This window comes from Lissotriton vulgaris, chromosome 1_1 (genome assembly GCF_964263255.1).
Source record: "Lissotriton vulgaris chromosome 1_1, aLisVul1.2, whole genome shotgun sequence".
In the NCBI taxonomy this organism is placed as follows: domain Eukaryota; kingdom Metazoa; phylum Chordata; class Amphibia; order Caudata; family Salamandridae; genus Lissotriton; species Lissotriton vulgaris.
The window spans coordinates 988281057-988353145 of record NC_141685.1 but is presented as its reverse complement, the minus strand read 5'-3'; the positions used below and the strand labels follow the sequence as shown (position 1 = coordinate 988353145).

Sequence of the window (72089 nt, the reverse complement as noted above, 5' to 3'; positions counted from 1 at the left end):
GCATGAATATCGCTGATTTTTCTGCGTTATTCATGCATTGCAGGCCTTTTTTTATCACATTTGCAAGCATTTCTTAGCCATGTTATCCAATGGGAGGTGGATAACATGGCTAAGAGCATTTGCTTCAAAGGTTGTTTGGGGTTATATACCATTTTTGGGAAATTATTAACATGCCTATCTAACTCCCATAATCAAAATCTAAATTTGCCAACCGCAGGTGGGAGCGTATTTACAATAAATTTGCACCATGAAGAATGTAAAATAGCATACTAGATACTCAAATAACTTATAAATATGATCCAAAACATCTTATGAAGCACTAGTAGTGCATATTTCCAGAAATGTATTGGTTTTCATTTAATGATTTACTTCATTGGTAGGCCTTCACATGTTTTTTTACCTTGGTTTTTTTTCAGTGAAAATCTTATCTGCAACCATGTGTTGGCCTCACCTCAAATAAACAAAACAGGTGATGGACTGAATGTGGATCAATGACACACATTCACCCCAGTCCAAAGATCTGGGCCTAAACAAACCTTTAGATAGGCTACATCTTATCGTCATCCTGAATTAATGATTTAAAATATTAGGGAGTGATTTATGAGTGTTGTATGCCTGTTTTGTACCATTGAGTGTCATTTTTGTGATGCAGTGCTGGTGGAAAATATTTGCTATGTTAAATAATTAGTACAGCATTAAGTTTTAGATGACTGTTATTTATTTACTGTTTGGTAATAGTGGTTAATAACATTTTATATTATATTTTTTCACAGATTCAACTGCAGATTCTTTCATAGTTTGGAAAATGCCTTCCAGAAGTCGAATACGAAAGGCTAGAAAACGTCAAAGACAGCAGGATGATGTTTTATTGCAGCAGTCCTCTTCCCCAAATACTTGTCAAAACACCAAGAAAGGTCCGGGTAAGAGCACGAAATCATTCTTAAGAAATATTTGTAGTAAAAAAAATTTTGCTCAAAAAAATGTGTCTCTTAACAAAAAGAGAAGTAATTTAAATGGAAAGGAGAGACCCATCACAAATGTTACTGGTAGAGGAAGAGATAACTCTGTGCATGATAGTAGAAGGAAACAACAGTTTAGGGACATTCGACAACGAATGTTCCGTAATAGGATATTAGTTAATTTATTGAAAAATATTAAAAAGAAAGGCCAACAGAAAGCGGCATTTTATAGGAAGAAGAAAAATGTAGAGAAAATTATTGATCATGCTTTTGAAATCAAGCGAAAGTTGTTTATTTTGGTAATCAATAGAATTAGGAAACTAAGCAAGGTAATTTCTGATTTCAAAACAAAAAGTAGATGGAAGAGAGTAGTAAATCGTACTAACTTTTGTGAAGTTTTTTCTGGAGAATGGATGCATAGTTCAAGTTCTGAGGCATTTTTTAATGAGGAGACTTATTTTCAGGATAATGATTTGGTGCATGCAGTTGACATCAGTGGTCGAGCTTATGAAGTGAAGGATGGTTGTCCAGTTGAAAAAGAACTACTTGTGACAACAGAGACAGAAGAGGCGCTAAGTGATGAGGTTTTAGGAAGACGTCCTAAGGGTCCTGTGTACATTTGGAAGTGTAGTTCTATTTGCAGTGTGCGACAGGTTTCCATCAATTTGCTATGTGATTTTATACGGACATTTAATAAGAAAAGTTTGAAGCAGAAAATGAAGTTGTTGCAAGATTTAGATCCTTGCAGAGTGAGACAAATGACAGGTTTGCGTGGTCATTCACTGGCTTGTCTTTCCAGGAGAGTATGCCAGAGTGTTTTTCATCATTTCAGGATGCTAGCAGTGCATCATAATAAAGTGAGAAAATTAGTGAGAATGTTGTATTATGCTAAGAGTCCAGCAATTATGCTTAAACAGTTATGTGCTGCTCTTTTGCATGGTTCTGAAATAGATGTGAAGAATCTTTGTGAAGAAATTGAGTTTTGTTACTTTGGTAGTAAAGATGAGAATGTTCAAATTGACCCTGAAGTAGAGGGTAATGTGGAAGATAATGTACAGGTTTCCAGTACAGATAATTTTCAGAAGGAAATTGCCACGTTTCAGATGAAATCAAGTGAGAGGCCTAATTTCACTTGTGTATGTTGTCGACGCACTTATTATAAGAATCAGACTAAGGTAGTGGATTTATATGCAAAAAGTGAAAGGGAAAATAATAGTGAATGGAAGGATTTAGCCACATACTTGATGGTAGAAAATTATTTTGATTTGGGATCGGATCAACGTGTGTGTACTTATTGTTGTAATAAATTAAACCAAAACCAGATGCCTGCTAGGGCAGTTCATAATAATCTGGAATTGGTTGAGATTCCTTCTGAATTGAAGGATTTAAATACTTATGAATCTATTTTGATTCAAAGTATCCATCCCTTTCAGGCTATTGTAAGAATGGAGCCAAAGACAGGGAAATTGCCTCCAGCAGATTTACAGAGAGGATTAAAGGGAAGAGTTGTTTATTTGCCTCTAGATTTGAACAAAAACATTAACACAATTGGAATAGAAAAAGTGGAAGAGGAACCTCTGGTTATCTTGGTTAATGGGGTTCCGACAAAGAATAAGAAAATATGGCAAGATTTAGTGGATGTTAGGAAAGTCAAAAAGGCAACAGTGTATTTGAAGAAAAATAATAAGTACTATAAGAATGTATATGTTGCAGAAGAGGAAGTAAGTGATGAAGAGGATAGCGATTTGTGTGCTGGCCAAATTGAGAAAGTAGAGGCCTCTAAAAGTGAAGAAATATATGAACATTATAGTGTTCATCCTTTGCATTCCAAGGAAGTGATGGGGAATGCTATTGAGTTGTTTCAAATGAAACAAGCCAAAGGGAGTCCCATTAGTGTTTGGGAGGAAAGTTTGGAAGCTCGGTGTTTCCCACAGCTATTTCCCACAGGTCAAGGAGGAAGATATGATGAGCGACCTCGTGAAATTCCTGCGTCTGAATACCGGACTTTACGATTGTATGCAGAAGATCCTAGGTTTCGGCAATGCATTCCCTATTTGTTTCATCTCCTGTTTGAAAGCGATCTGTCTGGACTGTCATATGCAGTGAACCACATCTTAAAAAGTGGTATACAGATGCGAAACATCTCGGCAAGTGACTTTATGCATAAAGTCAATGTCCAAGACAGTATTTTGGATTCTCACTTAATTAATCTCATGGCGTGTCAGCGTGGTACTAATGAGTACTGGTACCGTCGTCATGGTGACTTAAAATGTATGCTGAGGAACTTAGGAACTCCGACATGGTTCCTCACTCTGAGCTGTGCCGAGTATGGCTGGGATGACTTACTTGAATTTCTACGAGAGGCAAATGGAAATATTGAAAACATTGAATTCAAGACACCTGGAGAACTGTGTTCTTTGGATCCTGTGAATGTATGCAGGTACTTCAATCATAGATTTGAAGCTATGATGTCTTTCATCACAAATAAAAAGAATCCACCTCTTGGAGAGGTGTTGGATTTCTTCTGGAGAAAGGAGTACCAAGCAAGAGGTGCCCCTCATATACATATGTTGCTGTGGATCAAGGATGCACCTAAATTTGGAACAGATCCGGATGACTTAGTGATGAATTTCATCGAACAGTATTCTACGTGTGCTGTTCCAAACGCAACGGAGAAGAAAAGTCTAAGAGAACAAGTTCTACGTTTCCAAAGCCATCGTTGTGGAAAGTACTGTCGTCGTAAATTCAGAAACAAGGACAAGTTCTACACCAAATGTCGTTTCAACTTTCCACGACCGGTGATTTCTAAAGGAAGAGTGAACAGTTTGATGTCTTCGCTGCGACATAATGTGACGAGGAAATCACCCAAGAATACATACAATTTGAAAAGGAACGAAGAGTCCAAGTACATCAATGACTACAACCCAGTGATTTTGTCCATGTGGAATGCCAACATGGATATACAGTTTGTGGCTGACAACTGTATGGCTGTGGCTCGGTATGTGACATCTTACATCACCAAAAAAGAAAAGACCGAACTGAAGGATATGTGGGAGGACATTTCCCATGAAAAGAGCCTCAGCAAGAAGTTGTACAGTTTCAGTCTGAAGATGTTGTCGCATCGAGAAATCGGAGCTTACGAATGTTCTGATCGATTGTCTTCAGCAAGTCTCTATGCCAAATCCAGGAGTCTCGTTTGGGCGAGTCTTGGTCTTGCTGCAACGCGAAATCGAGTTCTAAAACCTGTTCGGGAAATTGAGTATTTGGCAGAAAAGGAACCAAACAGTACCGACATTTTGAAGACCAACATGTTGGATACATATTATCCAAATCGAAGCAGTCACCTTGAGAATATTTGTCTATATGAGGTTCTCCAAAATTATATATTCAAGAGGAACATCAAAGAAGATATTGAGAAAGGAGTGTATGCTGTAATTGGAAGTGAGGGATGCCTGGTCAAGCAAAGAAAATGCCAATTAGTAAACCATCGAAAATTAAGTGGCGAATCTCCAGAAAAAAAGGAGTTTTTCTATTTAGCACTTTTGCAACTTTTCAAGCCTTGGCGTGCAGAAGAGGAACTGCTTGGAGATTTCCTCTGTTACGAAGACTCTTTCAATGCAGCCAAGGAGTCCATAGAATGTCCTGCTTTTTCTAAATATCAAGAAATGCTAACTTTGGAAATTGAGCAGGAAGCAACGATTGCAGCCGAGATTGCCAGAGACAGTTCTCAGGACAGTCAGAGTTCTGTTTCATTGAGTCAAGATCCACTTGGAGGACCTATTATCGAAAATGAAGCTGCCACTGCTATGAATGAAGTAGAAAGAGCCATGGCACATGCTCAGGAGGATTCAGTTAACTTACAAGACTTGGAAAAACAACTCAACGTTGAGCAGAGGAAAATATATGATGAAGTTACCAAGGAAATTGAGCACGGATTAAGTCATGAGAAGAAAGAGTGCTCGTGTACGTCGTTGAAGCCTGTCCGACTGTACGTGAGTGGAGAAGCGGGAACTGGAAAAAGTTTCCTCATTAAAGCAATCTCTTGTTATTTGCAGGAAAGGACTGAGTCATCGCTGTCTTGTGTTGTCACCGCTCCTACTGGACTGGCAGCACATAATATTAAAGGTATTACTTTGCATCGTCTATTGATGCTGCCGGTGGAGCATGACAACAAATTACAATACAACAAGTTATCTGGAGATGCTTGCTGTGAAGTTTCAAGAGTTTTGAGGAAAATGAAACTACTTATCATTGACGAAGTAAGCATGGTTTCCAATGTCATGCTTGCCTTTGTGCATTTGAGAATGCAAGAAGTACTTAAAACTGAATATGATGTCTTATTTGGTGGGAAACACATTATTGTTTTCGGAGATCTTCTACAGCTGACACCAGTAAAAGGTCAACCTGTGTTCAAAATACTCACGCATGAAGATACCAGGAAGTGCCTAGGGAGCATTGGCAACGTCAATATATGGTTAAACTTCAATTATGCAGAACTGCATCAAAATATGCGTCAGGCAAAGGATGAAGATTACAAGAATATTCTACAAGATATTAGAATTGGAAAAGTGACCGAGCATGGGAAAGAAGCTTTAAATGCACGGTTACTGTCAAATTTGTATCCCAAACAAGATATTGTGCCTGAGAATATTTTTCAGAAAATTACTGAGAAGAAATCCGGGATATGTCTCATGCCAACTCTTGCAGAATGTGCCATCTTCAACAACAAAATGTTGAATTTAGAAAAGCAAGAGATTGTGAAACTTGAAGCTATCGACAAATTAGAGCATATGGGATCAACAATTATTTTGTCAGACAATTTGAAATCAAAATTGGATTCATTAGAGAAGACTATATCTAAAACAGCGGGTTTTGAAAAGACTTTGAATGTGTGTTTAAATTGCCGAATTATTTTGAGAAGGAATTTACATGTAGAAAGAGGTCTGGTAAATGGATCAATGGGTAATGTTGTTGATTTTGAGAAATACAGAAATAGAGATGGAATAGAATTTTTAAAAATTAAATTTGATGGCATTGAGGAAGTACAGCAAATTGGTCGTTGTTCTGCTAGGTTTTTGCTTGTTAAAGATTTATATGTTCGCCGTAAACAGTTTCCTGTTTGCTTGGCATATGCGGTGACAATCCATAAATCGCAAGGTTTAAGTGTAGACTGTGCATTGGTGAATATTGGCAGTTCTGTGTTCAAGGAGGGTATGGCATATGTGGCATTGTCACGAGTTAGAACTTTATCGGGATTGTACTTGATTGACTGTGATGTCACAAACATTTGTGCGGATCTAGATTGTGTTAAGGAATACAATAGGTTAAGAAGAGAGTATGCGCCACATTTGCCTCAATATCCTTTGTTTGAGAAACGTGTGGTAGGCCGCAAACGTAGAAATAGCAGTAATAGTAGGGAGGTTGTTGCAAAAAGACTAAAAGTCAATGAACCGAAAATTGTTAGCAGAAAGAAAGTGGATTCTGTTGAAGATGTTGTCGGTTTTCAATTTGAAAACAGTTCTGGTGTCAACTGCTATGCAAATGTAGTGGTTAATGTTCTCTTTTCACTAGAGAGTTTAAAAGAACAGATTCTGTTGAATTCTGAACAAATTTTATGCTGTTTGTTGAATTCTGTTTTCGAGAAATGTAGCAGTGATCGAACAAAAGTAGAAAGTGTGTCTGAAGTTCGTTATCTGTTAGATGAATGTTCAGGTCAAACAGACTTCTCTGAAAATAATCAGCAAGATTGTCAGGAGTTTTTAATGTATATGCTTGATATATTGCAAGTTGAGGGTGTAGATGTAGATCACCTGTTTGGGCTTTCTTATCAATGGCAGCATGACTGCGAGAACTGTATGGTATCAAGTACTACTAGTGTAGACTCAGAAAGATTTATATATTTAACTTTGCCAGACAGTAAATCAGTCTCCTTTAATAAGCTAGTAAATGCAGCGGATCACAACATGGAGTGTAGCCAATGTAAATGTGATATGATGTCAACATTATTTATACGTAGATATGGCCAGTATGTCATTTTAATGATGCAACGATGTAGGCCTGATGGAACAAAATTGTCAACTTTAATAAAAAATTTTGTGGCTTCTCAGCTGTCAATATCAGGGAGGACTTTTGTTACTGTAGCAATTATCTATCACGATGGTCCATCAACAACATCAGGACATTATACAGCTTACTTAAAGTCTGGAAACGGCTGGTCATTCTGTAATGATTCTGTTGTAACGTTCAAAAAAAAATTGCCGTTTGACCTTAAAAATTCTTACCTGGTGTTTTTAAAACCAAAATTTTAAGTAGAGGGAATGTAAGTCTGCAATGCTGTCTCGATTAAAAATTCAACTATATAAACCTAATGCAAGTAAGTCTGCTTCATAGTAAGCAGTATCAGTGTCATAGGAAAAGGAGAACATGACTGACAAAGAAGAGTAAGATATTAGTAGTCCAGGATTGTGAAAATAATCTCAAATATTTTATTTTTGAAAGTTGCGAAAATAGAAAATGTCGGGATTTGATTGGAAGAATTACAAGATTTGCGAATCGCGGCAACATGATTTGGCCTAGTGGAAACATGTGATATAATGAGAGAAGTTTTTTTTCTATGTAACATATTTCACGTATCGATGGAGGTTTTCTTTCAGAAAGTGGCGGGCTGAAAATATTTAAAGCACAACAGAGTGGATGCTGTTTATAGGAGATCCTTCGACGTCATTGAAAGTAAGTTAATTTTAAGAAGTTTTGAAATCAGATTTCTTAGGTTGTATGGGTTTTTTAAACACAGTCATTTTGATTGTGTTTTTTTTTCCCCGCTGTTACATGATGAATACCTTCAAGTCACTGATTTAAGTGAAATTTGATACATTCTGAGAACAGCAAAAATAAACCATTTAACATGTATAATTAATGTTATGCTTTTTGTCCTTATGATATACATTTAGAAATGTGTGGTACATATGGGTAAGGTGAGTTCTGTAAATATCAATTTTAATGCTTAGAGTGCTGTACTTCTGGGTAGTGTTTTTTTTTTATAAAAAAAAGAGGCCTCACCTCAAAGAAAGCTCTTGAAAGCACACATCTTATTTGCATCCTAAAACAATCATTTACAATGTTAGACACAATTTTATTATGACTTTACATCTTTTTTGCGCTGCTATTGCATCACTATTGTGAGACATTAGCAGTGCAAGAAAAACATCATGTTTCAAAATAGGCCTCAGTTCAGCAATATCAAGATACAGTTTCTTTCGAATATATATCTTTAGGATTGTGTAGGGAACGTAGAGAAGCAGAGACTTCTGTAAATGTCAAAGTTGTTGAAAAACTGTTTGTTTTTGAACCTTTTCCCTTGTCTTTTCTAATTTTTAAATACATGTTTTAATATTTTTTGAAATGTTTGTTCTTTGTTTTACAGATTGAAAGTATGAAAAAATATTTAAAAAAGGTAACAAGAATTATAAGGTAAATGTTTTCCACTCTTTTTACCCGCAATGCACTGCTGATGATGTCATTGACAGTATCTCTCATTTACTCTCTCTAGCTGTCTTTCTTTTTACATTATTCTCTGTTTACTTCCCTTATACTAACTCTTCTTTTTTTTTAAAAAAATATTTTTTTTAGTTCGCTTAAAGTTCGCGAACCGGTCAGCGAACTTGAAGCGAACCAAAAGAAATAGAGCTTGCCAGAGTGATAAACATTCTAGCAATTTTGTTTGAAAGGGGAGGTAGTTCTGAAAAGAACTGTTTTTTTTTGTTTTTGTTGTTTTATGTTTTTTTTGTAATTTTTTGAACATTTTTTGATTTTTTTGTATTTTTAGAACTGTTTTATGTTTTTTTTGTGTTTTTTAAGGAGGGGAGACAACAAAAAACAGGCTTTCAAAACGGCTCAACTGGAGCAAAAAAAAAGAAAATTACTTTTTGGGTGCATTAGGGCACTTATGATTTTCATATGCAATGTTCATGAGGTTGACACTCATGTTGCCATATGACAGCATAGCACCACAGTAAATACAAGACACCTTCATGTGCTGGAAGTTACGTTGGATGTTTGGCACAGTCTCTTGTGCCTCTCTTCCCGTCAAAGACAATGTGGATGTAGATCTTGCCACAGGAGTTGCCGTCGGATTGTCTTCAAGATCCCTCAACTCAGCCCGGCTGTAGTTCAAGGGATGCCACCTGCTCATGTGACGGTGCATTGTATAGTTCCCCATACTGTACTTCTTTTCTGTGCCTCTCGACAATCTGTGGTCACAGATGAGGCAGGTGGCATATTTTGCATTCACTTTCTTGGTTCCAGGAGGGATGGTGAAAAACTGCCAGATGAAACTGGTTTTTCGTTTAGAAACCCGGGGCAACTCATCAACAAATTGTTGTCCCTCTCTCTCCTCTTCTTCTTCTTCCTCATCTTCCTCCTCTCTGTTAGTCATAATTTGACTGGGTGGTCCTCTCTTCTTATGGGGAGGTGGAGGTGGTGGTGGGGGTGCACCAGCTGCAGCAACAATGGAAGCCATTGTGGATCTTCAGATAAATGGTCTTTCTCTCACCAAGATGAAAGTCAGAGTGAGGAAATAAGGAGGGGTTTACTTGATTTGGGGAAAACAAAAGTTCTGAGCCAATGAAAAGTGTTATTTTTAGGTCACATGACCTAGTCATACATCATTTGGAAACCAAAAGTGAAATGAACCAATGAGAAGTTTGATAAACAAGTCACATGACCTGTTCCGCTTACGTTACGCGGCGCGCGCCGCGTCCCAGATCGCTTCCGGTTCGCGGTCCGGAGCACTTCCGGGAGCGCTAACGCGGCGCGTCATTAGACGCATTACGCGATAACGTGATACGTCGCGCTTCCGCGGCGCGTCACTGTTCCGCTAACGTAACGTTGACCGGTTCGCGGACTAGATCGCGGCATCAAGATGAGCTAACGGAAAGCTTCCCGGTTCGCGAACTAGAAGCGAAGAAAAAAAATATTAAAAAAAAAATTATCAATAAACATCTAAATATATTTTGGGATTTAAAGAATAATACATTTTACAGCTACAGATGTTAGCTTTTAAAAAACCAATGAAATTCACTGAAAAAACCATAGGTTATAGACCATATATAGTTAGAAATTTGCATTTAAAAAACCATTGAAATTCAATGAAAAAACCATAGGTTATAGACCATATATAGTTAGGAATTCGCATTTACAAAACCTTATTTTACTCGCATAAAACCATTGAAATTCCATATATAGTTAGTTGCGCTAACTATATATCGCGCACCCGCAATCCACTGCTGATGATGTCACATATTACATCATTCATGACATGGTCAGTGACATCACTGATGACATCACTGATGACATCTCAAATGACATCACTGATGACAACATCCAGTGACTGTATGTTTCTGTGAAGTTAAAATATGTCTTACATATTGAAGAATGAGTGGATGTATAAGTGTCTGGATGAAGGATTTAGTAGGTGCATGACTGACTGTATGAGTGAGTGATTAAATGTGTCTCACTGAGTGCATGGGTTAGTGACTAAACTGTCTTAATTTGTGCATCATTATGTCTGTTGTTCTGTAAACTGTTGCATGTGTTGATAAGTAGCTATATGAGTAACTATATGGGTTATTGATTGGTTACCTTAGTATTTGTATGGGAGACTGAGTGTGTGTGTGGGTGGCTGGGAGGTGTATGACTCTGTGCATAGATGTGTGAGCAGTTGATTCACTAGAGGTATGGTTTCAAAAGTGCATGTGGTAACAGCTGTATGGGCGGTTGACTGTGTGCATGAGTGTATTGGTGAGTGAATGGATATCTCAGTGCTACATGTCAAAGTAAGTACATATGTAAAACACAGTACATGTGAGAGTTGACATATATAAATAACTGTGCATAAGAGCCAGTGAATGTGTGAGTGGCTGTATGGATCATTGTGAACTTGTATCAGGGATTGTATAAGAGAGTAAATATGTGTTAGTATATGTTTGAATAAGTAAAGTTTGTATAACTGTATAGTTGAGGAAATGGAGGTGTGATTGATTCTTTGCATGACTGACTAGGTGTGTGAGTAACTCCATGGATGAGTGACAGTCTGTGAGTGTCTGTTTACACTGATTGTATCTAAGGTTATATTAGAGTCTGAAGAGGTTCATCGTATTATCACATGAATGATATCATCAGTGATGTGATCAGTAATGTCAAATGAGATGTCATCAGTGATGTCATTTGAGATGTCATCAGTGATGTCATCAGTGATGTCACTGACCATGTCATGAATGATGTAATATGTGACATCATCAGCAGTGGATTGCGGGTGCGCGATATATAGTTAGCGCAACTAACTATATATGGAATTTCAATGGTTTTATGCGAGTAAAATAAGGTTTTGTAAATGCGAATTCCTAACTATATATGGTCTATAACCTATGGTTTTTTCATTGAATATATATATATATATATATATATATATGGTCAAGTGTTTTTTCTTAGACATATTCTGTTCTGGGACCCCTGTTGTATGTATCAGTTTGAACCCAGGTCCCAGTGACTTCCATGGGCATACCCTTAATTCTGTAACGAGATTTATAAGTAAAGCAGTTTCAGAGAAACTGGTGCAACATTGTCACACATGTGAATATTTGTTAACTGTCACAGCAAAAATGTTATTGTGCAGAAAGAGGACATTGTAAGAAAATCCACAGTGTTGCTATGCGGGTACATAACAGGATTTATACAGGTTAACAAAAGGCACTCAAAAAAAAAAGTTGCCATGGGCAAAGAAGAATCTGAAGATTGTGACCACTCACAGGGGTCCCTCCCGCTCTCCGTTTCCCCTCCCGCTCTCTGTCTCCCTCCCTCCCTCTGTCTCCGTCTTTCTGCCTCTCTCTCCCACTGTCTCACTGCCTCTGTCACTGCTTGAGAACCCATTGTCCTTGTGACAAAAATTAAACGTGCAGCCTACCTCTCCCCCGCGCCCTCTGTCTGCCTCCCTCGCTCCCTCTATTTCCTTCCCTCTGTCTCCCTACTTCTGTCTGTCTCTCTCCCTCTGTGTCCCTCGGTCTTCCTCCCTCTCTGTCTGTCTCCCTCTCTCTTGCCCTCTGCCTCCCTCTCTCTTGCCCTCTGCCTCCCTCTCTCCCTCCCTCTCTCCCTCCCTCGGTCTTGCTCTCTGCCTCCCTCGCTCTCTCTCCGTCTCCCTCTCTGCCTCTCTGTCTAAGAACTCATTGTCCTAGTGCGCAGCCATTCTAAAAAACGCCAGGGTCTACAGGCCCTCTGACCTGTCAGTGGTAACTGGTTGAACATTAGATTCTGCGTGCTGATTTTTGGAGTCAGCGGTTATCTTTGGCAGTTGCAAGCCCACAAATACAAGTCCCTTGCATATGGGCCAAACATATTTTCAAAATGTTTTTCTGTCATTTATTTTTGTAAAATGGAAAACAAGCAACGTCAGAGGACCATTAAATTATGCTTCATTTCTCATGTTTATTTACATCTTTGTCCGGAGATGTGGCAAGATGGAATATCTATTTACAATCATTAAACCACCGCATCAAAGCAAACAAATCAGAGGGGCTTTTCAATGTGACAGTTGGAAAGTTACTCCTTCTCCTGCCCTAAAAGGAAGATATATTATCTACCTACCAACAGGTGTATATCAAGTTTGTTTCTAATTGGAAGCTGCAGTAGGATGCTCTTTTGCAGGTGAGCTTGTGAGACACTAATTTTTGCGCATGCTTCTAACATTCTTTTCCCTGTGAAGGCGGCCCCCGTGAAATTGCAGTTAATTCCAAACTGTCTGTTGTTTTACACGAGGGCAGCATGGAAAGGCCTGGCGGGCCGCAAATGGCCCGCAGGCCGTACTTTGAGTACCGCTGTGCTAGACCATGGGTACTCACAAACATTTGCCCAGGGGCCACAAAGTACAGTTTGTGGAGTGACCAAGGGCCACACTGATGCCAGTAGGGTTCAAAAACATATATAATTAATTTAGATTCAAAATGGAAGTAATACGTATGGGTGAAAGTAATACTAAGTTACCTGTGAAGTAAAGGCACTCTCAATGTTGCTGATAAGGCTATAGCAGGTGTCTACCAATAGGTACTGTTATGTGAACACATTTTCAGGGCTTTACAGGATTTAAGTGTCACAAAGTCTTTATAGCTTTGCGGAATTAAATTTAGAGGTGGAGGGGAAAAAGGAGTAATCCATATTGCAGCTTTTCCAACACTCATTTCCATAAATGATGAGATTTCTGATGTACTATGAGGATTATGTGCTTTGCCTCAAGCATTACTACAAAAACTGTAAGGACTCGTACACAACATGGTAATTTAGCAAGTTCACCTGTATCAGCTAAATAATGTCACATCCTAGGCAGGTGCAACCCTGTTTATTTCTGCTAGCACAGACCTAGCCCAGAGCAGGAGTGTGGGCCCATTCTGTTTATGAAAACTTCAGTCAAGGATGGGAAGATACTTTACTACAATATTGGCGATTTGGTAGAAATTCTGCACAAGTATCCTACATCTCCAATCAATCAAGGGTTTATAAAGTGCGCTACTCACCTGCGAGGGTCTCAAGGGTCATGAGGCTCTTATTGAAGGCATGCAGCGGGGGAGAGCGTCTAATGTTAACTGGGAGTTTGTTCAATGCTTTGGCTGCGACGTAGGAGAAGGCTCTGCCCCCCCCCCCCTTCTGATTCTGCGGCTACACGGGGTCATTGCTAGAGCGTGGTCGGTGGAGCGGAGGTTTCTTTTGGGTGTGTGGAAAGAGATTCTTTCGTTGAGGTATTTTGGGTCATGTTGTGGAGGGAATTGTAGGCGTGGGTGAGTTGCTTGAATGTTACTCTCTTGTCTACGGGGAGCCAGTCGAGGGGGAAGTCCAAGGCCGTCTCCCCGTCTCCCCAGGGCTCTGGGTCAAGGAAACGTCGCCCGTCGACGTCGAGGGACCTGCATAGGCCGCCGAACACAGACATTGTCATTGTCGCTGTCTTCGGCGTCGACGTCGAGCTCCCGGCGTCGACGCTCGCCGCCGAGGCGATACCGTCGATCGCCGTCAAGACGCAAGGCTTCATCGTCGTCGAGGGGATCCTCGTCGTTGAGCCCGCCGTCGACGCGGAAGCAGTCGCCGGCGAGACGGAAGCGTTCGCCGTCGAGGCGAAGGAGGTCGCCGTCGAGACACTCCAAGACGACGTCGAGGCGGTCACCGTCAAGGCGCAAGAGATCGCCGTCAAGACGCAGAGGATCGTCGTCAAGATGGTCCGGGTCGACGTCGAGACATGGCAGCCGTTCGACACCGAAGAGGAGACAGTCGACGCCGAAGGGGCGCTCGACGTCGAGGGGCCGACGGTCGACTCCTGAACACCGGTCAGCGGCGTCGAGGGATCGTACTACGCGGCCTAGGGCTGTGGGGGGCTCCCCTCAGCCCGAGAAGGATGGTGGGTCACCGGGATCGGTGTACTCTGAGGTGTATACTCCAAAGAAGTCTGTTCCACCTCCTCCTCCGTTACCTAGAGGCCCGCGTCCGAGAACTCCTACCCCTCCTCCGTTGCCTCCACCTGAAAAGCCTCCACCGGTTCCGCCGAGGTCAGTCTCGTTGCCCGGGCTCCCGACCCCCCCCAAGAAGACTCCTAAATCTAAGGAACCACGTAAGCCCAAGTCGGCCACCCCGGAGAAGCCGGTGGACCGGCCGAGGCCCAAGAGATTGAAGTCTCGCTCCAGACGGAGAGAACGATCGAGGAGCAGGCACAGGTCCTCCACCCGTTCCAGACGGCGCCATAGGAGACATAGATCCAGGACCGATACGTCTTCTAGGACCCGCTCCTATTCCCCTACTTTGTCCGATTCCCCGGAGACTAGGGTGTCTCCTATTGAGGACATCGGTACATTCCAGGAGGTTCTCCTGAGGGGGGCTGCGAAGTTGGGTATCACGGTGACAGCTCCTACACCTACGACGTCCGTGATATTCGAGACTTTGCACAAGAAGCACCTGTCTCGCCCTCTGTTGCCCTTGGTCCCGGGACTGGTTGAACCAGCACAAGAACTGTTTCTTACACCGGCGGTGGTGAAGGCTGCCCCGTCCAGACTTTTGAAAAAATACAGGGCACCGGACTCGGACCCTGCCTTCCTGAGGATGGACCCAGTCCCCGACTCAGTGATAGTGACGGCTGCCAGAAAACAACATTCTACCTCCCCGTCCTCCACCGTGCCTCCGGACAAGGAGAGCCGCTGGATTGATTCGGCGGGAAGGAAGGCATGTGGGACTTCTTCCACGACAATGAAGGCTTCCAGCGACTCTGCATTACTGGGACGATATGACCGCGCACTTTGGGATTCCATGGAGCAGTTCGCGGACCTTGTGCCGCGTGACAGGAGGGAGGACTTCATGGAAATCGTCAAGGAGGGGATGCTGGTCTCGAACCAGGCCATCAGTGCCGCAGCGGATATATCCTGGTTAGCTGCACATGGCTACTGCCACGGTATCAACCAGCGCCGCCATGCTTGGCTCAGGCTTACGTCTCTCAAGCCTGGGGCGCAACAGCGAGTGGCCAACCTGCCGTTTTCCGGGGACACGCTCTTCGGTAAACACGCAGATGACGAGATGGCCCGGATGAAGGCCGAGGCTGAAACCCTGACGGCAGTGGGCTTGGAGAAGCCCAAAGACAAGAAACCCTACCGCCAGTTCCAACGGCGGTTCGGCGCATAGGGGAAAGGAAGAGGACAGTCTTCGGGACAACAGCAGCAGCAACAACAACAGCAGCAGTTCCGAAGACCTTTCCAAAAACGTCAGAGGGGTAGAGGTGGACAGCAGTACTCTACCGTGACCAAGGGCCCGGCCGGGTCTCGACCCTGAGCGGTTACTTCCCCGTCATCCGTTACCCGCTCCGGTGGGGGGAAGCGTTAAATTTTTTCTGGCAGAGTGGAGAAAAATTACTCAGGACAAGTGGGTGCTGAATATTGTTTGCAATGGATACAGTCTTCGATTCATCAGCCCTCCTCCAGCGATCCCTCCGGTCAGCTCGCAGTATCAACTGCGCGAGCTCCAGGCGGAGGCCGATATCCTGTTGGGAAAAAGGGCGATAGAAGACGTGCCTCTGTCTCAAAGAGGAAGAGGTCTGTATTTCCCGGTTCTTTCTGGTTCGCAAGAAGGACAAGAACGAGTTCAGGCCCATTCTGGACTTGCGACAGGCAAACAAGTGGATTCGCAGAGAAAAGTTTTGCATGCTGTCGTTGCATCAGATTTATCCTCAGTTGCAACAGGGGGACTGGCTTTGTGCCATAGACCTACAAGATGCGTACTTCCACGTGCCCATCGCACACAAACACAGGAAGTTTCTGCGATTTCAAGTCGGCTCCAATCATTACCAATACACGGTGCTGCCTTTCGGACTGAAATCTGCACCCAGGACATTCTCGAAGTGCATGGCAGTGGTAGCGGCACACCTGAGGAAAGACAGGGTGTTTGTCTACCCGTACCTGGACGATTGGTTGATCAAGGCCTCCTCCTTCTCAGAAGCTCAAGCAGACTTCCAGAAGACGTGCGTTCTCTTGAACAAGCTGGGGTTGCACATCAACATGTCCAAGTCGGTCCCGATCCCGGTCCAATGTATTCAATACTTGGGGGCCACCATCAATACGCTGTCAGCAAGCGTGTCTCCTTCGGAGGAGCGACGGAGATCGATCCTTCGGAAGGCTCAGGCTCTTATGACCGCTCCATCTACAACAGTGAGGACGGTGTCTTCTCTACTGGGGTCGATGGCCTCTTGTATCTTCCTCACTCCTCATGCACGACTACACATGAGGCCTCTGCAGGAGTGCTTGGAGGATCAATGGGACCAGAGGAGAGGATCTTGGGACGACAAGATACGAGGGTGAATAGTCCCGCCCATGTGCGTGGACCCCGGAGCAATCAAAAATAATCTCTTAACTCCATGGCTGCTAAGGCTTTTCCCCCCCTGTGCTGAACTTTTCAGATTTACATCATTTCATGACGAGCTGGGCTCGTCATCAGTGTACGAGGAGGCTACACCATGACGAGCCCAGCTCGTCATGAGTGTGGAAGGGGTTAAAGTGTTGAAAAAGAGAGAATTTAAAGACAGATAATGCAGCCTATAAACAGGCTACACTGTCCAGTACTTCAACTAGAAATTCCACCAAAAATCCACAAACGGCAAAGTCTGTCCAGATTTCCCTTGCTTCAGCAGAAAAAAGCCCTCTGGAATGATAGAGAGGAAGACATGGACAGACAAGCCCCATAGGCTGCCATTATGTGGCTCAAAACAGGATACTGTTCCTTTAAGAGAACTTTCCGGAACTTCACAGTATCCCAGAATGCCCTGCAGGTCCCTTTTACTTTCAATTATTTTAGAAGGCGTAACACGCCAGACCTGTAGCATTCCTTACATGAATATCTCTCTCCACCGGGGAGGAGGGCGGGCGCTTATGACTACAACAGAGATACCCCTACTACAGAACTGGAGTTACAGGACAAACTACTCCTTCTGTAGTAGGGGATCTCTGTGTATAGTCATAATCTAGTGAATAGAATGGCAAGCCCATCCCCACACCAAAGCGGCGGTGGAGAAACGAGAAATACCACTATTGTGCGAACAGATTTCGCAGCAAAGCCTGCCCAACCTGAGCGTCTGCCCTGGCATCCATGTCCAGACAGTAATGCTTAGCAAAGGTATGGACCAACTTCCAAGTGGCAGCCTTGCAGATTTCTGATATTGGAACATTACGGAGCAAAGCAGTTGTGGCAGCTTTGCCCCTGGTGGAATGAGCCTTAGGTTTACCCCTAAGGTCTTATTAGCCTTCTGGTAACACAGTTGTATGCAGGACACAATCCACCTAGAGATGGACTGCTTAGTGGTAGCAAGACCCGTCCTGACTGATCCATAATTGATGAACAATCGGTCTGACCTACGAATATCTTTGTCTTATCCAGATAAAATGTCAACACCCTCCTAACGTCCAGGGAATGTAAGGACCTTTCTGCTGGAGATGAAGGATTCTGAAAAACGTAGGCAAAGTTATAGTCTGGTTGACATGAAAATCAGAAATAACCTTGGGAAGAATTTTAGGGTGAGTACGCATAACAACCTTAGCAGCATGAAATACAGTATAAGGTTCTTGGCAACACAACGCCTGAATTTCACTCACCCTGTGGGCTGATGTAATGGCCACAAGGAACGCCGCCTTCCAGGACAGGTGCTGCAACGAAGCCTTATGAATAGGTTCAAAAGGCTCCTTAATCAATCTGGACAGCACCACATTAAATTCCCATGAAGGCGAAGGAAGCCGGACAGGAGGGAATACTTTCTTCAAGCCAAGAAATCTTTGATCACAGGGATCTGGAAAAAGGAAGTCTGTGAAGGTCATTTCCTGTAGGCAGTCAATGCAGCGAGATGAACCTTAATGGAATGAACATTAAGGCCAGACCGCGCTAAATGTAGAAGGTAAGGAAGGATGACGTCTTCCTTGCACGTCGTCGGGTCATAGTTCTTGGACTCACACCAGATACAAAACATCTTCCACTTGTAAGCATAGGACGTCCTAGTGGAAGGTCTCTTAGACTCCTTCAGTATGTCCATGCAGTCCTCAGGCAGATTTAGATGGCCATATTGCACTCTCTCAGGAGCCATGCAGCCAAACTCAAAGACTAGAGGTTGGGGTGCAACATTTGCCCCCCGAACTTAACGAGAAGGTCCGGCCTGCATGTCAGCCGTATGCGAGGAAGGAGAGACCAGTGAAGCAGGTCCGTGAACCACCACTGCCTGGGCCATTCCGGGGCAATCAGGATCAACAATGCCCTGGACTGGGACAGCTTGATGAGCACCGCTGGAATCAGAGGAATGGGTGGAAAAGCGTACAGAAAGCGGTTCGACCAGTTGATCCATAGCGCATTCCCAAGCGTCCCTTGCGGCGAAGTCTCGGCATTTGCTGTTTTCGGCAGTGGCGAACAGATCTACGTCTGGAGTCCCCCACCTTTCGAAGACTTCTCCTAGTACTTTGTCGTTTATGACCCATTCGCGGTTTTCCTGAATCAGTCTGCTCAGTGCGTCCGCCTGAATATTCTGCACACCTGGTAGATGGGTAGCAGTTATCGTCAATCCTCTGGCCAGGAGCCAGTGCCACATAGTCTGCACCTCCTGCGACAGGGTGCATGATCAAGCCCCCCTGCTTGCTGAGGTAATACATCGTGGTCATATGGTCAATCTGTACAAGCAGAGAGTTGGTCTGGAAGGACGGATGAAAGGCCTTCAGTGCCAAGTGAACAGCTCTGAGTTCCAGGAAGTTGATATGGTAAGTGGACTCCATCTGGGACCACGTTCCTTGAATCTGTAAGTCTCCCGAATGCGCTCCCCAGCCGTGGAGAGAAGCATCCGTCACGATAGTCTGAGTGGGAATGTCCTTGTGGAAGGAAACCCCTCTGAGGAGATTCTCCGCTGAACACCACCACTTCAGAGACTGAAGAGCATGCAGAGACAGTCGTATCTGTAGTCCCAAGATCCTTTTCTCTGGTCCCACTGGTCCTCCAAGCACTCCTGCAGAGGTCTCATATGCAGCCGTGCATGAGGAGTGAGGAAGATACAAGAGGCCATCGACCCCAGTAGAGATGACACCGTCCTCACTGTTGTAGATTGAGCGGTCATAAGAGCCTGATCCTTCCGAAGGATCGATCGCAGTCGCTCCCCCGAAGGAGACACACTTGCTGACAGTGTATTGATGGTGGCTCCCAAGTACTGAATGCACTGGACCGAGATCGGGACAGACTTGGACATGTTGATGTTGAACCCCAGCTTGTTCAAGAGAACGCACGTCTTCTGGAAGTGTGCTTGAGCTTCCGAGAAGGAGGCCTTGATCAACCAATCGTCCAGGTAGACAAACACCTTGTTCTTCCTTAGGTGCTACCACTGCCATACACTTAGAGAATGTCGGAGAAGGTTCTGGGCGCAGATTTCAGCCCGAATGGCAGTACTGTGTACTGATAATGATTGGTGCCGACTTGAAATCGCAGAAACTTCCTGTGTTTGCATGGAAGTACGCATCCTGTAGGTCTATTGCACAAAGCCAGTCTCCCTGTTGCAATGGGGGATAAATCTGATGCAACGACAGCATGCAAAACTTCTCTGCGAATCCACTTGTTTGCCTGCTGCAAGTCCAGAATGGGCCTGAACTCGTTCTTGTCCTTCTTGCGAACCAGGAAGAACCTGGAGTACAGACCTCTTCCTCTTTGGAGGTAGAGGTAGGTCCTTCTATCGCCCTTTTCCTTAACAGGAAATAGGCCTCCGCCGGGAGCTCGTGCAGTTGATACTGTGAGCTGACCGGAGGGATCGCTGAGGCAGGCTGATGAAGACAAGACTGTATCCATTGCAAACAAAATTCAGCACCCACTTGTCCAGAGTAATTTTTCTCCACTGCCAGAAAAAATTTAACGCTTCCCCCCCACCAGAGCGGGTAACTGATGATGGGGAAGTAACCGCTCAGGGTCACAACCCAGCTGTGCCCTTGTTCGCTGTGAAGGACTGCTGTCCCACTCTACCCTTCTGGCGCTTCTGGAAGGGTCTCAGGGACTGCTGCTGCTGTCCCGAAGACTGACCTAGTCCTTTCCCCTGTGCACCGAACTGTCTTTGGAACCGGTGGTAGGACTTCTTTTCTTTTGGCTTCTCCAAGCCCACAGCCGTCATGGTCTCCGCCTCCATGCGGGCCATCTCGTCATCAGCGTGTTTTCCGAACAAGGCAGATTGGCCACCCACTGCTGGGCCTCCGGCTTGAGTGACGCGAGCCTGAGCCAAGCATGGCGCCGCTGATTGATCCCATGACAGTAACCATGGGCAGCCAACAGGGAGACATCCGCTGCTGCGGACCTGGTTTAACACCAGCATTCCTTCCTTGAAGATCTCTTTGAAGTCCTCCCTCTTGGCAGAAGTTCCACGAACTGTTGCAGGGAGTCCCACAGAGCCCAGTCATAGCGGTCTAGCAGCACCACATCGCTGGACGCCTTCATGGCCATGGACGCAGTCCCACAAGCCTTCCTTCCAGCAGAGTCGATCCATCAATTTTCTTTATCTGGAGGCACAGTGGAGGATGGGGAGGTAGAGTAACTTCCTGGCCGCCGTCACTATCACCGAATCCGGGGCCCTGTACTTCTTCAGAAGCCGGGAGGGAGCGGCCTTCACCACCGCTGGTGTGAGGAACAGCTCCTCTGCAGGTTTTACCAGTCCAGGTACTAGTGGTAGAAGAGGGCGAGACAAATGCTTCTTGTGAAGCGATTCAAATATCACGCACGTCGTAGGTGTTGGAGCCGTCACCGTGATACCCAATTTCGCAGCCCCTCTCAGGAGAACCTCCTGGAATGTGCTTAAGTCGTCCACCGGAGACACTCTGGTCCCTGGGGAGTTCGACAAAGTCGGAGAGTAGGAGCGGGTCCTGGAGGAGTCCGTACAGGACCTAGATTCCCTTCTCCAATGGAGACGCCTTGATCTGGTGGAGGATCTGCATCGACTCCTCGATCTTCCTCTCCGTCCGGAGCGTGATTGCAACTTCCTCAGCCATGGGCGATGCACCGGTTCCACCGGAGCAGGTGACTTAGGCTTGGCCGGGGCCTTCGGCTTAGGTGTCCCTTTGGGAGGGGTCGGAAGATTAGGCAGAGAGACCGACCTCGGAGGAACCGAGGCGGCTTTTCTGGCAGCCGAGGTCCAGGCTGAGGTGGTGGTAACGGAGGAGTAGGGTTCCTCGAAGGGGGACCCCTTGCAATGGAGGCGGTGGAGTCACCTTCTGTGACAGGGTATACATCTCAGAATACACCGAGCCCGGTGAACCGCATTCTCTACTAGCCTGGGACGTTGGCGTACTTCCCACGGCGTCAGGTCTCCTTCCACTTTTTCGGCGCCAAAGAACGGCAACCAGACAGCGAGCATCGGTCCCTGGACGTCTAGCGTCTTCTCAGCGTTGAACGCCTGCGCCTCGACGGCGACCTTCTGCACCTCAACGGCAATCTGTGCCTCGACGGCGATCCACTCCTAGACGAGGATCTCAGACGACGATCGTCTCCTCTTCGCGAACGGTGGTGCCAGAGAAGCCTTGACAGATCACACACTCCTCTGGGACATGGGAAGAAGGGAGGCAGAGGATACACCTCATGGGGATCAGATTTGGCCTTCTTCCTGGAGCACTCCGGGCATTTGTCGAATAATGCAGGCCTATACGACATAAAACAATGCAAAAACCAAGGAGAAAGGCACCAAAGTACTTTGAAAGCACTTAACTTTGAAAAAGCAGTGAAAAAACTTCAAAAACCCTTGAAAAGGGAGAGCTCAATGCTCCAGGGTCCTGCTTGCAGGAGCCAGAAAAAAGACTGAAAGTAAAAGGGACCTGCAGGGCATACTGTGAAGTTCTGGAAAGTTCACTTAAAAGCACAGTATCCTGTTTTGGCCACATAATGGCCATGTCTTTTATCATTCCAGAAGGTTTTTGTTGCTGAAGCAAGGGAAATCTGGACAGACTTTGCGGTTTGTGGATTTTGGGTGGAATTTCTAGTTGAAGTACTGGACAGTGTAGCCTGTTTATAGACTGCATTATCAGTCTTTAAATTCTCTCTCAAGTGTCTGTGCACTTCTGCATTTTCGACACTAAGAAAATTTTTGATTGCTCCGGGGTCCACGCACATGGGCGGGACTATGCGCTAGATTATCCCCTACTACAGAACTTCAGGTCCAAGGAGGATGTAGTCTTCCACAGCCTTAGTAACTCAGTCTATAGTCCAGAGTCTGTCCCTTATGTGTGTCTCTGAACTTAATCCTGTACTGTTCAGTAGTTAAGCCAAACCCATCAATGAGAGCACTCTTCAGGACTGAATAATTGTCAGAACTCTTCTCCAACAGGGAGGAGCTGATCTCTACCTTTGTCAGCAAAGGAGCGCCACTGATAGCTGATCGAAGAGGAAACCTCTGTACCTTAAAGGCCCTCTCTGGTGCAGTTATCCATTTGTGGAGGACAACCCTCAGTCTGGTAGGGAGGGACTATCTTGTTCAGGTTCCTTAGATCACGAGTATACTCTTTAACCCTAGGGACACTGCTGCTGCCCCCATGGTACTCTAGCCCAAATACATTTGTAGCACTCTAGGGATTCCTTGTCTAGGCCAAACTGCTCCTTCTTGAGCCAAAGCTTGATTTTCTCAAGCTTCAGATTTTGGCACTGTATCAGTAGAGGATTCCCTCTAATTTGATATTGAACCCCCTACTGAAGTTAGTGTTGAGATTCTAGAGGGAGATCTGGATCTCCTAGGTACACTCTGTACTCTTCCGGGTGGAGTAAAGAGAGGGCCACTGGGGCCTTCTCCCCCACCTAATGAAATATCTACGCTGTCCAGGTTAGAATAATTTTGATCTTCCTGGTCAGTGTTTGAGTCCAGGTCCCAAAAAAGTTTCATACCCTGCCCCACCCACTCTACCTCATCAGACCCTGGGGTCTTCCTTAGGTCATCCAAGAGTAACACCTGAATGAGACATTGGGTGTTTGCACTTCTCCCTATTCCAAACTCCCTTGACAGACACACAGCTTTCAATTCTTGGACAGAGGCCATTGTGCCTAGTTGGCAGACAGCCACTGGCTTCTCCTCTAGAAGACATACTAGGGGTATGTGGTGTAGGCACCTACCTAGTGGCGACTTAAGGGTGTGCTACACCCTTACTTACCAAAGTTAGGTAGAACGTACTTATTCAAATCTTAGTATTATATGTGCCCGATATAGTGGTTTTCAGTTAATCAATTAGATTTATCTTTATCTCTGTACCACCTGCTCTTTATTTGTACCCTCCCATGAGGCCTGGCCCATTTATTTGTTATTAGACTGTAGGTCTGTCTGTAAGCATTATTTTCTTCGAGTTGCTCGTACTGCATGTACAACATGCTTTCCTGCAACATACAGCGTGCCATGCGCTTTCACTTTCCAAACAGCCCAGAACATTGGCGGTGCTTCTTTAAAATGAAATGAGTCTCACATTTACACTTTCAGCTATTGGCATTGGAAATAACAATGCCTTTTATGCATTTATCAACAGATAAAAGGCACTGACATTAACGACATAAGTAGCTTAAACTGTCACTAATGAAAGCTAAATTGCAAATGCTTATTTTGTTGGACAGCGTCAGACCAATTTAGTATCCCTTGTGACTTACTGCTTCCAGAGGAAGCTCACCATCTTTTTTTTAAATTTTGTTCCTTTCATCTATCTTCTTAATGGAGGTGGGTTGCTTGTGAAAGCAGAAAACTGATGCAAAACTACACCTAAATTAAAAACCCTATGTTCCACCTTCTGTGGTTTAGGACTAGCTGGAGACCAAGTGGCTTTTAATACTCAACTCAAGAGTAAATCATCAAAATCCTTTTTTTGTACATTTCGGCTTTATGGACCAGACATTCCTTTCCCACTCAGTGTAGATATCTTCTTGGTGTTGATAGTGCATTCAAGAGACCCATCACTGCTGTCCTAGTTTGACCTTTGGAGCTTTTGTTTTTAATTGGCCTTTGGGTTTAAATGAATCAGCTCAGTCCCACTGCTTGTGGTGTTCCCTGAACATGTGGGGGGGGGGCTCGTTTGATGGCTTATAGCAACTGGACACCCTCTACCTCTTCCATTCCCCAGAACAATTCAGCTCATGCCTCGTAGTCTTCGGTTTTGTGACCCACTCCGTAATAGACTGCAGACCATGAAGTGGCAACTAGGAAAGAAGCTAAAGGGTGTTCCTCATTTCCAACCAATATAATCCTGGCCACGAGACCATGCAGGCAATGAACCACATGACACTTAATTTTCTGGTTATCTTCAAAGCTTCATTGTTCAAATATTTCCTAGTTTTCCCCACAGTTGAGCTGGACGGCCCATCCATTTTCCTAAATCGTCAACACTGGTGGAGCACCAGCTTCTGCTATCATATGGCTGGCTGTGCAAATGCCTTGAGCCATCATAGAAGGGTATGTGGAAAACACAAAGGAACAAGTATTGTGAAAGCAATAGCTTAATAGCCGACGGTAGAACTATTTGCCTTGCACATGCTAGTTTTCTTAAGCTAGGGTTAAGTAACTAAGCAAAAAAACTTATCAGAAAGCCCAAAAAAAGAATACAAATCAGTGCTGATGTTGAGGCATTACCGCATAGCAGCCACTTCATGTAGACAATCTCAAAGCTCGTGTCAACCAAAGAACCACCTTTTAATCACAGGTATTTTATACAAACACAATGGTGATCTCGCACTCTGCTTGGCATTAAAAGGGACAGTAAAATGCTGCAAGAGCACTGACTAAAGTTTTCCTAATTCCCCCCTCGCCAGAGAAAAAGGCCCCCAATAGTCCTACATTATAAAAAAAAATGTACATTTTACTCATACAAACATCTGGTGAAAACCACTTCACATTGAATACATAAAACCGAGGGAAATCGTGTTCCCAATGTGATGAAGCAATGTTACTATATTCCAGGCATGCTTAAACAGCAGCAATCTCAGTACAGCTCTCCAAGTAGATGTTGCAGCCCAATAACATCACTGCTAAAACAAGGGAAAACGGAGGCATGGAGTAATGTTCTGATATCAGTTTGTCCATGAAGACTGTTTGCTGAAAGAGTGGTAGAATCACATCTGCTTTTTTTTCAAAACCACAATTCATAAGTTAAGTCCTCGTATCAGTTTCACTCCATTGGCTCCGCTTCTTCACCTCCCTCCTCATCTACCTCCTCCTCATCCTCGCCTCCTTCCTCCTCTTCTTCTAAAGGTCCTTCCTCATCCTCTTCCCCGCCTTGTACGAGCTGCTCTTCAGCAGCATCGCCGGCCTCCTCATCCACTTCAGTTTGTTCTTCACCAGCACCTTCCATCTCCATTCCCTCTTCAACTTTGGATTCTTCCGTTTCCTCTGTTGTTTCAGCATCGCCAATCTCGTTCTCAGCCCCTGGTTCAGTGCCTTTTGCAGCTTGATCTTTTGGATCTTCTATGAAAGGATTTTCACCCTGTAAAGCACAAAACTGACTTTCAGAACTGACAAATGGATATTACCAAGTGCAAAAGCCAAATAAAACAAGTACATAGTTAAGACATGCAACTCTATAGTCAAATGACTTCTTGTGCTACAGGTTAACATTTTGAAAATGAATTGTCAGCCGTTGTCATCACCCCTTATGAATGACAAGAGTACAGATGCACTGCACTTTACCTTCAAGTATCGCTCCAACTTTTTGCTGATCATTTTATTGTTGAGAATGCTTTTAGCCACAACCAAGGAAGTCTTCTTGGATTGCTCCATCATAGCCTGTAATAGAGGACAGTTAAGTAACATGCTGCAGATAAGCAATCTGTTGAGAGCTCACAAGAAATGGGACACTGATCGCAGTAAAGTGCTGATTTATAAACAAGTTATAAAAAACACAATTAGTTTTACAACACTGCAATATGAGCAATCGCCCATTTAATCTCAAAGCAAGCACTATCCAAACTTTGATAAGAAAGACTCACTTTTCTATTGTGGTTATGGTCAATTGATTTAAGGTGCTTTTGAAGTATTCCAAACTGCATAGGAATAAAGAGATCACAAGCTGTGCAGTGAGCAGCCTCTACTTTCTTGATGAAGTGATCCATCCCAAGGTCTGAAAATAAATAATAATGTGAGGCGTTAATCTAATCCCACCTTTTTTACTGAATGAGGGAACCACTTAAACGCAATTCATAATCACCCAGTTACCACTGGGAAGTGGACCTCGATTCATTCAATACCAAAGATGAAAAATTGCACTGGAGGATTACAAAGGTGAACATAGATATCAGTACAAAGATTATGTAGGTACTTTTCCAATGGCACAGACGCAATCTCAAAGAATTTATATGTAAAGTTATATTTTCCTAGGACAATCATGCTTCTACTCCTTTAGTCTTATGAAAATTTAGCCATTTCCGCATCACAATTTCATTACCCTTTAACTCCATACTGCTGCATAACAAAAGCCATGCCTCCATCTTCAGAAGACTGAAACACCATGTTGGGCACCCCTCAGTTCACACCAAAAAGTTAATACAGGTTTAATTAATGTTTGAGCTTGTAAAGCGCACTGTTACCCGTAGGTTTCCTGGCGCTGTATAACGCTGGGGAAGCAGTCCTGGCTTTCCCTGTGGGATGGCCCCTGCTGAGAGTCCCCAAGGTAGAACCAGGCATCCCCGGCATTGATGGGACCGTTGTGGAGATTAGGCAAGCTAATGCCCAGAGTTGCCGAGAGGGAACCCTGATTAGAGTAGGCACCGAAGCGAGAATTATCGAGTTCGCTGACCCAAATCCACGACCCTGCCGCGTCGGGAATTGAACCCGGGTCCCGGCTGACTTCTGCTCCCGGGTCTGCCGCCTCTAACCAGTGAGCCACTCCACAAAAAGCAGTTGCAGGAGAATTAGTTTGTGGGAATGCCCAGGAAGCGGTTGAAGTCTTTGTAACTTTAAGTAGTAGAAGTGTCATGTACACTATTACATTCAGGGATTTGGAATTCCATAGCACGACGCCCTGGACATTGTTTGGGGTAACGGTCAACAAGTTTCTGTATTTTGTCTTGGGACAAGTAGGCACAAACCCCTTTGGGTGTCAATTTGCAGCACCACATTATACGGGAAGGGCACTGTTTGCAGGTAAGGTAAATATGTGTGCCCAGATTTTAATGCTGTTCTGACTTGTATTTAGGATTCATTGGAAGTCTTTATTAGTGTGAGCACACCAAGTAAATACTGTAAGCTCCGTCTGCACAACTGACAGTTGTTCCAGTATAAAAACGTGCGCACGTTTTTAAAGTTTAGCAATGAGGCTAACCCCATTGTTTGGGCCAACCTTATTTTGGAGCGGAAGTGGTCGCAATACACAAGAAGGGGGCGAGTGAGGATCCTGCCAACTACAGACCAATAAGCTTAATTGATGTAATCCAAAAGGTGGTTGACAGGGTTCTGATCTCCAGAATGGTGGCTTGGCTAGAGGAGGGAGAAGTTAACGCAGCTACAAGCGGAATTTAGGCAGACAATAGGTACAATGGACCAAGTTTTCAGATTCACAGCTACATATTGGAAAACTGTCCATTGGCAAGGGGTCGTTGTATTTGGCCTTTATTTTAAAAGTTTTATATAGCGCGAACAAGATCCTTGCAGATAGAGCGCTTTACAGAGCATAGAACACCAGGAGGGTGAATAACAGGCCATAGGGTATATCACAGTTGTAGGTATAGGTGGGGTATGTACATGGGGGAAGCATAGTAAACAGGTAAATCAATAATGCAAGTAGTAAGAATAGTTGTAAGCATAGACAGTCTGGTAATTCAGTAATGCAAGTAATACGAATAATCGAGGGATCATAGATAATACAGATCGGTGCAGAGACTTTTAAAATTCACGTTCAGGGCTTTCAAGTCAGGGGAGATACGAGAGTGTTTTGACCCAGTGATGAGTCTCGCTGCAGCGTTTAGAGAAGCTCTTAGGGGTGCCGTAGTAGTTAGAGGGAGACCGCCGAGGGCAGTGCTGCCGTATTCTATTCGAGGGATGACTAGTGCTTGTACTGCAGTTTGGAAGTCTTTGGCTCGGAGGAAGGGTTTGAGTTTCCTCAGTGTATTGATTGATAGTTCGCACCCTTCTTTGCCTTGCTGATGTGTTGCTGCATGTCGAGATTGGTGTCAAGTGTTATGCCCAGAGATTTTGCTGAGTCCACGATGGTTGGTTGGACATTGAGTGCAGTTAGGTGTTTAAGCCAAGTTTGAGTGGTAGAGATCTTCGCGGGAGGTGCGATCAGAAGGAACTCTGTTATCAAAGCATTGAGTTTGAGATGATTATCAGCCAGCCAGGATTGCGTGCTTCTGATCGTTGAGTTCAGGCGAACAATGTCTTTGGGGGATTGCACTTTGAGATATAGTTGGGTGTCATCTGCGTACATGTGAAAGAATACATTGGATTTTTGTAACAAGGTGGTGAGAGGTTCCATAACTAGGTTGAACAAAGTTGGGGATAAGGAGGATCCTTGGGGGACGCCTAACGACACAGGTATTGGCGAGGAAAAAAGGTTGTTGCACTTGAATTTCTGCGACCTGTTGTGTAGAAAGGAAGCGAGCCACTTGAGAACATTTCCAGATATACCCATTCTTGTGTTTAATAGTTAGAGTAGTTTCTCAAGTTTAACGGTGTCGAATGCTGAGGAGAGACCAAGAAGGATGAGGAGGCAGGTATCATTTTGGTCAAGGATTTGAAGGGCGTCGTCAATTATGTGAGTCATAGCGGTTTCTGATCTGTGTCCTGCTCGGAAACCTGATTGGTGGGAGTTGAGGAGATCAAACTGATCAATGTGTTTGGTCAGTTGTAGTTGTGCGCATTTTTCCAGGAGTTTGGCGAGAGTGGGAGTATTGGTAATGGGACGGTAATTGTTTAGATCAGATGGGTCGGCTGTAGGTTTCTTTAGTAATGGTTGTCACTTGTGCGACTTTGAGGGTGTCAGGGATGGTTCCTTGTTGGAGCTGTTGATAATTTTAGTCCAGAGTGGGAGGAGCAGCGGGGTTAAGTCTTTGACAGCGTTAGCAGGGAGGGAGTCCGTGAGGTGATTGGATGGCTTTAAGGTGCTGATTGTGGACAGGGATCGCGATCCGGTGTGAGGGGTGCAGAGTGGGAGAGTCTTCCGGAAGGGTGGGGTGCAGATTGGGGGGGTGTGAGGCTTGTCTGGGGTGTGCGAGTAGTTTTTTGATGGTGTGAATGTCTTCTTAGAGCTCGAGGAGGGTGGAAATAATCTTGTTCAGTATGGGATAAATGTTGGTGTTTGGGATGGAAGTCATGGGTGAGTGACTGACCTGAGAGTTAGCATGCGGGTGAGTGGGTGGGTTGGTGTTCGCGCAAGGCTCCATGGTGGCGGTGTGCGTGTTGGTGTTAGATCGGAGAGAGGGGTTGGGAGGGATGGCGTAGGGAGGAGGTTGGTGTTGTGGATGAGGGCATTAGTGTCGGGCGGAGAGAGCAGAGTGGGGGTTGAGTGTATGTTAGTGGCGGTGGCTGAGAGGTGGGGGGGAAATGGGATTAGTAAGGGTCCTGTTGTGGGGAGGGGGGGGGGGGTTAAATTAATGGATGTGGTGTGCTCTGCAAGGTTGGAGGGTGGTAGTGGGGACTGAGAATGGGAGGGGACAGAGGGTGGGATTTGTCGTTATGCGTGTCGTTCAGGTGCTGAACTATGCTAGTGGGGTTGTGAATGGGAGCTGTGGGGTCAGGGAACGGGAGAGGTATGAATGGGGGACCAAGGGTTGGTGGTGGTGGGGCGGCTGATGTATGAAGGGGAGGGATTTGTGTCTGTGATTGAGGGGCGGTTATAGCGGGTGGGTGATTGACTAGGGTGCTGGGGGTAGAGGTGAGGTACGCTTCGGTCTGGTGCGGAGTAAGGTTAGAAGGGATGTGGGAGGGGGCTGTGAGGTCAGGCAGATCTTAAAACTGCTTTTGACCTTGTACAGCGAGTCAAACTGTGGCAGGTGCTGCATGACATGGGTCTACCACGATATCTCCTAGAGTTAAAAGATTGCACGATGGTACCTACACTAGAATCAGATGGGGGAGTGCAGGAGAACTGCCAGAGAATACCAGTACAGAGGGGGGTCCGCCAGGCATGTGTGATGGCTCCCACTTAGTTCTCCCTCTTTATAAATGGGGTGGCAGACCATTTGAGGGAGGACCCAGTGGATGCCCCCACCCTGGCAGGTGAAAAGATACCAACCCTCCTCTTTGCAGACGACACCCTCCTAATGTCCAAAACCCTCTCTGGTCTCCAGAAACTTTTAAATAGGTTTAGTGCCTTTTGTGAGGAACGTGAGCTCACAAATAACACCACCTAAAATAATGGTGCTGTCTAGCAGCAAGAAAGTTAGGAGGATTAATGTTTCGCTTAAATGGTATTTTACTTTAGGAAGTGGAAGCCTACTTGGGAGTCAGGATAAACCGTAAAATGAAGTGGGACTCCCACGTAGCTAAAATGCTTTTAAGCCAAAAGAGTGGCGGGGGCTATCTCTAGATATCGTGCGACCTCTAGTACACCCATTAGCCCAGCTTTAGCATTCTATGATGGTAAGGCCCTGGCAGCTGCAACCTATGGGTCGGAACTGTGGGGCTTTGACAGAGTCCCAGATATAGTTAAAGCAGAGAATAAGTTTGAGAGCTAGTGCGTCTCCCTACTTCCGCTCCCTTAAAACCATTACTCCACTACATGGGTCGCTGCTCTTTTAAAGACATTGGTGGCCTTCTCTTTATTGGGTACGTCTTAGGACACCGGAGCTTGTCAACTATGCTGCTGTCCTTGATGATCTTATTACATTGAACTCTCTAATGAAGATTGGCTGAAAAAAAAAAAAACGAGGGATCTGGCGATCAATTTGGGGCTAAGTGAAGAGTGAATCTGTCACCACCCCCGAAAGAAATTATTAAGAAACTCTATTGGGAGTGGATTCAAGCAAGAGACTTGAAAAATCTAAAGGAGGGCTGTTTAACCGACCAGTTTTTGATCCATAAGCCAGAGAGGAAGCTAGAACCCTTTCTGGATTTCATTAGAAACCAGAGACAGAACATAGTTTTGGAAATTGAGGTATGGAACCCTACCCTTGAATGTCTTTACTAGAAGCTGGAGAGACCTCACCATCAAGCTACCTGCCCGGGGTGTGCTAATTTCACGGAGTCCCTAGCTCACTTCTTATGGGCCCAGAAGATGGCCAAGACCAGTTTGTACAGAACTGGGAACAAGGCAATATTCAGTGGCTCTCCGCATTCTAACAGACACTACATCCATGATGGTAATTTGCGGAGTCGCAAAATTTCTGGGGAAAGCATGGCAAATACAAACAAAGCTTGCTCAACTGAGAATGGGGTAGGATACCAAGCGGTATAACTGTTATTATATCAACTAGCACTCAATTAGCACTTTCTAGCCCTGGAACAAATGACTGGACTTGTTTTTATTACCGATGTGTATTTTAATTCGTTTTTTAAGTTGCTTCTTCGCTTTTGTATTTTGAAATTTGTTTTATCTATTTTACCCTTCGTGATGAAATTGTAAATTGTATTTACTTTTATGATACTGTGTTATCGAATAAAGTATTACAAACAAAAGCAATATGAGGCTATGTATAATGCTCCGAGAACGTTCACTGATTTGATGTAATTAGTTGCAGAAGCTTGAAAGCAAGATTGATTTGCTTTCAAAATAAAATGCTTTTTACAAAAATGAAAGCAGGAATACACATTTTGCTTAACTACTCAGGTACCATTTCTTTGCAGCATCATTTAGTAATATGTGGTGATGCGTGCTAGTATTTCCCAAAAATATTCATAATGGGAAATCAGTGTAACCAATTTTAATAAGAATATGGGAAACAAAAATAAACCTGCGTTGGCAAAGCCAGTCGGTCTGAAATTGTTGGTCAGCTTTTTAGTTGTCAATTCGTGACTTTTTGGCATGGTTTTTGTAAAACCTAGTGTGGGAGCTGCTGGCCCATCACAATTCAAACATTGGCGAAAACAAAAATTGTTTTGGCCTCAAAAAAACTTATTGCCACAGTAGTTACTGGCACAGTACTAAACTACTTTGTCTGCAGATAGATATGCTCCTTGTGAAAGAGCAGAATGCTATCACTCAGTGGGAAGCCAACCAATACAGAGAAGCAGAATTTTAATACAGAAAAGGTCACAAACGTCAGAACAAATTTGAGACCCAGTTATTAAAATGGGTCTCAAAAGTGCACACATTATATGTCTTTGCATTAAGGGCAGCTATACGGCAAGAATTTACACAAGTTGGACAAGAAATAGTACTTCTAGAAAATATTTGTTAACTGCATTTTAGCTTTAGCAAATAGGCTTGTATAGATTTGCTCATACAGAAATCTCGAGTATTTGCAAGTTCTTTCCTTCCAACCACTTTTTACCCAACTCTGGAAGAAAGTTTACATCAGCCATAGTCTAGTAAATGTCCAACACTACTCAGTATGGTAAAGAAAACCCTTTCAATAAACATACAAGTTAGTAAGTTTGCACCGAATCAAAAGGGCATTCTAGCCCTGGAACTATTGCTTACACAACCTTCAGCCCCAGTATGTATATTTGCGGTAAGATGGCAACATAAGGGGATTGCAAGTATTCAAACACTACTATGGTATGAGCCCTGGCATAATCAGAGAGGCTACATCAGAACTTTTATGAGATTGCTGCCATAATTTGTTGCTGCACTACATGGCACCAAAGGGGCAAGTGGATTTTGTAAGCAACCTGCCCAATGGATGAGTAGATATTTCAATAAATTCCACACCCCCTGTACATTTAAGATTAAATAAAACCATACCAGATCCTCCACATATGAAACTATGATTGTCAAGACTCAGTTATCAAATAACGGTCTCTCCAAACTAAGTCAATATCCACCCCCTAAACATGATCCATTAAAATAGTGCTCAGGTAAGAACCAGCAACACTGTTCCGCTATGGACGGCATATGGTGTTCACACTTTAATGTAGTTTTGATTTTAACCATGCAAAAATGTTTTACATGAGGAATCATTGCAAAAATACAGCATAACAGAATAGTCACACATTACACAACGGGGTATGCTGTATACACAGCAATTTAGATACTGCACTATATTACCACAAATCAGCCTAAAAGCTTGCCATCAATACTAAATAATCCCAGGGCCAACACATGGCCTTAATAGCAACAATTTCCCTTAAATTGAGAACGAAAAGTGGTCCTCAAGAAAGTACTTTAACAGTGCGTGAAAACATTGGCTGTCAGTTAACTTTGGGATAATGGCTTTAAGTGACCAACCAGACAATATATAACATACTAAACCGGGCACACAGTGCCCAAAAATACATTTTCAATTCTTACCTTGTGTCAAATCCTGGTCTCTGTAAATCTGTTGGATAGCTGCATTAATATCCTCTACTAATTTACGACGCTCCTCTGTTTTTTTATACTTGTTGGAAACGTACTCCTGTTGATAAAGATATTCTTAAGCAACCAGATTTCAAGGAAACAGTAAACCACATGCACATATAAAGCAGACTATTTATTTGAACTTTCATGCCAAACTTTCACGGAGTGCCATATACATCTGCTGTCTAGTGCGGTCTTTCCCAAAAATTATTGTAAAAAAACGTTTTCCATTTGTGATGTCTTTGTCTGTGGTTTAGTTTAAAAATTGTAGTTTTAACCTGCCTGTGATTGGATATTTTATAACCTGTGTTTTAAACTTGTGTTTTTTTCTTCCCATGATTGCTTCCATTTACTGTGTTGAATTGTGGGATTTGCAGTCTAAACTCTGTAGTTTCTCTCATTGCTGACGACTTGGTTTTCCCTCCAAATTTCTCCTTTGCTCTGTGCTAATACCTGTTTATTAAAACAGTGCACCCCCAGCAACAGGGATTTTCTACATCAGAGGGTGTTTCTGTGAGCGGTTTAAACAGTTTACTAGGGACTGTGCACTTAGTTTTTTGGCCAGTATAGGGAGTAAAGTGTTATTCAAACAGTAGTTAGATTTCAAGTTAGTGAGGCCTTTACCTGCAGAAGTCCAAAGTGTGGATTAAGCCAGTCTGTCTCCTAGGAGATTCTGAACAGGAAAAGCAAATACTTTTTTCTTACTCTATCCTTCTATCATTTAAAATCCAACTAACTGACTTACCTATCCACCACTTAAAATGTACTTGTAGGTATCACTATACTAATTCAACACTAATCTATGGGTACCGGAGTAGCGTGCTACCCACCGAAAAAGAGCTTTGACGCCTAGTCAGGCGTAGTAAACGATATATAAATGCAATACCAAAATACATAGAACATCTGAGGCACATTTCGATTGGTAGATGTGACTGCAATATGTACCTGAAGGAAGTCTGCAGTCTGTTTGGGGAGCTTTGTACCCACAAAGTTGAAATGGTCACTGTGGAACTTGCTTTCAAAGTGGCTCTTGATCTCATCATCATAGTATGTGCGGAACTTGCACAGCGAGCAGACGTACTGAATCCTGGAAAAAAACGGACTATGTCAGACATAACTTCTCTACAAAACGCAAAAACTAGATTCCACAATTGTATTAGTGTGTGATAGTTAGGAGAAAAGCAAGAACACTAGCTTCTTTAGGGTATCAAATTCAACAACTTGAACAATCTTGATCAAGATTCCGACCAATCCAACTAGAGACTACAATACCATTGGATACACACCCCAAAGTACATCATATTGCTCAGTTGCAAGTTCACATCTACTAAGTAGAGAAGTAGTTACCGTTCTACCATGCGGTCACGCTGCCTCTTCTTTTGACGGTCTTGCGTTTTCTTGCCTGCTTGAAGTTTTTTTTTCACCTCGCTTATTTCCTCTTGAATCGTTAAAGAACCTGCGAAATAAGATATGTCTGTCACTCGAAAACAGACAGCCAATCATACTGGAGAAGGTGGGCATATTTTAAGATGCTAACCTGAACTCCTTTCAAGAAACAGTGTGCGAAAACTACTTAACTTGCAGGAAACTATTAGTTCACACCCCATTTACACTTTCATACACAATTCTAACCGCAAAGGAACAATAAACACCTCACCTTTATCAGCTGCACCTTCACCCTAGAAGGAAAACGCACAAAGTTAACGAAGACAACAATGATAGGTACGTACAATCAGCCTTTGGTAGTACTACTAACAAAAATCCATACAAAACCACTCACATTTGTCCCAGCCTCTGCCCCATCTTCTACTTTTTCCTCTGAAATAAAGATATATATTGGTTAGCTACACACTAAGTATCACTGGGAACAGGAATGCACGATACTAATGTTTTTGATGGGCCTGCACCCTTTAAATAAGGCAAGTTGTTGGGAAATCATGTTAACTTTACCTAGGGTTTCCCGTACCAATGAAAAATTTAAATATCGCTGTTTTAACTTTTGTATCAATGGTTCACTTTATTATAAAGTGTTTTTCCAATTGGAGTTTTCTTCAATATAGTAAAAAAAAACGCAATGCCAGAGGGCCACACCACAAGAAGAACCCACCAATAAACAGGCACATAAATAAGTCACAAAGCTGGCTTAAAAAAAAAAAAAACACAGGAGCTACAATTAACAAGGAAGGTTGGGTCCTTGTCCTGGAGTTATGCAGACTAGCACTAGATCACTGGCAATATTGAATACTTCACCAATGATGGGAATACCCACAATTATGAACTATAGTCGTCAAGTACGGTAGCGTAAGCAAATCAACATGTGGAGCGATATTCCTCGATTAAAAGTGGCAAGAGATGACGTATCAACCCTTGATTATTTTAATGCTGTTGAAAACACATGAAAGCCTCCATTTAATTGAGCTGCAGCAGAGAACCCGGAGGCGGTCATTTGAACAAATCGGTCTTTAGCATGCATGTGTTCAGCACAAGTTATGACGTGTGCTGGATTTGAGAAGTTTAATTTAAAATTCCAACTCCAGCCTGCAACAGCAGGGAAGGTGCTTGACATTAAATCCAACAGTATTCCGCCAATGCGCCCAACTCAAGCAAGTCGTTAAGACTGGTGTGCTGTGTGAATGCAGGTTTGTTCTAGCATCAGCGCGGATGGACGTTTATTGTAATTAAGACATGCTTACTCAAACCCAGCTAGGAGGGAGTTTGCAAGTCAGGCTAGTAGCTGTGCAGCTGCATGATGGAGGTAAATCATGGTCCAATATGATATACACAACTTTGGCAAGTGTGAAAATCCACCCATCCCTGGTTCACAATGTTAAGCAGGTACTGGGTATGCATACAAATTAATGGACAGTCCTGGATTAAGAGAGTCCAGGTCAAGTGTGCAGAGTATTCAGATTAGCAGCGGGCTTAGACTCTTGATCATAGCAGCAGGATTTACTAGCAAATCAAAATAAAGCAGTTTGTGGAATAGTATCAACTACAGTACATGCAGTAAAAAGTACTGAAACCATAAGAGCCTCCCAGAGAATTTCAGCTGGGCGTGGACTACACACTAAGACTGGCATTGCTAAACATGCATAGGTGTGAACTATAAGGGTTGCTAGTAGTATAGTATTTTCCCCAGCTTAAGGTGACCGAGGCCATTAATAAAGGATGGTAAATCTGATGTGAATGCTATGCAAAGTCTAAGGTATTAGATTACACGGTTTATTACCTCCAGTGGTTTCATCGCCCTCGTTCTTTGCTACTTTGGACTCTGGTTCTCCAGCTGTGTTGGTTTGTTTGCGCTTCTTGGCGGCACCATCCTTCTTATTAAATTTCTTCTTCTGTTGCGTTTGCTGCTGCGTTTGAGCCTGAAGCGATTAAATTAACAACTATAAAACACCTAGCCTGACAGACACGCAGCACAGTGGAACTACCAGACACAAAACTAGTTTTCCCAACAAACTGCGTGATTTAAGGCAAACTGAAAGAAAAGCAAGTCATCTGAATCAGACTGTTCGCTGCTGCCCTAACACCTCTAAACTCGGGCGATGGTCGCTAGAAGTCAGACCCCTCCCAAATAAAAACCCACTCCCGCCGGCACAATTAGACTAAATCTATGACAGTAGCAACCAGAAAATTGCATCCAGTCAGCGGCAGGTTTAGGGAGGTCAGTAAGGGGAAATGCAAATAGCCGCAAAGCACATACAAGTACTACATTTTTGATCCCCCCCAAGTGTTACTCGCGGGATATATAAATCCGCAAACAGACGCTCTCGCTATAACATACTACAGATATTGCAGAGTCGTGTGTTGCACTTAACAGAACCCATGTCCTTAAAGTTGTAAGCGGACAGTGGGTTAAGGTGGGCACAAACGCCTGTGTATTTCGGTATTGGGACGGTCAGACCACGCCGTGGGATTACAGAACTGCACATTGTTGGGTGCAGGTGAGCTGGCATACAGAATGACTATGTATGTGAATGGGAACACCTCTAGTTAAGGTTCGTCAATGATTACGCTTATGGCTTTAAGGAGTTTGACATGGCACTGTGCTGGGCAGCCGTTACATTTTGTATCCCTTCAGACGGAGACTTGAGCGTATGAACAGCAATAGGCAGCAGCTGTTCAACACTGCCCATCTGGTACATCAAGTAAAAAAATAAAAATGGGCGTGGAGAAGGCACAGAGTGTACTTACTTTGTCTCCGTCCCACACTTTGGCTGTTTTTCCTCGGCCACGTTTGAAGCCACCTCCTCCGAAGCGCCTATTCCCAGAGAAACCTCTCATTCCCTGGAACATGTTGATCTCAGGGTATGCTTTCTGGGAGAAGAGGGACGGGGGTCGGGGGGAACCGGAGATGCCAGAACCCCACCCGCCCACTGGCTGTGGCTCATTCCATTGTCCACTCATGCGACCGGGAAATGCCGGCATGGGTCTGTTTTTTCGCCCGTCTCTGCCCCAGCTCTGACCCCGCTGGCCAAAGTTGCTGCGTGCTCTGGTCTGGAACTGGTCCCTGCGGTTCCCGTAGGAGCTGTCATAGCGACCTTCATAGGCACTGTCCCCGTCATGTTGCGCCTCACTGTAATCGTAGCCGGATCTGTAAAGATCACGGTCATTCAGTGAAGACCTAGAGTCGTAGGACTCGTAGGATTCATACCTGCAAGAGTCGCACAGCAAGCAAGGAATCCAATCAGTAGCAGATAAGGCAACGGGAGAAAGAGCCTGCCGAGAAATGGCAGCACAGACGTTAAGCAAAAGATAGATGAGAACGTTAATTGCTATATTAAAAAAAAGGTCTTCCTCATTTCATATCAAACAAGGCTCAGAGGTTTCACTCAACATGGGAGTTTTTCCTTGTGTGGTACAGCAGTCAGACGGCAGTGGGCAGGAAAGTGGGCATCATACAGTGCAGGAAGTATCAATCTTTCCAACAAGGTTGGACAAGAGAAGTCTACCTAGGCTGATTACACAAACCTGAAGCAATGGCTTTTTATGAGCCTCGCTAATACCAAATTGTGTTTTGTTAATTTTTCACTACTGTGTCACTACTTTATATGGAAAAAAATTCCCAAGCTGAGCAAAGGCTCCTGCGGCAGCACTGCAGTTTACATCAACTTTTTTTACCGTTCATAGCACCAAGGTAAGTTTACTCTTTATGATCTTACATAATAGACACATTATTTCGCATACAATGGCTAAACTCTGTTGGTGGGAGACACAAACATCAACAATCCCAATGCATATGCTAAATAGGAGGCTTAAGACATGCACGTACTCAAAAACTCGCACACGCTAACATGACATCTTAAATCGGTCAAGGTGCACCTAGACTAGTTACCCAAACAGGGACCTGTACATAATCAACCAGCTCAGCATCTGAGGAATGCATTTCGAGCCGTTGCAGCACAATCACTTGTCACCAGATATACGCCAGTTCTCCAACAGCTTCAGAATTGATCACCAAGGGTTTCTCCGCTCACACGAGCTTTTTGTGGGAGGGATTTCGGGTAACAAACTAACTTCTTTAACAGGGCGACGCAGCCATGTTCTCACAAAAAGCACGCGGGCTCCTGAAGACTCTGTTTGCCCTCCGAACAAGCACCCCTTAGATACAATTAGAACTAACTGTGTAAGCAGTATACAATCAGGTTCGGAAGGCAGACAGAATTTCAAAAGCGGAAATACCTGTGGGTTTTGATTACATATATTGCCCGCAGAAAAAATAAATGATAGGATAATACAGACACATTCAGTCTATTCTCTGCTTTGCGTACCCATAACTGCCCGCATTGGCACTGGGTTCCTGTTCATACCCATATCCGTAATCCTCGTAGCCTACGAAAGAAAAACGCAGTTAAATAAGAAACGACGTAATGCAATTAAAATTTCTTAGCATCATGACTAGGTTCAGCTTAAGCATTGTTCAAGTATTTAAGATAACGCATGCGCACTCTTCCATGCCTTGAGTGGTAGAGATAGCCTGCAGCTTTACTTAATTCGTTAAGCATTTCCCGGCTGTATTTGGACCCCTGTAATTCGAGTCACTCATTGGTTACCTGTATACCAGCCCCTCCACCCAATATTTGCTATATACTCCCTTAAGTTCTGATAGTACACCGGTCTTTGAAGGTTCGATTATTTACATACTTGCATATTTAAGATAAATTAAATACATTGGCAGCGCTCAGCAACACCGCATAACAGGAAACCAAAAGTAGTGGGCAGGTGACATCGGGACCGATGATAATGCGTTAGCTCCTAGTAACAGACTCACCTCGGTTTCCTGCAGTGCTCCAGTTTCCGTAACCTGCAAAGAACAGAGCTAAAAAATCAGTTTTTCAAACAACCGTGTTTATAAGTAGCATTAAATTGGCTCACAAAGGAAACCAAGATCCGAACATGGCAAATGCGATTATACCAACGCGGTGACAAAAGCATGTATACACAGAAACTCAGTGTGCGGCCTACCAATAGTAATACGCATTTTAACGCCAGTCCACGCGTGCTATCGGGGAAGCGGCCTTTGTGTGCAGCAAGGGAGATAGGGGGCAGATGGCCCAATACAGAAAGGGAGGGGGGGCTCCTTTTCACAACACGGTGATGTGGAGATTGCAATTTGGGGCATTTTAGAAAGACACTGAAAACGATCGCTAATCTCCAAATCCAGAACCACAGCGACAAGGAACAAACCGCGTCCATACCAGAGCACACCCACACGACATGAACCACGAGAACCGACAGGGACCACCGAAAGAGAAATAATGAATTCTAAACAAGGAACCGGAAAAATATTTCCACCACCCCAAAATTAACTACATGTAACCCATCACTGCGAGCGTCAAACACCGACACCTCGAACAAGGCATATAATTCAAGGTCCTGTGCGGCAACACCCTTCTACACCTTAATCCGGAAAATATACAAAAAAAAACACTAGCAATTATCCTTTTAACACCACAAACCCAGACTCACTCAAAGAGAAGCACTTTCCGGGGAAATAGGAAAGATTTAACGTGTCACCAACCTCAAATATTCTAAACTTAGAATTACAAAACACGTTGTACAGGGCAGAACAAAGAAGATCCGAGACTTTACAATCGGAAAGGGATCACGAGACATGAGTGGCAAGGACAGAACAAGTGAGTCTCCCAGGCCTACCGGGAAACTTCCCGTTCCACCCAGTACAGCGTGTAACCAAACGGTCACACGCGGGTCAAAAATTATATAAAAACTAGGCAGGGAAAGGGAACATCGCCACCAACCCAGCACTTACCCGAATAACTGGTCATTTTGCTTGATGGGAAAGACTTGCAGGTCCCCGAAACCTTCTCGGCAGTCGACGAGTCTGTGAGAGAATTTTTCCAAGCTGGCTCACAAGCGTTAAACGGGAGAACAGACTCCGCCCACCGACGGTATAGGTCCAGTCCAACAGGCAACCCCAAGCCCATTGGCCATCTAAGACATCACTTACTCGGCAGCTTTTACTCTAGGAAATGACGCCTGCATAGACCTGCCCTTGACAACGATTGGACAGGACCTACGTCTTTCAAATATATCGAGGCCGCATAGCCTCCTTGTATTGGACAGCGAGTATGATTCTTCAAGGGAGTGGTTAACGTGGTTTCCTGTGTAAAATGGCAGTCGCTTCTTCCTGCAAACAGAAAGAGTAGGTAAAATGGCGGCTAATGAGAAACCACGGCACCAGTGAGTTATAGGTTCCTAATATAAGTTGAAATGTCTCCAGCACTAACCAAATGAACACGCTGCGTTTCCGATTTTTTTCGTCTAGTGGTCCACTATTCTTGCACAAACTCATCTAACAAGCCTTACTCGATGTTGCGCAATCAGGCCGAATGGAAAGAAAAGAAATACTCCACATCCCCTACGGCTCACCAAGGTACTCATTAGAAGTCTACATTCCACCCAGAAAATAACAGCCAGATACTATCAGACCAGAGGCTCCGAGTGTGCTTTTCTTTCTGTACGCTTTGTTTCCAGCTGCCAATGAAGTAAAGCTTTAGTAAACACTACATTACCCATGACCACATAGTCATATGACCAACCATAAAGCCTCAGCCCTACATAACTAACTCTCTTCCAGACCAACAGCTTCATCTTGCTTGGCTGCTTTGCAGCCAGTTAAACGCATTCCTGTTTTACTGTCTACAGTTATTGCGCGTGATTTACTTCATGTGCAATATTATTTTTATTCTGAATATTTACGCTTTCTCGCGCCCTCGTTATGCTGTGGTTTTGGCTATCCATATTGCCTCTATTTTTATGTTGTACTTTTGCCGACATGCTCAGATCACGGTTGTTGCTTTTCCTCTTGTGAGGTTTGCAAGCCGTGCAGGCTTTAGGGAACGTTCACCCCAAGCAGAGTGGCTTACCGCCCCTTTTCCTGTGGACTTGGAGGGACATAGTGAGGATACGACCGCTCGTCGTTGTCCTCTTTTCATTTCCTTTGACTGGGCAGTCAGCGCGCATGGCAATTTGCCGACCCTACACTTACTTGGGTTAAAGGTTCGACAGTAGAAGCGTGCTGGTTTCTGCCTCGTCCCATTTTTCACTACTGCTCACTCATTACGCCCTGGTGGTTTGGTTTGTGAATGAATATAAGCTTTATAAAGCGCATACTTATCCCAGGGGCGTCAAGACGCTGCGGAAAGAGGTCAACAGAGCTGAGAACAAAGGTGCACATATATACACAACTTGCAGAGTAGAGAGCCAGGTCTTCATGGCTTTGCGAAAGAGAGAGTGAGAGTCCAGACCCGAGATTGAAGAGGGAGGGAATTCCAATGTTTGGCGGCAGAAACAGAGAAGGCTATCTCCCCACCTAGCTTTCCTAAAACTAGGGACTATCCGCAAGTTCTTACTAGCCGATCTTAACTGCTTGGTGGGGACACATCTCTGAAATAGTTTATTGATTGCGTCAGACCCTGTGTTGTAAAAAGCCTTATGAAGCAAGCCGAGTGCTTTGAATTCAATTCTCCGATTAAGCGGAAGCCAGTGCAGATTCGTGATATTTGGGGTAACCCATCACCAGCCTGGCAGCAGCATTCTGCACAAGCTGAAGTCGATGCACTAGCTCCTTGTTAATTCCCAGACAAAGGGCATTACAATAGTCTAATCTAGACAACACAAGGGCTACTGTGGCCTGTTTTAGGGCAGAGAAGGAAATACATTGAGAGATCTTTCTGAGAATCCTTATCATCCCAAAACAGGTAGAGACTCTCCTATTGATTTGGAGGCCCAAGGAAAGAGCGTTGTCAATTATGATGCCCAAGTTTTTGGCACTGATGCCAGGGCAGGGGCAAGGACCAAGCATGTCCGTCCAACAGGCTTCTGACCAAATGTCCTGATGGTTTCCAAACATTAAAACCTCAGGTTTTTTCCCCCTTGAGTTTTAAATAGTCACCATTAGTCTGGATCCTCAGGAAGCAGGTGGGTATATGTAGCAAAACAAATTAGAAGGTTGATGTAAACAAGGGAAGGTTAACAGTCACTCTGGAATTTCACCCACAGGTCTCAAAACTCAATGTAGTCACGCAGTCTCTTAACCCGCCTCTGAACTGTTCCCCAAAGCGTTTTGTCAACCCAGTTAAACTCTTACGCTACTATCTGGTGCCAAGATATCTTCGGGAGGGGCCAGATGTGGAGAGGGCAGTTGTCCACTGCGATGATGTTAAAAAAGGAAACAACCGATGAATGGGAAGTAACTCAGGGGAGCCTCTCAATCAGAGTAGGCACCTCCAGCAGTACACAGTAATCAGAGTCGTGTACACACACACACCACCCCCAAGCCCTCCCTCCCTCTCTCAGTTCAGCAGAGCCACATGAGGTACTAGTACTGGTACACCCCCACCTCTGAGGATTGCAATCTGTGAATCGGACACTGAAAGCAATGAGAATGAAATCTGTGTGTCTCGCAAGGGAGATGTGGGGTCCCCCAATCGGTGAATCCACTCACCACCACCTAGATGCTTAAGAGTGTCAGGGTCCCTGCAGAACAAGAACCAAATCGATAAAACGGGCCACACGGGGTCCCACAACCGGTGAATCCGCTCACCACCAACTAGATGATTACGAGTGCCAGGGTCCCTGCAGAACAAGAACCACATGTTTTAGATGTGGGCAAGATTTCTTGGGATCCAGACACAAGTCTTAGTTTCATGCTCACATGTGCTACCAGTTGGGATTCAGTAGCTGATGTGGGCACTTGAGAGGACATCATGCTCCAGATGTCACAGGTAGATGTAGGTTCCTTGTGGGAGATCTTTTAGGTCCTGGAGATCTCTGGGAGAACAGGAGGACTGCAGATGGGCCCTTGGAGTGTACACTTCAGGGCGCCAAACTTCAGCAGGTCGTCGGGCCAGGCTAGCCACAATTCAGAGAGGGTACGCGGTCCCCTTCATGGGCAGTTATCCTCCATGTTCACAACAGAGTACTCTGACAATGTGCACTACACAGTTCGAGTTCTTCGGTCCCACGTCCCAGCATGCATATCTCACCCTTTGCTGAAAGATCACACCAGTAGTTATACTGTTGTGTGTCTTTGAAGTTAGGGGTGGTTTAAGGGGTTTCCCTTTGAACCATAGATATCTCTCTTAAATTGTAGGCCCTCTGCAATGGGGCCGTGGAATGCAGATATTAATCTTTAGCGGGGCCATGATCTGGCCCCCCAAGAGGCTAAGTGTCAAAACCTCTCTCTACCATCTATCCCAACCGGCCCTCAAAATGGCAGAGGTCTTGTTGTTCCAGTGGTATGCCCATGATTTATGACAGTCGCTGGGGAATGCACAGATGTTCTCCCCAGACCCTTGGTGTCCACTGGAGCGGGGCACCACAGCACACAAGACTCTTAAAGCATAGAAATTACCACATTCCATAGGTGGCATTTCTAAGTGAGTTATGCCAAAACCCCCATTACCATTGGAAAGGGTTTGGCATGACAAATACATTGATAGGAAACATCATGAGCCTGCCCTACTGCAATCCACTAGTGCAGCCTGGAGTAATGTCTACTACTTCCCCATGTTAACCTAAGGGATGAGCAAGCCTCATAGGTAGTGAAAACAGACAGGTATTCCTCACTACCTGGGAGCACGTGTGCTAGTGTGCACCCAAACTGCAATGGCAGGTTGGACACATAGTCCCCAGCACCAGGGGTATAAGGGTTCCCGCTTGAATCTGCAAAAGCAGTCTGGACACAGGTTTAACTACTACATGTTTCAGTGCTCATGCACAAGCCTCAGGCAGCACACACAATCACGGGCACCATAGGTGCAGTTGCGCACATAAAGCCGCCTGCCCTGGCAGGTGGCTCATAAGTTTAATCACGATGCCTGCCAATGCGCACACACCTGTCTGCAATGGCAGACCAGGCCATGGGCTTACCCGGGCCCTAGCAGCTTAAGTCCAAGTGCGCGCTCACCACCCTGCCCGGGTCAGCCAGACTCGGTCGACTGCCTTATGGGTGCAAATGCATACACCCCCCTGCGATGGCGGGTCGGGCACCTTCAATCAATCACAGCATTTATAAAGCACGCTACTCACCCGGGAGGGTCTCAAGGCGCTGGGGGAGAGTGGTATGTTACTGCTCGAACAGCCAGGTCTTGAGCTGCTTCCTGAAAGAGAGATGGTCTTGGGTTCGTCGAAGGTGGGTGGGGAGGGAGTTCCAAGTCTTGGCTGCCAGGTAGGAGAAGGATCTTCCTCCGGCGGTGGCTCTGCGGATGCGTGGTACACCTTGCCACTAGCACCAGGGGTGCAAGCGCTTGGTTGCAGTCCTGACCCGGGTTTTAGAACACTGAGGGAGCGCAGGTATGTTCCCCCCGTCCACATTGGCAGACCGGGCACCTGTCCAAAATGCCAATAGGTGTCAGGATGCATCCTCCCGCCTGCACATATTTGAAATTGCCTAAGAGCCGATGTGCATACTCTGACTTGGAATGGCAGGCTGGGCGCATAGTTAACACTCCCTGGACTGTGTTGGCAGAACCGCCCATGTTTCTGAAGACCGTATCAGCACCTCTTTCTAGCCTGTGTAGGAGGACGCATGCACTTCCTCACTGCCCCGACAGTGAACATGTGCTGAGGACCCCAAGGCTACACAAGAGACTCTGCAACACCCCAGAAGTACCCCATGCGAAGAGCTGAACTACAAGGCAGCGGAATGCCCGCGTCGGGGGTTCCTCACTACCTGTGTAGGGAACATCCATATGTACCTGCCCAACCTTCAGCATAACTCCCCCCTCCGCTGGCAGGGTTTCCCTGAGGTGGTGCCCTCATGGTTTGGGACAACTCACTCAGGGTTGTCTGAGGCGTAAGTGATGCCAGTCTGAGCTGGGCCACTATAGCGCCCCGCAGATCTGCATTGACAGGCTCAATACAGTGTTGACAGGCTATCCGGTGGGTGGTACACTCAGTGCTTTGTCCCACTCCTAGCCAGTGTCGTTTATAGAGCGCACAGAGGTACGGCACCTAAACTCATTGCATACACACCCCTGCCCAATGTGGGTGAGGAAGCAGTGCACACCTTCCTTCCCTCTGTAGTACAGTGGGAAGGTGCCCAGATTCCTAAGGTTATGCTGTGAGAGTCAACAAATACTATGAGGAAAAAGCTAAACGTTTTGGGATAAATTGCCCAAATAACGGCCATATCCAACAACATGATTATGTGCAAAGTGGGTATCCCCAAGGTCCTAATAATGGGAGATATAAATGCAACTGTCTCTAATCATTCACTTACTCTGACAAAGAATGGGAAGAGGCTGTTAATATCCCAGCCATTATGTTCCCTACCTCCTCGAGGACAAATAAAAGAGGATCTCTGCTGCTGGGGAGTATGTAGGGGACATGACTTAATAGTTCTCAAAGGGAGGCTAGAGGGTGATATCCCATCTCATTTTACCCAAATAACAGCAAAATCAGCCACGATAATCGACTATGTTATTAGCTCGTTTATGGTTTTCCTGTATCTAGCGGATTTAAAGGTAATAAAGAATATTTTGAGTGATCACAATATTCTTCTTCTACCATTAACGGGAAACTGGAGGATATGGATTGATGGCAGATCTCCGAAAGTGACGACGTGTTACCTAGCGTAGCGAATGGGAAGGTTTTATAGACCAAGAAAGATAAACAGTCACTATCAGCAGAATTAAGGAAAATTATTGAAAATCTTCTCTCAACATTGTAAATGTAATTGAGAAAGACCGAGGAAAACTAGTGAAGATAACTCCGAACTCGGCAAGTAGCCCTTGCAAAAAACCCACAAGGCAATCCAATAATTTTAATAAACTGCTTGTTTTTAACATGCTCACTAATCATCTGTGAAGAAGGTAATTCGCCTTTTATTCCAAGGAACTAAATAAGTGGATTTCTCATTTAAAAAGAAGAAGAACTAAATCAGTAAGAATCCAAAAGAGATGTAGCCCTGATAATGTCTGGGCAAAAATAACAGAAGCAGTCAAATTTAAAAATCAAAAGCCTTTCGGAAAATTATAGGAGAAATGGCTACTCCTTCTCCAAACCTAAGATAAATTATATTTCTAGCATGGAATGGCAAGATTATTTTATCTCCCTCTATGCCTGGAACACACAGACACCCAGTAAAAGTGTTATAGAGTCCCTAGATGAGGGATTAGCTGGAAGGTGTGCTCCCCTTTTTACGGCATTGAGACAGGAAGTGCGGCATTATCTTAAAGCTGCTAGGAATACAGGGGCAAGAGGTCTAGACCAACTATCTATTTCTATCTTAAAAGTAGACCTGAACTTATGGGCAACGTATTTAGTGGTGCTTTTCCGCTATTGTTACTTTACCGGGGTGGTCCCTAGCTCTTAGACGGGCAGTATTATTATACTGTTACATAAAAATTGTCCCTCAAACTTACCTGCCAATTACAGACAGATCACCCTGTTGGACTCCACAGGAAAGATTTTTTCCAAATGTGTTTTATCTAATTTATTAGAATGGGTGGAGGAAAATAATATTATTCCTTTGGAACAAGCAGGGTTTAGAGCTGGTCATTCGACCTTGGACAATATAACGGTATTCCTTCTCATATTGGAAACATGTGAAGCAAAGAGGGATGCCTGTCTATGTGGCCTTCATAGATTTTTCAACCGCATGGAAAAAGTTGAGTGCCTTAGGAATACCAGGGGGTCTCCTAAAACGTATTTTTGCTCTCCACACATCTACCTGGTATCATGTCCTGTTAGGACAGTTGTTCCCAAACTGTGCGCCGCGGCACCCCGGTGCGCCATTAAAACTTGCCAGGGGCGTCGCGCATGTCTTGGGCATATTAGAAAAGTAGTATGTTCTGAATAAGATTTAATTCCCAAAGTTTGTAAATTAACTATTTGCAGCCCCGAGAAACCCATTTGACAGTGTCATCCCCACCTGTCAGCGTCGGAATCATGTTTTGCCCAGCGCACAACATGCTTCACAATGCAATCAAGAGCTTCCTTCTTTCACGGAACTACTTTTCATTTCCCCCTTGCTGATACGTTTTCTCATTGATTGGTGTCAGGGTACATCCACCCAAACGCGAATGCTAAAGGATGCATGAGGAACTTAAACAAAATGTTTTGCTAACCAGAGTCAAAATGAAATTTATCACTGACCGCGCACTGCATACATAGTGACTGAAACATCCCCAACCCCCTGCTCCTTCAAGGTGTAATAGGGTGAAATACTTTCACCTACCTTCTGACAGGGCTGCTCCGTCAAAACATCATGGCCCATAATGCACTTGTTACCTTCACAATCGAGGCAGTTTCCAATTATTAATGATGAAATATGTTTTTAAAGATGTATGGGTAATTGACCGCTTCTTCCCTCTGCACCCACAACCCTGCGTGTTCCCTCTTCCTCCAGAGTTTTCCATATTCTTTTTCACTTTTAAATCCACCGTGTACGCCCTCCCACTATTGTGCACCACTGGGATGGAGGAAGGTTTCAACAGAGTGATGAAAACGTATGTGTTATATTTATTTAAATGATTCCTATCTCAATTATGAAAATCTCCTAGCGCCAGAAAAACAGTACCCCGGTAACCGACATGTGCTTTACAAATAATTAAATTAAATTAAATCAGACAGTCCTCTTCTCAATGTCTGATACCTGCCCCTAAGTGCCCCTGTGTAGGCTGTGCCAGCGAGGGGCAGGAGTAAACAAAACTGCAAAGAGTGGCCAAGCACAGAAGAGGCACCCCAAAGTGTGAACCCCCTGGAGCCAACGACCCACTGACTAGATGAGAGCACCTTAGAGCCACCCTAGACGTGTGAGGAAGACCCGAGATGCATCATGCACCTCCAGAAGTGTGAGTGCCTCAGAGCCAGCCACTTGTCTGCTTGCGAGGGTACAAGAGAAAAACACCCCTCATGTATGAACATCCCAGAGGCGCCCTTTTAAAGGTGAATAACCCTGAGCCAACCACGTATTTGATGTCTGAGGGCCCCAGAGCCTCCCTCGACTTATGATTACACTCGACCTGTGCTAAGCGTCTGGACAGGGTAAGAGTTCAGTTCCTTTACTCACAATAATGTTTTTAATTCCAGATCTTTCTCTCCGTGTACTTATATGTTTATGTATATATTATTTTGTGTATATAACCAAATTCTCACTTTAATGCCACCAATTAAGTCATACATATCTTTCTGGGGTTAAGAGTGATTGACTTATTTCACCTTGTAACTTTTCAATTGTTTGTGTAAAGCATTTTTAATTTGTTGGCCACATTTGAGGTATAGAAAACTACATAAATAAATAAAAACTCCTGCCCCAGCCTTTCCCCACCCACCAGTCTTACCTCACTAGTCTCCGTCCATCATATCCCAGTTGCGGCCAGCACATGCCTTTGTACTTAGCACTGTTTTCTATTGCCACAATTTTCAACCTTACCTTTCCCCCTTTGTCTCTTCTAATTTTCATTATTCTCCATGATATCCAAGGGTAGTCTTAGATTTTAGTGCCTTGTGTCGTACAACACATTTTGGTGCCACACTTTGGCACTGCCCTAAACACACAGAGACCTTCAACACCCGTCAACTGGGTGCCCAGCGACTTGAAGTTAGTAACATGGTTGTTGTTGGAATGGGAATGTTACCCGCATAGCAAAGACTGTGTGTGCCCGGCTGCATGTGAAATGAATATTGTGATTTTGTTTAGCTCTGGTATCATGCTAACCTAGTGTGTACCTAACATGTTCATGGTAATGCAAGGTGCAGAACCTATGTTGTGATTTTGAGGGGTGTGAGGAAATATAAATTTTATGGTCAAGTTGTGTTCCCTAGCGTGTACCCCACCGTCTCCATGTACCAGCTTAAAGTGCATGTAACTTCCCTCCTGTGCCAGCTATGAAGACGCAAATACATTTGCGTCCAACGTTAACATGTCCTCTTTCAGACCCACCCTGAATGGGTTGAATAGTCCGTTCCTAAGTATGCTATGCCAACGTCTTTTTGTGGTGTACTTTACACGTTTTTCAGCTCTGGCAAAGTAGGCCCTGAATTCTGCCATCGAGTTTTTTCCTGCTTTCTGACTCCGAAAGCCTCAGCCCAGGCTGTCTCTGTACCCGTGACCTCTGCCTTACTTTCTGTGCGGCTCCCGGCGCTTAGCACAGCCTGCTGCCTGCCAAGACTGACTTCAACCTTCGAATTATCTGTTCCGCTCCTCGAAAATACATTCCTGCCTACTAGTTTAAGTAAACATCCCCCAGCTGCAGAGCAAAGGGCCCGGCCTCACTGTCTCCGTGCAAGTAATTCATAGCCCCTGTTACCATGGAAGGCCCATGCCCCTCGCATGCTCATGTAGACACTTAGGCGCTTATACACGCACTCACAGTCAGTATAGGATAGCTTCTGCCCCAGAGACCTTTCCCTCTAGATAGTATGGTTCCCAAACATCAGATATCAGATATGATAGAAGTACGAGTTGATCTGACATGCCAGACTTCTGTCTCTTTCCGCCAGTGTAAATGTCAAGTCCCCTGCACCCTCCAGTTTCACGTCAATCACACGTCATGCAGCTGCGCGCGCATCCAAGCCTCAGATTTCTGCTGACATTGCAACATTCTGCTTTGTGCCACCCACTTGTGACACCTACCTATGACGTTTCTAGCACACACCTCTATGTTCACGCCTAGTTCACGCCTTCTGATTACGTATTACTAACACATGGATGCTGTTATCTTGTTTCTCTCAGCTGTTACGCCTACTGTATTGGTTTCTATGATGTGATTTAAGTATATAAGCTATGTATTGTCAATAAAATATTGCTCTATCCCTTCCTGAACCCCTGTGGTTGCAGGAACATGATATCCAGTTCTAGAACCATTCCTTTCTAAGGAATAAAACCCCAAAGAACTCTAACACCACGGACTCTGCCTCTTTCCTTCCGATTGAGTTATTATTGATTAAGTACTTACCTGCATAGAAATTAGGACGGTAAATCAAATATTTACCACATTATTCTGGCGCCCGAACAGGGACCCCTCCCCCACCCCACGCGCCGGTTGGTGCGTTGCAAGCTCTGTCCCCTGCCATCAGTTAGACAGAACTACGCGTACTGGCAGGATTTCCTGTATCTCCCTCTGGCCCACGGAGGTGACGAAGACTGCGATCAGCACCCAGACGAGGCGGTGAGGAGTGCGGAGGATCCCGACCAGAGCCTAGCCGAAAGAAGCAAGGTCCGAGGTGTCAAGAGGCCCACCAGTTTCCGAAGTATCCACGTGTCGAGTCGAGTCGAGTCCGGTCCAGTCCAGTCGAGTTTTCCGAGGCCTTCTGTTTCCGTGCTTCCCGGTGAGTACCATTGCTGGGACGTATCAAGACGAGTTTGGGTACACAAATTCGGTCTGCACTGTTTTAGACAGTGTATCTGTGCTGTTTAGCAGTACATCAGTTATTCAAGTTCTTGCATTGTCTCTGACAGTGTATCTGTGCTGTTTAGCAGTACATCCAGTATAGGGGGTAGTCATATATGTCTCAAATGTCTTTTCATGTGATTAATGTCGTGGTATGAGTGTGACTGTTTTTAAATGTGCATTATTGTGTTCTTGTGTAACTAACTGTATTCAGTATTAAGTAGCAAGGATTGAACATTCAGTATTAAGTAAACAAGATGCCGTTTTTCAACAAGTTAAAGCAGATAGGAACTAGGAAAGGGATACTAGAGGAAGAAATTCCTATCCCCCCTAGGGACACTCCTGGAAATTTTATGTACCACAAGCATGGCTTAGATGCCATATTGTATCTAGATTTATGGGCCGACTATACTAAGCATCTAGACGAAAGACATAGATGGCCTGTCACCGGAACATGGGATGCCGAGTGCATCATTTAGGTAGAAGAAGCACTATGGAAAAAGAAAGCCAGACAATCTCAGAAAGACGCCATAGAGTTTTGGCATAAGGAATCACATAAGCGTGCTGAAAAAGCACTCCGTAGAGAAGACAGACTTAAAGAATCAGATAAAGCCCGAGAAAACGAATTAGTTACTGAAGGGATCCGAGTAAAATCAGAACAAGTAGACCGCGCACGAAACAATCTTGTAAATGGCATGTATTTAGTGGCCGAGGGTTCGCCTGAAGCCACTTCAGAAATACCGAAAAATCTGCCGCCACCATTGGTTCCAACTAAAGTAAATCACAGGACTACTAAAGACATATTTCTGAATTCCTATCTAGAGGATGTAGCACCCGCTTACACTAATCTGCCTGTCCGCGTCCCGCCTACTGACGGTGACGGAGGTGGCAACCCGCCTCCAGACCATATCCCACCGTTACTGCAACCAGGTTTTCCCGTCCGACAGCCCATCGTTCCTCCACCCCCACCACTTCCCGCACCTAAAATTGATATATCGAAACCGCTTCTACCTGATCCTACTAAAAGACAAGTTCAAGTACACATACAGACTCCACAGAGAGATAATGTCCAAGCTTCCGCCTCAGGAGGTGCGACCGGGGGTTACCGGACCCCGCCACCAACACACAGATTACATCTTAGGGATATGCAGAACCCTTTTTCACTCTAATCACCCCGTCTCGACATACTCAAAGAACCGCTTCAAGTTTGCAGATACGATCCAGTACCCGGTAAAGACGATAGGATGTTTTTAGCATCACTACGCTTACGACATGCTACAGATTACCTACTGTTTTTCTCAGGAATGAAAGAGCACCTAGATAGAATATATCATTTTGTCCAGACTGGGGAAGACCCTGACAGTATTAAGGAGGCCATGGCGCATCAGAAAGTTGACACTCAAGCATATATACTACGTTTTTTCATAAATTGTTTAATAAGAGAACGAGACAGGCCTGAGACGGAACAGGATGAATTAGATGGACTCAACAAGTGGGGTCAAAATATATCCGAAGGAAAACATGATAAAGGAGGTTGCATAGCCAGTATGTACAAGAGAATAAGAAAAGCAGTGATAGAAATACACGAAAAAGAGAAAGAAAAAGCTTCCTCCGAGGAGGAGGAAGAACCTGAAGAACCAGAAAAGATTACAGATACGATAGCGTATGTAGGTAAGGGAACTTACCTTAGGAAAGGCATTCGTCCGGAAAGCAAGAGAGTTTTTCTCTCTGGCATAACAAAACCGAATTCTCCGGAACATCAGTTCCAAGAGACTGATAAAAGGCTTCGAGAACGAATAGGGTACCATGTACTCAATTCTATGGATGAACAAGAACTAGCCCGGTCAGCAGTATTATGGGCTGACAATCCGAACATATACAATGATGACACGGTAGCGCAGACATTTCTGAACCTATCCCCAGACGAGCAGAAATTAGCAGGTGTATACATGATTCAGCACCTCCTCACGTTATACAGAAATCAACATTCTGATCCAGGTCCCTTACACGATACATTAGAAGCACTACTCATGGATAGATGGAAAGGCCTAAGTACCAAGTTAATACAAATAATTCTAGAACAACGGCACAGATACAACACTTTCTTAAGCTCCGAATATGTTCCCGCTCCGCCCCCAGAAAGAAAAATGTACCATATGGAGCGTCTGCATGGCATTGAAAGTCAGAACCCCTTACGAGAAGTACATCCAGTTCTGGGTACCGATAATACTTTGAAACGTGTGTATGTACACACGCCTCTGACCAAGTTAGAACTGTTAGAAATGAAGAAACTAGTACCCTGTCATGATAAAGACCCTGCAGGTTTTCACAGAGAACTTAAAGACATGTTACTGATGGGGGATTACACATATGAAGATATCATGAAAATGTTAAAGGTACTGCTGCCCACGGGCATCTACGAGAAACTCAAGGAAAAAGAATGGGAAGTGGGAGACAAAAAGATTGTATGGGCAGAAATAGAAGACGAGGAGGAAAAACGTACCCCAGGGCTAGGTCTTGGGGAGAAAACTAAAGCATTACCAGGTTTGATAGTACAGGTTCTGCCAAGATTACTGACAACTAGAAAGGAAGATTGGGACGCAATTTCGGCCTGTAAACAGAAACCAGATGAAGATACTAGTGACTTCTATTCAAGATTCGAGAAATGTTTCATTATTAATAGTGGTCTCAAACCAAGTAGCGAGTCGTACCCGCACCTTTTTGTATCAAAGTTAGTCGAGAATTCCCTGTTAGCCGTTAAAAACCGTGTATACAAGGTTGAGAGTACATGGCAAGCAAATACGCCATCCCAGATGTTACAGATGTTACAATACCATCAGAACAGAATTAGAGAAGAACAGGATCATGAACAGAAACGCATGAAAGACACGAAAATGAAAATGTTAGTGGCCCAATCAGTTCCAGCCGACGGCCAGAGAAAGGGTACGACCCAGACAGGTCACACCGCAGCTCCCGTTAAAGGGACATGCAACTATTGCAAGCAGCCAGGTCACTACGTACATGAATGTCCAGTTCTGAAACATAATATATCAACAGGTAAAACTAAGGAAAGACCGCATCCGCCTAGACAAGACCAGGTCCAGCAACAGACTTCACAGAATGTACAGCCCATGCAGAATACACAGCCTATGCATGCTTCACCACATGCAGCACAGACAGTAGCGGTATCACAGCCGCAGCCCACTGCCGCGACTCAGCAAGTTTCACAACAGATGTACCAGTATGCCCAATCTGCTTACCCCGATTATCCACGATACACATGAAACAGCCTAGAGAGGGAGGTTGGCTTGCCTCTTATTGAGATTCCTGTAGATCAAGAGGGTCCTTATGTACACAGTCAAGTATTGGGAAAAGACAGAAAGTTTTTAATTGACACAGGGGCAAGTCGCACTACAATCAGCCATGATGAAGTCCCAGGGGCACCCCTCTCAGGCTCACAGAATGTTTCCCTTGGTTTTTCAGGACAGCCTATTGTAAACGAGGTATCGAAACCCGTCCCCCTGGCTGTGGGTCCGTTATCACGTGTTACAGACTTGTTACTTACGAAATCATGTCCAGAAAATCTGTTAGCTATCAAAACATTGAAGGCTCTAGGAGCAGTGATATGTTGTTCCCCGGAGGGAGTTAGACTCTTTCTGCGAGATTTCAAGGGTCACTATGTATTACGAGAGTTTGATGTCAGATTAAGAAATGTACCAGATCACTTGTGGGCACAAGGCCCAACCGATGTAGGCTGCATGCATATTACACCATACCGTGTTACACTGAAATCAGGTGTTGTTTTACCACAAATCAGACAATACAAGTTACCGCCCGATGCTGTAGTGGCTTTACTGGAAATCATTGAAGAGCTCATTGCCCAAGGAGTGGTCGTAGAGACCGACTCCAATATCTGTAATTCCCCTATCATTCCGATTCTTAAACGTACTGATCCCAATGCACCGCCAGTATATCGGCTGGTGATTGATTTACGAGAACTGAATAAATGCATCGTTCCACAGTACCCTGTGGTTCCCGACATCTCTTCCCTATTGACTGCTATTGATTCAGAAGCAACGTTCTTTACTGTAATTGATCTCAAGAACGCCTTCTTTAGTGTACCTATTGACCCAGAGAGCCAATACCTTTTCGGATTCAGTTTAAATGGACGAAGTTTCAAATTTTCACGCGCACCTCAAGGATTCACAGAAAGCCCCAGCATCTATAGTCAAGCACTGAAAAGACAACTAGATTGTATTCAAATGCCAGTTAACACCGCTTTACTGCAATACGTCGATGATCTACTGATCACCGCACGAAGTGAGCCCGAATGTGAACAAGCATCACTGACAGTTTTACATTTTCTGGCCGACAAGGGACACAAGGTGTCTCCTTCGAAGCTACAATTCTGTGTTCAGCAAGTTGTGTACTTGGGTCACTTGCTGTCCAAAGTGGGGAGACAGCTCACTCCCGATCGCATTCAGTTAATTGTAAATATGCCACAACCCCAGACACAAAAGGAAGTGCGGGCCTTTATAGGCCTCACCTCGTACTGCAGACAATGGATTCCTCAATATGCATTTCTAGCTAAACCACTCATCCAGTTAACGACACAGGAGGCAGCGACTTCGACTGTCCTTCCTTGGACTCAGGAACATACACAAGCCTTTGAGGAATTAAAGAAAGCTTTATGCCAAGCACCAGTTTTAGCGACCCCATGTTACAGCAAACCTTTTACACTTTTTGTTACAGAACGTGATGGTACAGCGTTGTCTGTCCTCACTCAAGACCAAGCAGGTTCACATAAGCCTTGCGCTTATTTTTCAAGTACATTGGATTCAGTAGCCCAGGCACTCCCTGCGTGCTTAAAGTCCGTAGCAGCAACAGCACTAGCAATCAGACAGAGCGACTCAATTGTTTTAGGTCATCAATTAACAGTACAAGTTCCACATTCTGTAGAAGTTCTTTTAAACAGAACCCAGACTCAACACTTGACTATAGCACGACTGACAGGTTATGAATTGACGCTATTCCAGCCACACATAGAAATCAGACGCTGCAGCATTCTAAACCCCGCAACATTGTTACCTTCAAGTATGACTAATCCAGCCCCGCATGATTGTATAGAGATCATTAATGCCGTAACAAAACCCCGACGAGACTTAACAGATGTTCCATTGACAAATCCAGACCTGACACTTTACGTAGATGGTTCATGTATGAGAACAAGTACAGGAGAATTAGTGGCCGCGTATGCAGTGACCACTGAAACTGAAGTTAAAGAAACATATCGTATTGATACACTGTCCGCTCAAGCGGCGGAGCTCATCGCTCTGACCCGAGCCTGTATCCTAGCCAAGAACAGAAATGTTAATATATACACAGATTCACGTTATGCTTTCGGAGTCGTACACGACTTCGGAGTGTTATGGCAAGAACGAGGTTTCTTGACCTCTCATGGTGCCAAGATTCAACACGGTCCCCTCATTCAAGCACTATTAGAAGCAATACATCTGTCTTCAGGCATATCCGTCATGAAGTGTAAAGCACATACTAAAGTTACAGATTCTGTTTCCCAGGGTAACGACCTGGCAGACCAGACAGCAAAACATACAGCACTGACTCACACCCAGACAACTGACGTGACAAAGACAATAGTACCGACACATTGTATGACAGTCAGGGATCCCGCACTAGATGTAATCGATATTCAGACACATGCTACTACAGATGAGATAAAGAAATGGACCGAACTAGGAGGGATCCAGACAGATCAAGGTTGGATGACGAAGGGAAAATCTACATGGTTTCTCCCCGACTCTATGGTTCAAGTCATAATCAATACAGCACATAGTCCTGCACATCTACGAGAGAAAGCGATGTTAGACAGTTTACAGAATCTCTGGTATAACAAACACTTACGAGCAGCAGCAAAACAGAAAGTGCGTACTTGCATGATCTGTTGTCAGTTCAATCCAGGTAAAAGCGTCCCTGTAGAGCAAGGTGGATTTCATCCTCCCGATCACCCTTTTGAAGTCCTCCAGATGGATTATATCCAGATGGACCGTTGTTGAGGATTCAAATATGTCCTCGTAATTGTTTGTGCACTTTCCCGTTGGACCGAAGCATATCCAGTCCCAGATTACACTGCCCCGACCACTGCCAGGCAGCTGGTTCGGGAATTCTTCCCACGATACGGCTTGCCTCGTGTCGTGTACTCAGATAACGGACAGCCATTCTCTTCCGAACTTATGAGACAGGTTTCCCTGCTGCTAGGATATCAGTGGAAATTCCATTGTGTCCGACATCCCGAAGCCGCTGGCCTTGTAGAGAGGCATAACCAGACACTAAAGACCCGCCTTGCAAAAGTTTGTAAAGAGAAAGGGGTCGACTGGATAGTCGCCCTGCCAGTTGCATTGTTCTACATGAGAATGGTTGCCCATTCGAGATCAGGACTATCCCCGTATGAAGTGGTCTTTGGCAGACCACCGAATATGTGGGGGACGCCCATTCCTAAGAAAATTACCGATGTTGATTGTAATATGCTGACAGATTACCTTGCCTCCTTGATGTCTGCACTCCAATCATGTCGTTCACAGGTTGCCGCAGCCTTCCCTGACAACACTGATGTAAAGCCGCATGATGTCCGTCCAGGAGATCTGGTCCTAATTAGGAACTTCGACAGGAAAAGTCCGCTGGAGCCCCGCTGGAAAGAGCCGAAGACCGTCCTTCTTACAACGAGGACCGCCATCAAAGTGGAAGGCAGAAAGGGGTGGATCCATACAAGCCATATAAAAAAGTGTAACAAACTGATGCCAGAAAAAGACTCGTCCACCCCCTCCAAAGACTGTATCGAACCAAGTGACTTTAAAGTTCCGAAACAAGAGAAAACTCCCCGAGAAGAGTACAGATTGAAACTCCGATCTAGCAAGTCAGACAGTTTAATTGTTTAAGTCCTCCCCTAGGTGAATCGGTTAAATCGTTTCTGACATGTATCCCCTAGATCGAGATAGAGAGAGAGAGAGACAACTCAAGAAACGTACATATTGCAAATCACTCCGCAGTCACTGTATGGTGACATTATTGATTATGTTTTTTCTAAGTCTTCTGATTATTGTTGCGAGTATATTGCTTCCTATATACTACCCTATTTTCAAGCGTGAACAATCTGCTTACAATGTCACTGCTGAACATTCTTTTAGTGAACTACCTCCACACAAACTTTCTTACAGACTTGCGCTGCGCAACAACACATTCATTAGTATGTTACATCACTCCCATCAGACTAACAATGCTACAAACTGTTGGATATGTGGCCGACTCCCTCCCTATCAGAAATACAAGGGAGTTCTGCCCCTTTTTCCGTACCCGTTCACTCACAATGGCTCCTGTGGAGCATGGTTTAAAATCATTAATTCCTTAGATCCTGATATTGCTGTTTTCAAAGGGAGCTGGGTTTGGGGAAACTTGAACCTAGTTCTGCTTAACGTCTGTTACCCTGACAAGAAGGGACTTCCCATTAGAATAGGAACTGATCTAGAAAATGAAGTATATGGATTAGGTAATTATACAATTAGCCTTATGATTCTTACTGTCGAATCCGAAGTTGCACCAGTTCTCCCTGCTATGTCAGTATTACCAGTTACTGGTGAATTATGTGTCAGTAAGAAGGGTTCAGTACACTTAGGTCATAGTAAATGTACTACTGTGGTCGAATTCAGTGATCAAGGTAAATCGTCCTTTAGAGCTACCCGTCATTCCTACTTTGTTTGTGGTCATACCGCATACATACGCTTACCTCCAGATTGGGATGGTACCTGTTACATTGCATTCCTTCTGCCACCTGTTTTTCTAGCCCCTCCTGATTATCACAGAAATACAAATCTAGTAAAGAATAGGCTCCGAAGAGATCTCCCGATTGTCGATTACACTGAAACGGCATGGGAGCAATACACAGATTTCAATAAAGGATTCTTTTTCTTCACAGGCCCCGTCCAAAATAGTAAATTAATACGCAGATTAACTAGAACACTTGAAGCAGTAGTGAATGAAACTGCCTCCGCCCTAGGTAACTTAACAGAGGAGCAGTCCGCCATGCGGGTTGTTGTTCTTCAGAATCGTCTTGTTATTGACGTCATCTTGGCAGATAGAGGCGGAGCTTGTAAGGTCATCGGGTCAAGTTGCTGTGTTTTCATCCCAGAAAACGCGCCAACGGTATACCAAGCTATTACACGTCTTCATAAAATTGCAAATCTGATACATCAGAATCCAGGCACCTGGACTTGGTCCGGTTGGTTCTGGACAACGTTAACCGCTTGGGGATGGAAGATCCTATCCTTCCTAGGCATTGGCCTAGTCCTAGTATTTAGTTGCTGCCTGTGCCTACAGTGTGGGCCAGTGATTTGTGGACTGTGTGCCACATCATGCATTGAACATTCCAGTTTTCTCTCAAAACGTGAAAGAAAGAAAGAAGAACCAATGATGTTACAAGAACAAACTGATCGATTCATGAGGATCGATATATCATGAAGGGTCCGTAGGGAACAAGGAGGGAATGAGGAAATATAAATTTTATGGTCAAGTTGTGTTCCCTAGCGTGTACCCCACCGTCTCCATGTACCAGCTTAAAGTGCATGTAACTTCCCTCCTGTGCCAGCTATGAAGACGCAAATACATTTGCGTCCAACGTTAACATGTCCTCTTTCAGACCCACCCTGAATGGGTTGAATAGTCCGTTCCTAAGTATGCTATGCCAACGTCTTTTTGTGGTGTACTTTACACGTTTTTCAGCTCTGGCAAAGTAGGCCCTGAATTCTGCCATCGAGTTTTTTCCTGCTTTCTGACTCCGAAAGCCTCAGCCCAGGCTGTCTCTGTACCCGTGACCTCTGCCTTACTTTCTGTGCGGCTCCCGGCGCTTAGCACAGCCTGCTGCCTGCCAAGACTGACTTCAACCTTCGAATTATCTGTTCCGCTCCTCGAAAATACATTCCTGCCTACTAGTTTAAGTAAACATCCCCCAGCTGCAGAGCAAAGGGCCCGGCCTCACTGTCTCCGTGCAAGTAATTCATAGCCCCTGTTACCATGGAAGGCCCATGCCCCTCGCATTCTCATGTAGACACTTAGGCGCTTATACACGCACTCACAGTCAGTATAGGATAGCTTCTGCCCCAGAGACCTTTCCCTCTAGATAGTATGGTTCCCAAACATCAGATATCAGATATGATAGAAGTACGAGTTGATCTGACATGCCAGACTTCTGTCTCTTTCCGCCAGTGTAAATGTCAAGTCCCCTGCACCCTCCAGTTTCACGTCAATCACACGTCATGCAGCTGCGCGCGCATCCAAGCCTCAGATTTCTGCTGACATTGCAACATTCTGCTTTGTGCCACCCACTTGTGACACCTACCTATGACGTTTCTAGCACACACCTCTATGTTCACGCCTATTTCACGCCTTCTGATTACGTATTACTAACACATGGATGCTGTTATCTTGTTTCTCTCAGCTGTTACGCCTACTGTATTGGTTTCTATGATGTGATTTAAGTATATAAGCTATGCATTGTCAATAAAATATTGCTCTATCCCTTCCTGAACCCCTGTGGTTGCAGGAACATGATATCCAGTTCTAGAACCATTTCTTTCTAAGGAATAAAACCCCAAAGAACTCTAACACCACGGACTCTGCCTCTTTCCTTCCGATTGAGTTATTATTGATTAAGTACTTACCTGCATAGAAATTAGGACGGTAAATCAAATATTTACCACAGGTGCACAATGATCGCCCTCATTGCAGGCGTAGAACAACTTTTCATGTTCTGGGTAAGTTACACAGAGAGGTGGTGGCAGTGTGCCTAGCTTTTGTAAATCGGTTGAGTGACCAGAAATTTTTATCTGTGCCACGGAGAGAGTAGTCTACCCACACTTCACGTTTAGATTTCTGCTTTTATGTGAACCTTAGATTCTTTTTCTAATATCACATGTGAGCATACAGGGCTTGTATTTGCAACAACTGATTGGCGCATGTATGTTAGTGGGACTGCATGTGTGGTGAGAATTTTGTACTGGGACCAGTGAGATCTATATTGGATGGCCTCTTGTTCAACACAGAGCAAGATGGAGGGTTGATACAGCTTCCCCAGACAGTGGGATGTATTGATTGCCTTCTTGTGGCTGGAATTCGGAGACACAGACACTGGCATGAAGGAGAACAGAGAAAGGGCACCCTTTTAGAAATTGAATGAAAGCTTTGTTAGTAAAGTGATTCTAATAAGTTCTTCTGGAACACTGCTTTTCAGTGGATGGTAGTGGCGAAGGTGGGACTGCAGTTTATGTCGTTCAAGGTGAAGACGTTTCTAGACGGGGCTTGTCCTTTTCTCTGTCTCTAAACCTTGCAACAGGAAGGCTAATAACAGCCAGGTACACATAACTCACTTCATTGTGCCCATGTTTTATACTTCTGCTTGAAGCCAGCATCGTTGCTAACTGCTTCTAGAGCCACCACTTACTACTACTGTAATTCAGTCTTTGCTAGTCTTCCTGCATTACAAGTCCATGATCTCCAAAGACCTCAACTGCTGTTGTTCATTTGCTCTTCAGGAGGAAGAGACCATGTTATGAAGGGCAAGAGGCGCTCTCAGGAGGAAGACACCATGTTATGAAGGACAAGGAGCTCTACATTGGCTCAGCAAGAGATCGTATTTTCATCAGAATAGTTTGCCATGTCTTAAAATGTATTCACGCGCTTTCCTCATGCTATATAACTCAGACAATATCTAAGAAGCAAATATAAACGCCCTAACCCACCCCGGAAGGAACTTAAATTCAAAAGGTCTGCTCTCCCGCAATTTCCTACCCCAAAATATCCGGGAAATCTCCTCCCTTGCCACTTTCAAAAAAAGGAACTACATACGGCTCTTTACTAGGGTAACTGAAATATCTGCTCAAAGAGATCCTAAGGTAGTGAGCCGAGGCTGGGCTTACTGTAGGAAAGACACAAGGTCGCAGGAAGTTTGTAGATGAAGGTGTTTATTAAAACACGTCTTGTCTTGAGTCCAGTGGAACAAGTTATAACAACATCATTCTAAACATCACCCAACTCCCACCTTCAAAAGATGCAGCAGCATGTGCACCGAACGGTAGACAACAGACACGAGATAGACACGAGTCATACCTCGTGCTATCTCGTGTTATGCACGTGGTATACAACACACCTCCCTTCCTGTAAATAAATAAATAAATAAATAAATAAATAAATAAGATAAAATGATGAAATAATAAAAAAAAAAACAATTAATATAATAATATAACACATTTTGGATGTTCATATCTTGGACATTCTAACATAGGACCATAAAGCATGTATAGTCCATAATAGTGCTAATTCATGACAAAATCCTTGTACCTTCCAGGAAGGCGATGAATCCTAGAACAATTTTTTGAAGGTACAATGAGAGGAATAGGTGTAACATTCCTATGTGTGACATTCTCATGCAGAAAAACGCCAGTAGAAGATCCTTCATTGCCAGAACCCTTATTGCCAGATTCAAAATCAAAAAATACATTGCTGTCATCATCTAATTTAACAGCATCCTTGCCTTTAAATATAGAAACCCTGTTCAAATTCCAAACACTCCCATCATCAATCCTAACAGCATGCTTGAAAACCTCAATGACTTCCTTAGGATGCGACCAGATCTGACCCCCTTTCAACACACCTTCCTTTCTCTTAATACGCACTAGATCACCAACAGAAATCACATGTTTACTCACTGAACCTTGTTTTTCCTCCATCCTTTTCTTTATCTCATCCTTATATGCACTTACTCTATTGCGGACCAAATCATAGTCAACCTTTGAAAAACCACAATGGTCACTCAGATTTCTTTTTAACCACCACGGAGTCAATCGAGTACTGGGTTTCCGACCCCTTAGAAGTTCAAATGGACTGACTAATGTAACAGAATTTGGTGACGTTCTGTAAGACAACAACATGGACTGAAGAGCATTACGCCAGTTCAGGTTACCTTTAACAGAAAGTTGGATAGCCTCCTTGACAACTCTGTTGAATCTTTCAACCTGGCCATTGGCCTCAGGATGGAACACAGCAATTTTATTATGTATTATCCCACATTTAGTAATAAAACATTCAAAATCCTTACTAGAAAATTGTGGTCCATTGTCAGTCACTAACTCTTCTGGGATTCCTTCCCTGCAAAAAGTCTCATCTAAAAACTCTATTACATTTTTAGTTGTTATATCTCTCACCATTTTGACTTCTGGCCATTTTGAGAAGTAGTCTATCAAAACAATGCCAAATTTTCCTTGCTCAGGTAAAACAGAAAACGGACCAATGAAATCAAGACCTAACTTCCGCCAAGGACCAAAAGGATACTCCACAGGACAAGGTTCAGAACGCAAAGGAACAGCAGACTTGTCACTATTTGCACACTCAGAGCATTTTTGGACATAGTGTTCCACACAACCATCTACACCTGGCCACCAAAAGAAATCTTTTATGCGTCTCCTAGTAAACGAAATTCCTAAATGTCCTTCATGAGCAATGCCAATAATGGTGTTCCTCAACGAAAAAGGTGGAATAAATTTATCACCTCTCATGAGCAAACCATTTTCAATTGCTAATTCATCTTGAACCTTAGCATAACTCATAATTTCGCCTGAAAACTTCCTTTGTTCTGGCCACCCTTGCAAAATGTAATTCTTAACTTCAGTCAATTCAGTACTTTTTTCCATTTCTCTTGCCCAAGATTCCTTACTTAAATCAAATTTCTCCCCATACACCAACATAATGTCTTGAGAAGTAAAAGCCACCTCACACTCATCGTCATCACAAGGGACATCTTGAAAAGTGTGCAATCTGGACATGCAATCTGCATGAACGTTAGTTTTCCCTTTTACATAAACCATTTCAAAGTGGAATGATTGTAACCTAGAAGCTAATCTGGCAAGACGAGCTGACAAGGTGCGACCTCCACCCGGTGCCATCATGTAAATAAGAGGCTTATGGTCAGTTTTAATAGTGAATTTTGTTCCCCATAAGAAGGTCTTTAAATGTTCAGCTGCCCACACCGAAGCTAGTAACTCTCTTTCAATAACTGAATAATGTTTCTCAGCATCCCTCAATGCCCTTGAAGCATATGCAATTATCCATTCTTTTCCACAATCATTTTGCATGAGAACAGCACCTAATCCTGTGCTACTTGCGTCAACCATCATGGTACACTTTTTTCCCACAACAAAAGGTTTTAAACACGGTGCATTCACAACAAAAGCTTTGAGATTTTGAAATGCTTCAGTCATTACATCAGACCATAAAAACCTTGCATTTTTCTTTAAAAGTGGTCTAAAGGGATCTACTTTCGATGAAAAATTTGGAATAAATTTAGCATAAAACTCCATCAACCCTAAAAAGGCTATTAATTGTTCTTTTGAAACGGGCACAGGAGCCATAATAATGCTTTCAACGTGTTTCTGCTTGGGTCTAATCCCGGCACCACTAATGGAGTGCCCCAGGTATTCAACCTCTTTTTCTCTAATTTTACACTTATCAAGGCGAAGGGTCAGACCCTTAATAGACAATGCAGATATCACTTTTCTTAAATTATCATCATGCGCCTCAACATTTTTCCCAAATACAAGTATATCATCTTGAAAAGCGATTGCCCCTGTTAACCCTTCAAGTGTCTCTTTCATTAGTCTTTGAAAGACAGAGGCGGCACTAGCCAATCCAAAAGGCATACGTTTATACCTAAAAAGACCTTCAGGGGTAATGAAGGCTGTCAAATTTTTGGATTCATCATCTAAAACAACTTGATGATAGGCACTTGCCAAATCAATACACGAGAAAACCTCAGCACCCCCTAATGTCGAGACCATCTCATGAAGATTTGGCAAGGGATGAGCATCAACCCAGATGGAATTATTTAGGCTGCGAAGATCTACACATAGCCTCAGTTCGCCGTTGGATTTAACCGGAATCACAATCGGAGAAACCCAAGGTGACGACTCAATGGGCTCAATAATATCTTTGTCACACAAATCCTTGAGCAAAATTTTAAGTTTATCTCTGTATGTAAGGGGAACATTTCTGACTCTATGCCGAACAGGAACCACACCATCATTAAGTTTAATAGTATGTTGAAAACCCTGATACTGACCAAGTTTCCCACTAAAAACATTTGAGAATTCAGACTTCAATTTACTAAGCATGACATCCCCATCCGAATCATTGGTATTTGCAATGGAATACACTGGAGGATTGGCTCTAGGATCTATCTTAATCCCCAATTGATCTTGGTGTGGCCATCCTAACAATGATTGCCTAGATTTTGCCACATAGATCTTTCCATAGGTAGATTCACTAGCAAATGTGATTTCCCCCCAGAAAAAAACCTACCAATTCAATTTTATGTCCTGTGTAGCCCCCTGGAGAAATGTCAGATTCAAGTAGATTTTTGTTTGGCCAATTCTTTTCTGCGACATCTAAACCTAGTAAGGTGTACTATGCACAAGTGTCAACAAATACATTTATCGTCTTTCCATCTATAATTACATCACAAGATGGAAATTTACTTACACCCTCACTTCCACAAATATTGATGACAGTATTGATATCATTTTCTTTTAGCGAATCATAGTCATCAATATCCTGAACAATATTCACTTTCCTGGTGGTAGAACTGCAAAACTTAGTTAAATGCCCTTTCTTATTACATTATAAACATATTTTATCAAGAGCAGAGCAAGATTTAGAATTTGCTAAGTGGTTTGAACTTCCACATCTAAAGCAAATCCATTGAGTGTTCTTCTTCTCATTTTTAGTATATTTAGATTTCGAATCACTCTTATTGTTAGAATAATCATTTTTTAACATAAAAGGTTTCTTGAATTTTTCTCCTTTAGAAACACTAAAAACATTTCCTTTTTCACTTCCTCTTATTTCCTTCACAAACTTCTCAGAATGTTCAATTGACCTTGCAATATCGATAGCTGCATTTAAGGACATATCCGATGTTGTCCAAAGTCTTTCCTGGACTTTTTTATTATTTGTTCTCATTAATATTTGATCTCTCAATACTTGTTCATAAGTTATGTGCTCAAAGTCACAAGTGACGGCAAGTGATCGGAGAGAAGATACAAAATCATCAATTGGTTCATCTGCAGATTGTTTACGGGAATAGAAAATAAATCTCTCCATAACAATATTCTTTTTTTTTCCAAATCTTATTTTTAACTGCTCCGCTGCACGTTCATAGACATCCTTCTCACCAGGATTGGTTAAGGCAGGAAGAGTGAGAAATTCTTTTAATCCAATTCCACCAAGGCAATGTTTTAGAAGTGAAAATTTCCTCTCAGGTTCACATTCTGTACCTTCCATAACTTCTACATAGGCTAAGAAAACTGGTTCCCATATTTCCCAGTCCATAGGTGGATCACCTTTGTTTGCCATGAATGAAGGAGGAGGAACAATGCCACTCATTGTGAAATATACTAGTGTTAACTTAATAACTTGTTCAACCAATTAATGAATTCTGTTTTAAAAAAAAAAATATACATATACATATACTTTCTTTAACTAAAATAAAACAAAAATCCAGAATAGTACCTTAGATCACTGCTCAATCGTATAACGAATCATAAGTCGGAGATTCCACAACTCTAGGGTTGAAAAATGTAAAAGAAACGGTGAAAATCACTGAAACACGAAGTTCACCTATTCAAAATGGCCGCCGTGGAAATTATGTTCTTTCAAAAGGTAGTAGAGCTTGTTTCGGAAAATTGACCAACTCAAAATGGCCGCCGTGGAAATTACGTTCTTTCAAAAGGCAGTAGAGCTTGTTTCGGAAAGTTGACCAACTCAAAATGGCTGCCGTGGAAATCACGTTGTTTCGAAAAGCAGTAGAGCTTGTTTCTGAAGCGTTTGACGTCACACGCAGGCTGTGAGAAAACCTCGCGCTGCAGACTCGCACTAGCGCTGGTGAAGGCTCGCGCTGAAGCAATTATCGAGGTAAGACGATAATTTAAAAGAAATACCTCAATTGATGAAAGCGATTCTTCTTTAAAGACGAAATCCGCAGGTTTCCACAGGCTTAAAGAGTGTTCTTCGAACTTCTGAATTTTTAAAAAAATCGGATAAATTTAAAAATGATAAAATCCTTCTTCGTGAGTAGGACATCAAATAAGAAAGTTCTTTTCCCCTCGTCGCCAGTGTAGGAAAGACACAAGGTCGCAGGAAGTTTGTAGATGAAGGTGTTTATTAAAACACGTCTTGTCTTGAGTCCAGTGGAACAAGTTATAACAACATCATTCTAAACATCACCCAACTCCTACCTTCAAAAGATGCAGCAGCATGTGCACCGAACGGTAGACAACAGACACGAGATAGACACGAGTCATACCTCGTGCTATCTCGTGTTATGCACGTGGTATACAACACTTACATCCCCGACCCACCCCAATAAAAATAAAATGACATAATGGGGATCCGCGGACAAAGGCCAATAGGTCAAGGGAGCCATGGGTTGAAGAAGTTTGGGAACCACTGTGTTAGGAGATAGGTGAGGTATGGCAGCGAAAATTCTGATCAGTAATGGTAAAGCAGGGATGCCTGATGGTGCCCCTGCTTTTTTCCCTTTATATGGCTGACCTGCCTGATGTGCTGTGCAAGGTTGCCGGCGATGCCCCAAAACTAGGCTTTTATCCTTTAGGGACTCTATTTTATGTACTAGGTTAGTGTTGTTGTAAAGTTCGTCCTAGGTTGTAATGTTTAATTGTATGAATTGTACGTTGTCTTGTTCTATTGTTGTTGTATTGTGTATGTAAAAAGGGAGATGTGTGGTATTGGGCTTTTGGGGATTTATATGTGTGTGGGGGATGTATGGATGTTATAGTTGTAATCATGGAACATAGAATTTGAGGAGCGAGGTGGAATGTAGGTGTGGAAGAGGGGAGCAGTAGTTGGAGTGAAGTTGAGAAGACAATAGGCGTCAGTTTACCTCCGCTTTGTTGATCAAGGTTATTATTAAATAGAAATTACATTGAAGATTAGAACCTCCAAGCCACATGTCTTTACTACAATAACATTGTAAGCATCATATGACATTTAAAATCTGCAAAGCGCTCCATTGTCATGCAGAAAATAAGTAGTCAACGTTGTTGGTTAATTGAGCAATGATGTCTTTATTAGCCAGTCGCCTAGATATGAATACATCATACAAGCTCATCAACAAAAGTGGGGCCAAACACAACGTGAAGTGCAGATCTGAGGTACAAAGCATTGCCTTTGAACTGACTGAGAATAATCCAACAGAAATTACAAATACTGACGATTTTCAGATGTACGGGAATGTTGAAATAAAAAAACACCCAAGTCTATCAAAGATTAATAACTGTCCTTTTCTATGAATGAGAGGGTATTATAGAGAGTCACTATAGGAAATCCTTGCTTTTTCCGAAACTTGTTCAAAACTCAGAGGTCTATAATGGGTCTTCCTAAAAGTCAAGTATTTTACTATATGAAACCAATGAATGCAATGAAAACGATGAATGCACCCTGCCACCAACAGGCTTGATGGACGAGCAATCCACATCCTGAAGTGAGGATCTTTGATTTTGACCCAGTTACTTCTACATGTTTTCTGCTGTGTTATTATTTGTACTCTTTGCTGCTGTTGTGAGTTGCCAGACTGGTATGGGGTATAATTTTGCATATTTAATCTATTATTATGAAAATTTCCACTGCGGTAGTAGAAACCCCTACACTGAGACAGAAGTCTGTAACCACAAGAACCCTGTCTCCGCTGAAGTGACGCCTATGGATGTTGCTGTGTCAAAATCAGACCTTATTGCCTGAAGAACTTCATCTGCCTGCTTGCCTAAAATTATGTTGGAGTTGAATGGCATGGCCAGGATTTTTGCATGGGTTTCTGGTCTAAACGCTGTACACTACAGCCATTCATTTTGGTGTTCAATTCCCAATTTGTCTAAAAGCAACAGAAGATGCCACTGTAAATGAAATCGTTTTTATACCTGGTAAAAGTATTACAGAAGCCTTTACATTATTGCTCATTGAAACACATTTTAGACATAAAACTGTCTTGTATTTTAGTGTTGTACGCTGCCCATTTAGCTTGGCTGTTCAAGTAATTGTAGCCTGTTTTTGAAGATGGTCTCGTCAAGCGAGAACCACAAGTTTTGTGAAGTTAGCTTTCTATCATACACTGTTTTATCGAGTCTTCAAGATCTTTTCACATTCTTCCCACAAGAACAGCTTGGCACATTCTCATCTAGAGTTTCGCATAGCATCACATGTCCTACCCTCTGCTCGTTGCTTTATGGCACAAGTATAAAGGAAATGTGAAACTGAAGGGAATTTAGCATTACATGCTCCAACACAGCTGATCAATTGCTCTGTGAATTCGCACATAGAATATTTGTACTGGTTGCTGAATTTTTGGCATTAAGCATAGACCAGGGGACTTCAAACTGGGGGGGTGCTCCGGGGGGGGGGGAGGGGGCGGGGGGGGGGACTTAAGTGATCTCAAGGGGGGGGGGGCAACCTCTGGCCAAGAGAGGCATCATGCTTTATTTTACGTGTTAAAAACATGAACAGTAGTAAGCCACTTTGTAATGGGCCATCAGTAACAACTTTTGTTATTTATATCCTGAGTTGGAATACGTTTGAAAAGGGGTAAGAGAGCTTAACAGCAATGTTTAAATATGTTTAGACATATTTAAACATTGTCAAATTAGCAGAATAATTGTGGGGGGGGGGGATATTTTTTTTATTTTTTTTTACAGGGGTTGCACAGCATTAAGAAGTTTGAAGAACTCTGACATAACCTTACGGGTGTCTCTCACAGTGTTGTTTTTCTTCCACAGAAACTGGTGCATGTTATACCGGGCATTGTCTGATCTCGGATACCCCAGAGGATACGAATAGTACCAGACTCCACACGATGGCCCCAGGTGCCAAGGTAAAGGAGAGATTTCTCCAGAAGGGCTAGGGTTGAACACGGCTATGCATTGATTCTGGTTATCTGGCTGAAGAGTGTAAGCACACTGAACTAAATTAATGGGTGGTCTTATCAAGTTTACTATTTTTTGCTTTGCTACTTTGTTTGGAGATGTATTGAAGGTACAGCAGAATGTTGCCTGGGTTGTAGACAACAGCCCAATAGACTGGTTCTTTAGATAACAACGTGAGGAGTCCTAAAGAAGAGGTTGGTAAGCAAGATTAGTGTTTGTGTGATATCCATGGTCTTAAGTGAGTAGGCTTTAGATAATAGTGCGGGTTGGAGGAAGGTAGGCAGGGGCACAAGGCCCTGAAGCACAGACCCTTGAAAAACGAACACTTGTGACAAATCTTTGATCCAGTTGTACATGTCCCTTTGCTAGCTTCTGGGGGCATGAACTGGGACATGGCTGAAGATTGACCGAAAGCAAGGGGATCTTAGAGCATGAGTAAACAATACACTTCCTCTCTCCCTCCAAAAGATAAGTTAGAAAGGTAGATATACCTCCAGTGGATGAGCTGCAGCACAAGCATAGCAGACAGCTCCTTGTCTGCTAGCTTTGTGAGTGAAGTAGACGTAGTGGGAGAAAACTGAAAGAGACTACTGCTCTGCCACCAGTACAATAAACACACGTGCAGGTATCTGAAACAGTGGGTGGGACTCATGAGGATCAGAAGAAATTCTTTCCGGATAGTGGTACCTTAGATTTGGAATATTCGTATAATTTTAAAAAGAAATTAAAGGATGCTAAAAATAAAATGGATGTAGAACAGTGACCAGCGAATTTGCATTGGTATGAGAAAGCAAGCAAACATGAATCCCAAGTCCATGGTACTGGAATCCTAATTAAGCCATTTTAGGATCATATTTAGTGCTTGTGCTCCTACTTTCCCACCTCCTCCCTAGCTAGTACCCCAGATCATTGAACCAAAAGTAAAATAGAAAGAGTAAGGACTATAGGGTGGAAGATTTCCTGGATGTTTTAAACTTCCCCAAGCTAGACAATGGAGCTCGTGGGTCACCAATGGATACACCCAGAAACATGGCAGCAACTGGAAGGTCTGCTCGTGGTAGGAGTACATTGAGGTGATCATTTGGAGAGATCTCGGGACCAGCTCTTGCAAATTACTCGGCCCTCTGACGCCACAGTGTGCCGCTGTGCCGAAAACACTGAATCACTGGATTGCCGAACGTTGAGAGAGTATCGCACTGTGCCATGGCGTGCTCGCGCCAGGATTGTGCACGCTCACCACGCCACGCCGACGTGACGGTGAGTGTCGGAGCA

The 72089-nt window shown here is 43.9% G+C and overlaps 1 protein-coding gene across 3 annotated transcripts; it reads right to left on the bottom strand.

Annotated features, from left to right (window-relative positions):
* Positions 1-25151: 25151 nt before the first annotated feature.
* On the bottom strand, positions 25152-41324 carry AKAP8L (A-kinase anchoring protein 8 like). Of its 3 annotated transcripts, none has more exons than XM_086960744.1 (13): positions 41181-41324; positions 40182-40214; positions 39682-39742; positions 38105-38564; positions 37137-37275; positions 35688-35725; positions 35565-35586; positions 35255-35363; positions 34853-34994; positions 33860-33965; positions 26463-26593; positions 26164-26259; positions 25152-25960 (listed from the first exon to the last, which is right to left on the bottom strand). In XM_086960744.1, the coding sequence occupies exons 1-13, from the start codon at positions 41194-41196 to the stop codon at positions 25646-25648; spliced, it is 1668 nt and encodes a 555-aa protein (XP_086816870.1). In that variant the 5' UTR covers positions 41197-41324; the 3' UTR covers positions 25152-25645. The 3 variants fall into 3 exon arrangements, with proteins under 3 accessions (XP_086816870.1, XP_086816886.1, XP_086816878.1); XM_086960760.1 differs by having other exon boundaries at positions 35255-35345; positions 41181-41310; XM_086960752.1 differs by lacking the exon at positions 35565-35586 and having other exon boundaries at positions 35684-35725; positions 41181-41310.
* Positions 41325-72089: the final 30765 nt, after the last annotated feature.

Excerpts from the sequence above, each read along its gene's own strand:
- AKAP8L (XM_086960744.1), bottom strand. Across the intron at positions 35,726-37,136 it reads GGGCGATGAAACCACTGGAG|AGGAAAAAGTAGAAGATGGG; the intron begins GTAATAAACCGT and ends TCTTTATTTCAG. Across the intron at positions 25,961-26,163 it reads AGTTGGAGCGATACTTGAAG|GGTGAAAATCCTTTCATAGA; the intron begins GTAAAGTGCAGT and ends TGTGCTTTACAG.